General features: G+C 47.6%; 1 long non-coding RNA gene across 1 annotated transcript; it reads left to right on the forward strand.

The window, feature by feature from the left end:
- The first annotated feature begins 836 nt into the window (after window positions 1-836).
- On the forward strand, window positions 837-46,294 carry LOC132596775 (uncharacterized). Its single transcript, XR_009562784.1, has 5 exons — window positions 837-1,412; window positions 1,544-1,768; window positions 10,108-10,260; window positions 11,464-11,532; window positions 45,069-46,294. It is a non-coding gene; the product is annotated as an uncharacterized lncRNA (long non-coding RNA).
- The last annotated feature ends 25,557 nt before the right edge of the window (window positions 46,295-71,851 follow it).

The raw sequence follows: 71,851 nt of genomic DNA on the forward strand, positions 1-71,851 counted from the left end.
TTTGAACTTGGTGGCCATGAACCCCCCTTCCTTTGGAGGTTCTCCAGCAGAGTTTGAACTGCTCACCTGCAGGTAAAGGGAAAGGAGATGCCCGCCTTCCTCCAGGGCTGATGGCTTCCTGGATGGATTTGCAGGAAATACAAAGGGGAAGGGAGTTTACGGGGTTGGCGAGAAGGATGTGATAACAGATTGCGGAATCTGAACTGAGGAAGGAGGAAAGTGAAAGAAGCAGGGGGCTGGTGAATGGGGAGAACGTAGACCGGGGGCTCCATCATTCCTGAGAACAGGTGGCGCTGGAGGTCAGGCAGGTTGGAAGGAGAGATGCTTATCAAAGAGCCGGATGTCCAACCCAGTGGTGGTGATGGGTCGGGCCTTTGAAATCTAGGCAGATACATCTTCATCGCAGGCTGACTTGCCAAGTCCTGGAATCCATATACTAGACTCTCCCAAAGTCCTAGGATCCTACCTAAGCAGGTTTGGTAACCAAAATCCAAAGAGCATGGGGTCGGGAGCCCAGAGACCTACCCCAAGTTTCCCAGCCCGGCGCAAACTGGCTGCATAACTAAGGGCCTTGAGGAAATGAACTTTCATGTCCCTCCCGTCTCTAATCTGTGACTCTGTGGCCTCATCATGATTGTAGTCTTTTCCCAAACACTGACCTTCAACATGGACCCTGAGGCATTTGCCTGTTAAAATGTGCTGTTTTGCAAATATTTATCTGCCAACACCTCTCAGATGAGTAAACTCTTGGAAAGCTGCCTTCCGGGTCACGTGACCACGCGGTCATCTGAGGGGGCGTGACGGGAATGGTATACCAGCAGCATCTGGGTTAAATGTCCTTCAGGTCCTGGGATGGCTGGGTCTTTACCTGATTTCTCTGACTGCTTCCACCTAACACGGATTTTTCTTTTCAACCTTGTTCCCGCTCTATAGGAGCGCTCCTTCAGCAGAAAGGACAGAGGCTGTTCCTCTCAGAATCAGATGCGATACTGTGACCTGTGAGCTCCTATAGGAGCATCTGAACATCTCATTGATATTTATTGAGGGGGGATTCCAGGAAGGCAGAGCTGGGCCCTGCCGCCTCCCCCTCCCCCCTCTGCCCCTCCATCACGCTTCCTTCTCTGAGGCAGATTTAGCTAAAATAACCGCTTTGTTTGCACGTTTCCTCCTTTGAGTTTTCTAGGGTCATTAGAATGATCTAACTGCCTTACCTGTTATTTGAATGGGGTGAGCCTCTGGAGGGCCAGGAAACAAAAGAAGGGCGTTGAAATGCAAATAGACCGCTCTGGGTTCCAGTCCCCGGCTGCAAAATAAAGCCAAGCCTGACATCAACGTCCCCACAGAGGTCTGTGGAAAAGACTCTAGAAAAAATCTCGCAAGATGTATTTCTTTTCACGCGCTGGAGTCCCAAGGTAGGTAAGAAAAACAAAAACAAAATCAAAACAAACAAAGGATTTCATACTTGGAATTTGCTCAGTGCCAGTTGAATAGCTAATTGTTTCTTGTTTTCATTCCCTCCCCCCCTTTTTTTCTGCCTGAATAGATAATCCTTACAAAACATCTATTCATTCTACAAGTGAAAATTTCAGGAATACTCGATACTGACCTTGGTGAGACTAATGGACCGAGGTTGAGTGATGGATCTGTGTGTGTTGTGGCTGACGTGCATTTTGGTGCTTTGCACGCCAGTTTGAGAATATTTTAGCAAAAGGAAAGGAAGATTTGTGGTGTTTTAATGAATGAATACGATGAAGGCTTGAACTTGCAGGTAAAATTATAAGACATTATTTTTATAGCTTATTTTTGATTGTTTTCGTTGCTTCAAGAAAGGACCTGCTATAATGAACAATGGCTCCCTTTTCTATGTCGATGTTACCACTCACTGCTATGGAAACAATTATTTTTTAAGGGACATAAAATAAGGAGGTACTACAGCCTAGCAAAAAGTATACACTTTATCAGTGTATACACTTTATCAGATCCTTAAATAAACTTGGGCTTTTATTTGACTTCTGCTATGATCGAGCTCTGCGACTTAGGGTAAGTTATTTAGCTCCCTTTTTTTTTAACTTATAAAACTCGAATGAGAAACATGTGATAGTGAAAAAAATTCGTAAAAGTGTTTTAAAATCCCTTGAAAAGGGCACAGTCAGAAACCACAGCGGGTTGTTGTTGTTTAATTTTTAAGGGAAAACACCCGATCTTGTCGGTAAACCTCAATTTTAGTATGTTAGTTTATTTTTTTAAGCCATCATTTAATTTCAGGTGCTTTATGGACTCTTCAATTCATTAATAGAAAGAAATGCCATTTACACAGGATGGCTACATAGCAACTTTATTCTGGTAAAATAATCCCTTAAGTCCTTTTATACGCAGCCCCTAACTGTTGGCTTTATAAGGTCAGTCCCAGCTGACCAGCCTCCAGGCTGTGAGGAGCTCATCACGTCCAAGATAGCACCGACTCCAGCAAAGGCACAACATGGAGAGTTCTAACAGTACCCCTGATTTGAATGTGACCCAGTCTGAACAGAGGACTCTAAAAAAAACTCACCAGCAATGTTACATGAATTGAGGAGATTGTTAGGTTGTATCGGTGAAGTTTAGTTACGCCTTATTAAAAAGCAAAGGTTGAACGGTGGAATCCCTTCCATTCAGGTGTTCTTAAATGATTAAGGACTCCAACCTGCAGTCCAGCTCTTATTTCTGACTGCTGACACCTTTTCAAGGAGAAAGTTTTGGAAACTAACATTCCAGTCCCCGAGGCCTCCAAGAAGCCTAGTCCCGTGAAGGCGTAGATTCTATGGGGTTAGCGGAAGCCAGCGGCTTTAGGAACTGGGAATGCCAGGCTCCAGGCTCCTGTGTTCCAATATTGACTCTGCCCGTGAGTCATCCTGACCACTGTCTTGTGTGTCCCTCTTTACAGAAGAGCTGAGACTATTGACTTTTTCAGGGGTTGCAAAACACATTACAAAAGGGTAGAAAGTCACTATGCAAACGTGTAAATATGAAAAATTGGAGGGGGCACCCTTGAATAAAGATAAATGCATTCTGGGGGCTTCCCTGGTGGCACAGTGGTTGAGAATCTGCCTGCCAATGCAGGGGACACGGGTTCGAGCCCTGGTCTGGGAGGATCCCACATGCCGCGGAGCAACTGGGCCCGTGAGCCACAGCTACTGAGCCTGCGCGTCTGGAGCCTGTGCTCCGCAACAAGAGAGGCCGCGATAGTGAGAGGCCCGCGCACCGCGATGAAGAGTGGCCCCCGCTTGCCGCAACTAGAGAAAGCCCTCGCACAGAAACGAAGACCCAACACAGCAAAAATAAATAAATTAATTAATAAACTCCTACCCCCAACATAAAAAAAAAAAGATAAATGCATTCTTTGGATAAGTGGAAGTTTATCTTTATGAAAGACTAAGGAGTTTGGTTTCAAAAAGAGTTTTATGTTTGAAATTTTTTGTTTAAACAGTGTGAATTTGGGTCCTTATTTGCTCTAGTAATTGTGTTGTTTACTGAAAGGAGACCGTTGCCAAGTTGCCTTACTAGAATAGTTAATTGATTAGCAGAGATCAGACCCCCAGGCGTTTTAGAAAAGTACATTAAAATTTAGGAACCTGACTTTCCAAGAGGGAGACTAACATTGGCTGAGTAAAGCCAAGGTCCTTGGGTTTCTCTAGGGACCTTACAGAATTGTCTGTGTGTGTGTGTGTATGTATGTATGTGTGTGTGTGTGTGTGAGAGAGAGAGAGAGAGAGAGAGAGAGAGAGAGAGAGAGAGAGAGAGAGAGAGAGTTAAGGAAAGCGATGCAGGCAACCATTTTATTTCTCACTTTCCCTGGACAACTGTTAGTACAGCTTGGGTTTTTGAATTCTGACTTCTTGTTGGGCATCACCTGGATATCTCATTAATAGAGCAAACCTTTCTAATATGGAGCTCAATGTTTTTTAGTTCTTTTAATGGTGCAGCCAGCCTCTCATCATTAAAAAAAGTATAATATTTAACTCCTCTTCTTTCAGCCTTCTTTCTACTCTACTAATCCAGCTACTCCTGAAATCCTTTTAGTTTTTCCATCTGTGTCCAACATCTCTCTTCTTATTCCCAGTAGAAACTGTACTATATTCCCATCATCAATAACTAACAACCGTTATCTTTTTTGTTACATTTGTTTCAGTTCTTTAAGTGAATGAAGTGTTGGAGATAAGGTCAAGTTCCCTTTAAATACTAATCCCATTCCCTCCTCTGTCCTCACCTCACGGAGCCCATGTTCAGTTTGATACGTGCTTTTAAAATATCTTATATATATTTACATGTACTCATAATTAGTACGTTGCGTTGTTTCATGAGTGTATATATATATTTATATACATGGGTCCATACCTACCTATTGTTCTATGATTTGCTTACTTTCACTGAACATTGTTTTTGAGATCTATCTCTATATATACACATATATTGTACGTACACACTTGTTTGTAATTGCCATCTGGTATTTCGTGATATGCATAATATCACATTTTATTAATTATTTCATTAGTGGATATGCAGATTGTTAAAATTTTTTCACTAATATAAATAATGGTTGGGACTTCGCTGGTGGTCCAGTGGTTAGGACTCCGAGTTTCCAATGCAAGGGGCACGGGTTCGATTCCCGGTCGGGGAACTAACATCCCGCATGCTGTGTGGCACTGCCCCAAAAAAAAAAAAAGTAATAATAATAATGCTTGTATTACTTTTCCCTAAGTCAGATGTAGGGAATAGTTTCCTTAGACTTGATGTTTACATCTAGAATTGCTACCTTGTGAGTATTCCCAATTTCACTTTTAAGAGATAGTACCAAATCAATGTTCAGCTCTTTCCCCAATGTTCTCCAATGCTGGTCGAATTATTTTTATTTATTAGAACAAAGTTTTTTTCTTGTAATGAGAACTTTCAAGATCTAATCTCATAGTGACTTTCAAACATGCAGGACAGTACTGTCAATGCTGTGCTGTACGTGGCATCCCCGGCAGACTTCTTAATTGTTGCTGATTTTAGGGGGGGACGTGGTTTTCTCTTGGGTTTTCTAGCTTCACTTCCATCCACTCTATTCCAAGGTGCTCCTGGTCAAACTCTGCCGGGGGCCCTGCCCTCCTTCCAGGTCCAAGGGCAGCCAGGCCCCTGGGCAGCTGCTCCAGAGCGAGCCGCTCACCACGTTCCCAGACTCAGCTTTTCCTTTTCTACCTCTGCAACTTGATCATGCTCTTCTGCGTTTCTTTATTGATTCAATAAATATTTATTGAGTTCGTTGCTTCCTGCCAGGGGCTGGGGGTATAACGGCGAACAAGAAAGACAATATTTAGGCTGTGATGGAGCAGAGGGTGGGGAGGGGCAGAAAAGAAACCAGTAAAGATACGAACAAGATAACTTTTCATAGTTTTAAGTGCGTGAAGAAAGCAAAATGGAGGAAGGTCAGGGTGATTTTGTACGGTGTGTGTGTTGGGGGCCTGCTGTCGGGGGTCGCGGCCATACCCACCCAGGTGGGAGCCTTAGAAGGGCAGGTACTCAGGGAGGCGCTGTTCCTCCTAAGATGTGGCGTGGGCCTCACTCACGGGCCCAGGTGCACGGAAGCCCAGGGCTGCCCTCGGGGCTGGGTGCCTGGACGGGCTAGGAGCGTGGCAGCTGCCGGGAGAGGCAGCGCCCTCTCGAGCGGTGATCCAACCCTCTGCATAGCCATCCCTGAGTGTGCTGGCCCAGAGGATCCTTCTGGACGTCCACAGCCCAGGATGGTGCCTCTCACGGCACTTTGCAAACTGCTTTGGGACCTTGGTGTCCGTTCTTCCCAAGAGCTAATGTGTGCTTTCGTTTTGCTGTTTTGTGTCTACCTAGAATGAGTAGGTAGAGGGGGAAGAGGTACAGTGCAGAGGAAGCCTGTCCTTTCTGATTTTCTGTTGGAGTCAACTTTGTGTCTTTTCTTTTCCTTTTTGGCCGCATCACGCGGCATGTGGGATTTCTGTTCCCTGACCAGGGATGGAACCTGCGGCCCCTGCAGTGGAAGTGCAGAGTCTTAACCACTGGACCACCAGGGCAGTCCCTGGAATCACTGGAATGAACTGAGTTTCGGTGAAACCAACTTTCCTTTGGTGGGTCCAAGCTGACGTTCAAATAAAGTGATAAATAAAAGAAATTTAATTTTCCTTAATAATCGGTAAGACCAGTTGTAGGTCTCAACGGGACTTTTCCCACGCCACCCAGGGTTGTTCTCAGAATAACGATGAGTGATTTATACTTAACAGTAATCAACAATCTTGTTTTCGATGCTGTGTCCACTCTGAGGTTTAGCCCGTGATGAAGAAGTGATGGTGTGTTAACTGTAGTGGGGACCTTTCTCCAGCATCACCAGCTATGAACATAACGTCGTGTAGAGAGAATGAAATACATTTTCCTACGAGTTACGTCCCTTTATCTTCAGGACTATCTTTGAGTTGTGTGTTAGATTTCTCTTACAGATGAAAAAACTGAGCTTCACAGAGGTCGTTACTTGTCCCCAGGTTACAGAATTAGTGAACAAGTAAGCCTGCCTTTAAATTTGGGGCTTCTGACCCAACTGGCTCTGTGAAGTGGCCACGCTTTAAATACTAACATAGCAAACACCAACCACTACTATTTCTAGACACAGCCTTTGTGCTCTTGACCACTAAGATACACTGCGGGTCGCTTCTTCCTACTCGAGCTCTCCTTTTCTCTGACCGTTTGTCAGACGGTGAGAGACAATTTGTGCAGAAGGTGAGAGCACGGGCTCTGTCTGGAGCTCGACTGCCTGGGTCAAGGTCTTCCGGACCAGCTCACTGGCTGTGTGGGCAGGTAACTCATCACGTCTGTGGTTGGGTTTCCTTATTTTTAAGGTGGGGATAATAACAGTAGCGACGTCCTTGGGCTCTTATAAGGATTAAAGGGGATAATACACGAAAGGCCTAGAGGGAGCCTTGAATCTGGGGAGCTCTCAGGCGATGTTTGTGTATCTCAGGTCTCAGCTCACACATCCAGGCCTCTCCTGGTGCAGGAGCCTCCCCCGGGCACCGGACACCCCTGCCCTCCGCCTGCGCCCCGCCTTCCTGCCGCTTGGAGGTCCCCCCACCCCTGCACCTGGGGCTCGTCCGCTCCTTCGGGCCTTGGGCTCCAGGGCGGCACCTGGCTTGCAGCTGGCCCTCAGTGCGTGCTTGTGGAGTGGCTTTCTGTTTGCTGTGTTGGTTTCCCGTCCATAGGCCCTAGGAAATCCCGGTCCCTGAAACTCCATTCCCAAAGCTCCAGATATGACCCCGAATGCCTCGTGAGTCTCCTCTTCTAGCCCTGACCCCTCTTTCCCCCTGTCTTTCCAGCTAACCATTAATAAAGCAAAATCCTGTAGGCCTCCCCGGCTCAGCCTGTTCTAAACCAAGCCCCCCTGCCCCGCCCCACCCCGCCTTCTGTTTCAGGCCATCCCCAGCCTGGCTGACCACGTGGGTCTGCACCCACCCGTGGAGAAGCCTGGGAGAAAACCTGGACTCTTCCCTCCTCCGTCAGCCACGCAGGCGTGCCCGGGATGCAGGCGTGCCCGGGATGCAGGCGTGCCCGGGATGCAGGCTGGAGGCCTGGAGCCAGCTTTTGGCCGGCCTCCTGACTCCAGAGCTCACGCCCTGACCTCAGACATTCTTCTCCAGCGTCAGGGTCACGACCCCCAGTTTGGCCCCAGTAGTCGCAACAAACTTCCACCTGATGTCTCAGACCCTGTGCCTCTCACGCGGCCCCTTCTTCTCCACCCTGTGACAAGTCTTCAGTATCTTTCTGAAATACAACTTTAGTCCTTTGACTCCGCTCTTAGAAACCATGGTTGGTTCCCTTTGCATCTTTTAGTCCAAACTCCGCACGTCGCGTGAAGCCCCTCCTCGGTCTTTTCCTTCTCTCCCCTCTCCTGCCCGGCTGCACCTCTGCCCCCAGGTCTCCTGCTAGACCAGGTGAAGGGGCGGGCGCAGCACAGGCCACGCGGGGCCTAGAGCACCCTCCCTCCCCTTTGCCTACTGACATCTTTTCGTCCTTCCACATTCAGCTCGCAAGCCACATCCTCTGCGAAGCCTTTCAAAGAGGGCTCCCAGCAGCCCGTCTCACCAAGGCGCCGGGGGCCCATCATCTGGGGGAACCCGTTTCTCAATCAGAAGGGCAGTTCCCACAGCCCCCGGAGACAGAAGGTTGGACCAGGCCCAGGAGAACCACAGGAGATCGTTCCCTTTCGCCCCTCTCCGCCCCGTGAAGGGGCCCGGAAGGCCCTTCCCAGGCAGGGACTTGTCGGCCTTCTCCGGGTCTGCCCAGGCTGGCCCGATGCCCAACGCAACCAGTGTTTGCCAAATGTATAAGGCTGACACCAGGCCAGAGAGCCTAAGATTTGAATGGATCCAACTCTCAGGTGTAAATTCCTCCAAACAACCAACCAACCAACAGACCAGTAGAAGCCCTTGGTTGAAATCTTGGCTTTATCCCTAGAACAATTTGCTTCTCTTAGGCTCCACTTCCTCGTCTGTAAAATGGGGATAACTGGAACCGCCTCCAGGGGTGGCTGAGAAGATTATAGGAGCGAATGGAAGGATATTAGCCAGCGTGGGGCCTGGCTAAGGAGTCTTTGTTTCAGACAAAGATGTGTGTAGCTCATCACTCTAAACAGGACCTGGGAGACAAGATCATGTCCTAAAATAACTTTTTAAAGTGAGAATTTCATTGGGAATTTTAAAAGTTAAGACAGTTAAGAATGTCACTCGTATTTCCAACAGCTTTCCCCTAAGAAGATGCGTTCAACTACATCTTAAAGTACTCTTTGACTTTTCACCGTACAATTAGCAGTTGGGCTGGGGGTGGCGGGTGTGATCCACCACTTGTTTTGCTGCACTTTTGTGTTTTATCAGCTCTGTTTGATCGCAGACCCGGCCGGCCATAGGGGTCACTTGGGCGAGTGTTTTAGAGATTCCTGGGCCCTACCCCACACCTACTGAATCACAACAGGGAGCCGGAAGGGGACCGTAAATCTATATTTATAAAAATCTCCTCTGTGGTTTTGATCATCTGCAAGGTTTGGGAACCACTAACACACAGACCACTAGAAAAGCCTAGGGTTCAATATTCTTGGCTTTATCGTCTGTGTAATTTAAAAAAACCCACAAAACTAGTTTATTTGCCTTTTCGTAAACAAGATTCGATCTCTCCAGGCCTGTTTTATCTTAACTGTTTATCCTGCTGGTGGAGAAAACTGGCTCCACTTCAACAATAGGAGAAGGAAAGGTGCAAACCTCACCGTCTTCCCAACATTTTTAACACCAGGGGGCTATTTCCCCCGTGTCCTACTGGGGCAATTTAAATGCTAATGCAGTTAAGTCCAACAATCGTTTTAGCAATCAGATTAGAATTGTTTTTTATGAAAATCTTATTTCTCTTTTCTCCGTTCTATATTTATTTTATTCTATTCTATTTTTTTTTTTTTTTTTGCTAGAGAGGCGTATGTTTCGATTCTTTGACATTTCAAACCTTAAATTAAAAAACAAAAGATCCCACCCTGATATCTTCTCAGCAGTATTTGCAAGAGGACAGGAAGGGATCCACCCTGTAAACCTGAGGTCTGCAGTTTGAATGTGCTGAGTCACCTGGTCTTTGCTGAGTCAAATGTTTTGCACCCAGGGAAAGTACTGCAGACAAACTGTGAGCTGGTATGTGGCTAATTTAAAAGCCAGTAAGAAAACTGGAAAGGGCTATTGCATCGATACAGAGTAACTTAGTATTAACTTTAAAACTTGTCTTTGGAGATTTCTAACAGCCTGGTAAGTGCTCTTTCTGACTGGTAATGTGTTGCTGAAATTCTTTAAATACTTCTTCCCGTTCTTAGAAAGGGAAAACAAATATAAATGGTATAGCAGTTGTCTCGTGTGGTTTAGAGAACAGGAGAAAATTCTTCTTGGCCATTATTCTGAAGTTTTGCATAATTAAGCTTCTTGAATTAGTTTGAAATAAGTAATAACAAACAAACAAAATATAGTAGTGAACCAGATATTGATAGTTGATATCTAACTGTAGTTGAGCTTTTCGGAAGTCTGTTTTCCTATTTTGATCATGTAGTTGGAGAGCCCGTGAGCAGGTATGACTACAACTGTACCAACAGCGGAAGTGGCAGGAAGCTGCCGTTTCCTTCGAACCAGAAGGAAAGTTTATAGAACTGCTGATGGGAACGTGGACTACAGATGGAGATAAAAATCGGAATAATTTGTATTTGTAAGTGCTATTTTATTTTCACACTCTAAAGGTGGTTCCTTTAAAGTTAGTATCTGGGACTAAAGAGAGTGCACACATTCCAGGAAGTCAGAAATGTCTGTTCACCGGTATTAACCAACACCCTAAAGTCATTTCACAAGGTGGAAATTTACTGTGGGGCCAGTTTACGTGGTCATCCTCCAGCGTGTTTGCGTCACGAGTGGGGAGCGGCCTCTGGTCTCTGCATGGCTGAGCCCTGGTGACCAGTGTCCCTGAACCCATCTGTGAAGTGACACAGGCGCTGCCCTGTGTGCCTGCTTCTTACGCTGGCCACGGTGCCAGGTGCGTCCACTGCCTTCTCCATCTCGGCCTCAGTCACCTACAGAGGTGCAACTTGTACATTTTTTTCCTGTTTTTTTTTGGCCGCACCCTGTGGCATGCGGGATCTCAGTTCCCCAACCAGGGATCGAACTCTTGCCCCCTGCCTTGGGAGCTTGGAGTCTTAACCACTGGACCACGAGGGAAGTCCCGAGCAACTTGTACTTTTAATACCTTCAAACTGAGTGTACGAAAACTCAGAGACTAAATCATACCCACTCAGAGACTAAATCTACCATCTCGCCGTGGTAGAGTGAGAGTTTGCACCCAGGCAGGACCCTAAGCCCTGATGTCCCCGTGGAGAGCGCCTCTAGCTCGTAAACGTGACTACTCACCGGCCAGTAACGTTAAACTATGGGAAGAACGTCCTCAGTGGGTTGGAATCCTTGCTTTCTCTCAGTGAGCAATTTAGGGGGAAACGGCAGAAGAGCTGCAAATAACAACCCAGGAGGCCGGAGGGGCTCAGAGAAAGATTCTAACTTAGTGAGTTTTCTGCTCAGAGCTAGTGTGTAATTCACAGGGCTGAAGACGTGAACTGGATTGAAAATCTGCTGTGTTTTTTTGCCAGCTTAGGTTGATGGCCATAATACAATGACTTGGCAGTAAGAGAACAAACAAACAAAAACCCTAGGCTACCTGCCTTTCATTTGACTCCGTTTGGAACCGGAGGCAGGCAGACGATATTGCCGCAGGCAGGGCAAGGACGCGGAGTGCCGGCGGTCAGCCGGGCCTGACCCGGTGCAGACGGGCGTCAGGCAGACACGGCTCTGAGTCTCAGTGGTTAGGAGCCTGGTGAGCTGGGACAGTTGATTTGACGCCTGTGAAATCTGGATGGTTTCTTCACAGGTCCTAGCGTGGGCTGGAGGAGACGCGCAGCAAGGTGGATGTTCTCCTCTCACATCCTCAGAGGCCCAGGTATGACCAGTCCTGAGACAGAGCATCCCGGGAGACCCTTGGAGGGGAGGGATGCTCTGAGGCGGGCGCCTGCATCTGAGTCCGTGGTCAGCTCAGGGCGGAGCTCCTTGAGCAGATGAGATGTAAGCAAAGAGCTGAAGTCGTGGAGAGATTTACCCGTGCGGGGGTCTCGGTGGGAGAGGTTTCCAGGCAGAGGAAACAGCTGAGGCAAAACAGGAAATTGCCTACTGGCAAGATTTAAGGAGAACAAGGGACGCAGTGTGGCTGGAACAGAGTGAGTGAGGCGGAGAGTAGTAGAGGGGGAGGTCAGAGAGGCCAGGCGGTCAGACTGTTCCCTCTCCAGGACGGTTACTACGAGGGCAACACGGAGTCTCTGCTGGGCTTTGAGCTGAGGAGGTGATGAGGTTTTCAAAAGATCACTCTGCTGGCTTGTGTTGAGAATCAAGCCTGAAGCAGGGAGGCCCGTTAGGAGAGGAGCCAGGGCAGTAATCCTGGCAGGAGAGGGGGAGGGATCTGACCGGGGCTCGTGACAGCAGAGGGGGTGAGAAGTGATCAGGTCCTGGGTATGTGTTGAAGGTAGAGCCAGCGGGATTTCTCAGGGGCTAGACATGGGATGTTTCAGGCATGAGCGTCTGTGGGGATGGAGTGTGCCAGCACGTGGAATGGGGAAGGAGATGTAGATGCAGGTCTGGGGGGAGACCAGGACTTCGTCTGTGTCCACGTTGAGATGTCCCCTGGGCATCCAGGGGGGAAGGGAGGGGTCTGTCTGGTGACACACATTTGGAAATTATCAACATATAAATGTTTAAAGCCTGGAGACTTAACAGAGACTGCTAAGGGGGTGTGGATAGAGAAGAGAAGGGGTCAAAGGGCTGGGCTTTGGGGCACGCCAACCCTGAGAGTCCTGGAAGAAGAGTGGGGTCAGCAGAGGAGACTTGAGACGGGGCTCCCAGGGAGCTTGCGGGCAAGAGGAGGGGGGGAGACTGGACGTGAGGCTGGAGGACAGGCGTCCCCAACTTGCAGTGGATGTGGACGCTCCATGTAAGACTTTGGTTGTTTCTTTCAAGGTGATGGCAGCTGGGTGTACTGAGACCTTGCTCTCATTTGCCATGTGCGGGGTACTTCGCTAAGCACATGACGTACCTTTAATCACTTAATCTTTATACATGCCCTGTAAGAAAGGGAGTGTCCTTATCTTCTGTAGTTGAGGGAACTGGCTCTGAGGGGTCAGAGATGTCACTCAAGGTTATCTTCCAGTAACTGCTGGTAACTGTCCAGGTGGTCCTATTCCAGGGTCCCTCCTTTTAACCACTAGCCTGTCTTCTCCTGGGTCCGGCCCTTCTCAGCCAGGGGTCAGAGGGTCAGAAGCTGAGGCTTGCATCCTTTGCCTGGCGACACCTGGCTTCACTCTGTCCCCCAGAGGAGGTACTTTACAGGCAGAGGAGATGGTGTCTAGCAGGACGGTGGCTTGATGGGATTTGCTTTGATGCACTGGTGCCGGTGGCAGCAGCGTGGGGAGAGGCGATGAGGGTGCTTGGGAGCTGGGGAGGGAGATAGATTTGGGGCAGGTCAGCTCAGCTCTTGAGGGGCCTGAGGGCTGACGGAGCCGTGCAGCAGTGGGTGAAGGAAATGGGGTCGGCGGTGCGGGCGAGGGAAGCAATTCCAGATGTTCATCACCCACGTATAGACCCTCTTCTGATGGATCCCCTGAGAACGAGCCCGTCTCCCACTTTGCAGGAAAAGGGCACATCTCTTTGCCTGGCGTGTTCTGGGGCGTGTGTAAAAAAAAAAAACCCCTGGGCTTCAGACAAAGGGGTGATGCATGAGGGCCTGGAGGCGCTTGCTTGCAAGTCAGGTGGTTTGGGCTGCTTGCTTTTACCACGTTGTGGGGACCGAAATGTAATTTTGTGTGTGTGTGTGGCTGCACCGCGCCGCCTGTGGGATCCTATTTCCCTGACCAGGGATCGAACCCGTGGCCCCTGAAGTGGAAGCACAGAGTCTTACCACTGGACTGCCAGGGAATTCCCTAAATGTGATTTTTGAGTAGAGATGACAAAGTGATTCTGGGGCTGTGACTTACACAGATTTCAAAGATATGACTAACACTGCTCTGAGTAGAATACTTCATTATTTCACTTATTATTATTATTTTGGCCGCACCATGTGGCTTGCGGGATCTTAGTTTCCCAACCAGGGAGTGAACCGGAGCCCCGGCGGTGAAAGTGCAGTGTCCTAACCACTGGACCGCCAGGGAATTCCTGCTTCCCTTACTTATTTGAAAAGAGTTTCTCAGGGATCGCATCTCTAACAAGAAAAGCAGTGATGCCAGGTTATGCCAAAATGTTTCATTGTAATAATGAGGCATCCACAGACCCATGAGCTAATCATTGGAAAATAAACCCAGTTCCTCTCATTAAGAGATGTAATTTCCAATAAGATCTTATCTTTTATGTTTAATAATTGTCAAAGTTTGCAATATACTTATGATGATTTGATTAATTGGAATTTACTGCTGCTCAATCCAGAAGAATTTTGTGTGTGTACTTAATGAATTATGGTCACAGAAACTTTTTATTTATTTATTTTTAAAATATTTATTTATTTATTTATGGCTGCATTGGGTCTTCGTTGCTGCGCGCAGGCTTTCTCTAGTTGTGGCGAGCGGGGGCTACTCTTCGTTGTGGTGCACGGGCTTCTCATCGTGGTGGCTTCTCTTGTTGCGGAGCACGGGCTCTAGGCGCGCGGGCTTCAGTAGTTGTGGCGCGTGGGCTCAGTAGTCGTGGCGCTCGTAAATTTTAGTTTTGACTTGTGTACACAGTTTGCGGATGAGATCCATGAAAAGGTTATCGATAAAAGATGCTGAAACATAAAAATAAATTTGGTTTAAAATCTGTAACACAAAACCTTGTAGAAGAATGTCTAAAGCGGCATTATTCATAATAGCCAAAACATAGAAACAAGCCAAATGTCCACCAGCTGACGAATGACTAAACAAAATGTGGTCTATCTGTCTAGTAGAATATTATTGGAAAATAAAAAGGAATAAGAATGGATCATGCTACAACAAGGATGAGTCTTGGAAACATTATGCTACATGAAAGAAGCCAGTCACAAAAGACCACATATTGTGTAATCGGATGTGTATGAAATGTCCAGAGTAAGCAAACCTATAGACAGAAAATAGATTAGTGGTTGCTCAGGACTGTGGCAGGGACCGGGGGATGGGGAGTGACTGCCGGTGGGGACGGGATTTCTTTGGGGGTAATGAAAGTGTTTTAAAAGTGACTGTGATGATAGATGCACAAGTCTGTGATTATGCTAACAACCATGCAATTGTACACTTCAAATGGATAATTGTATAATATGTGACTTACCTGTCAATAAAACTGTTAAAAAATCTGTGGGGTAAGTGGAGTGGAAATGGAAGTTAAAACAGGAAAAAAGAATGATGTACCATTTCTAGCTTTACTAAAAAGATTTGTGCGTGTGCAAAACACAATTAACAAGATGCTTTGCAGCCATTGAAACTTGGGTTAAAACAATGTGATGCCAAATGTAGACATCGTCTAGGGGCGTGCAGTTTGTATTTTAGGGGATTCACGATCGAAAGAGCTTGAAGCCCAATGGATTAGATCTCCTAAAGACAATGGCTAGATTGAGTGAGACCAAAGACTGAAGAAGGAGAATTAGAAACACCAGCCTTGGGAATTCCCTGGCGGTCCAGCTGTTAGAACTCGGTGCTTTCACTACTGGAGCCAGGGTTCAATCCCTGTTGGGGAACTAAGATCCCACAAACGACGCATGCAGGAGAAACTAAGAGGGGGGAGGAGGGTGAGGGGGGCAGTTTCCAGGTGGGGGGGGGTGTCAGACATCCCTTGGGATTATTCCGGCCAAAGATGCAAAGCCATCCTCGGGGACCGGTTGGCAATGATGAGGTCATCGACCTGGCACCATCCGTTTTAATAAACTAGTTGCAGTCCAGTGCAGAGCTGGTGGCTGGAAGCAGAGTTTAGGGAGGTCAGAGGAGGTAGAAAGTTGGAGGAAGTGAAGACCTCGACCTCGGACCTCGCTCTTCAGAAGTTGGAACAGATAACGGGGCAGAAATTTGGTAACTGGGGAGAAGTGGGGTAAAGGTAGTTGCTACTACTCTAAGGATGCAATCAATTTGAGCATGTTTGCAGATGGAAGGTGAGAAGCTGGTGAGAGAGAGTGAAGTGGAGGAGAGACGTTCATCCCCGCAATGTGCAGGGCGTCCTGCAGGTCAGCCAGGCGGAGAGGACGCCTCCCGTGACCGCAGAGCTCCCAGCAGCTGGGGCGCCATGGCGCTAAGGGAGCCCCGTGGGAATCTCCCTGTTCTCCGCTACTTCAGACACCCCACTCCCCAAACGGCCTATCTCCACACAGTCCACGTTCAGTGGGCGGGTGTTTAGGCTACGACAGGATGCGGATGGGGCGCGAGGAGTGATACGCTTGCTCGGCAGTCTTGAATTGGACTGCGGGTAAGAGCTGTTCCTCAGTATCTTGGGTTGGAGGGAACAGAAGTGCTCAAGTGAACACTTCTACTCACTTAGCTCATTTGAATGATGCTGCAAGTTAGAAGCGGATCCGCCTCCAGTGCTAAAGGCAATGGTCCAAGGGTGGAGGCATGGGAGCTGCCCTCGTCCGAGCCCGCCCCCCATCCCCCAACCCTCTGGCCACATGAATCATGGTCCAGTGTGCAGCCCGAGACTAGGCGTCCTGTGAAGACACACAGGGCCCCCCGCGGTGCGGTTTTGTCCCTCCAGTTCACTTGACCCCCTTGCAGCATTTTTACACTCTTAGAAAATGCTCTCGACAATAACTGCCCCAACAAGAGAGAAGAAAGGAGGTGTTTGTTTAGGAACAGGAAGAGAGAGGTGCGGTCGGGATGAGGCATCTCGCTTTAGTATCCGCGGCAGCGCGAGGAAAGAGACCGAGCAAAGGGAATCTCTTGTCACTCACGTGTCTGGAGCCGCACGGCCCATTTGAAGGTCACCTTGCACGTGGCAAGATCATGGCAAGGGAACTGATGTCCTCCCCGTATGGCCCCTGAATCTTCTCTATTCTCTTTCCATGGTTTTGTGTTAATGCTCGGAGAATTGAAGACTGTGTTGTAAGGTGGCCAGGGAACGATGTGGTTCCAGGTAGATGTATTTGAAGCCCCTTGGCAGTCCGTGAACAGTCTTCCAGGCTCTACTTGGGTGTCAGCATGCTAGTAGTAATGGTAACAATTATTAGCAGGAGAAATTATTTATCTTTGTTTTTTTAAAATATTTATTTATTTATTTGTTTGCATCGGGTCTTAGTTGAGGCACGTGGGACCTTTAGTTGCGGCGTGTGGGCTTCTCTCCAGTTGTGGCGTGTGGGCTCTAGGGCCCACCGGCTTAGTTGCCCTGCGGCATGTGGGATCTTAAGTTTCCCTACCAGGGATTGAACCTGCGTCCCCTGCATTTGGAAGGCAGATTCTTAACCACTGGACCACCAGGGAAGTCCCTTATCTTTGTTTTTGAATTGATACTTAGTATTGTCATTGTTATTGTTACAGTGTTTTGTAGCTGGATATTAAGTTCCCTCTGTGTGTTAGGAGCCTTGAGAACACGAAGATAAATGGTACACGGCCTCTCTAAACAGCAGTTCTTATCCAGGCGGCCATGGATCCTTGTCCTTGGTTGGAATTCAGGGACTTTGTGAACTTGGATGGCGAAAAGATTACATGTTCAGTAACCTCCAGCTGTGATGTCGTAGTTCCTTCAGAGATGAATGGTGATGGAAAATCACAGTAGTATCAGCTGTCCCTGTGACTGTCACCGGGAAATTACACGTATTTTCCTGTCGCGTTAGAGCTGTTTGCAGTTCTCTTGAAATAGTGTTCATACGTATCACTACTTTGAAATAATGGTAGTTATTTGACCTACCACTAGACCTTGGCATTGAATAAAAAGGCACAGATGTTATGTATTACATCAGATATGTATTTTCATGTTTTGATAACCAGTTCGTAATCAACTTTCTGCATATGCCTGTGTATTTTACCTGATTCTTTTTTTTTTTTCTTTTTTTGGCCGAACCGTGCAATTTGTGGGATGTCAGTTCCCTGACCAGGGATTGAACCCAGGCCCTTGGCAGTGAGAGTGACGAGTCCTAACCACTCGAGCACCAGGGAACTCCCTTTACTTGATTCTGAAGAGGTTTCACAAGGCTGCCGAAGGAAACCAGGGCACAGAAAAGGTTAAGAACCCCTTTAGGTGTACAGTCTGGGGCGGCGGCTAGGGGGACCAGAAGCCTGAACAGATAAAGTCGTAAGAAGTGGTGAGTGGCGGTGAGAAAAATACCCAGGAGCCACGGGGACCCGAGGAGGGACTGTGCTCAGCCTCAGGGGCCCCTTCTGGAGAGCTCTGAGCTGCACCTGGAAGGAGGAGTGAAGAGGAGAGAGACACAGGAGGTCGTTTCCAGGGAGGGAGCAGATTGTGTGCGGGGGCTCTGGAGAAGCGAGGAGTACTGGGGCTAAGTGCTGAGTACTGTGCTGAGTCCCGGAGGCTACGGAATGACTCAGAGACAGCCGAGGGGGTCGGTAAGCTCACTTTTTAAAACTAATTAATTAATTTTTGGCTGCTTTGGGTCTTCGTTGCGGTGCATGGGCTTCTCATTGCAGTGGCTTCTCTTGTTGCGGAGCACGGGCTCTAGACGCGCGGGCTTCAGTAGTTGTGGCTCGCGGGCTCAGTCGTTGTGGCATGTGGGCTCCAGAACGCAGGCTCAGTAGTCGTGGCTCACAAGCTTAGTTGCTCCGTGGCACGTGGGATCTTCCCGGACCAGGGCTCGAACCCGTGTCCCCTGCATTGGCAGGCGGATTCTTAACCATGGCTCCACCAGGGAAGTCCTAAGCTCATTTTTAGAACCATTTTTAATGGGGCAGGGTGGACAGCGTTCACTTTTCTTGGAGAAATTCAATGGCATAATAAAATTTTTCAGAACAGCATCACTGACGTGTAATTCACGTGCAATCAATGCACATATGTGGTAAGTTGTGACGTAGGTATCCACCGTGAAAACATCACAGTCAAGGTAAGGAATGCCTCCATCATGCCTCCCCCCCCAGAGTGTCCTGCAGCCCCTCCAGCCTCCCATCCCCAGCACTTGCTCATCCACTTGTGTCATGGAGACCTGTCTGCTTTTCTAGAGTTTTATGTGATGGACTCATAACCCACATCCTCTTTCTGGCCTGGCTTCTTGCACTCTGTGTAACACGTTTGAGATTCAGCCAGGCTGTTATAAATCACCAGTTCATTCCTTCTTGCCGCCGAGTAATTTGTGTACTTTAAAAAAGGGAAAAACCGGGGCTTCCCTGGTGGCACAGTTGTTGGGAGTCTGCCTGCCGATGAAGGGGACACGGGTTCGTGCCCCAGTCCGGGAAGATCCCACATGGCGCGGCTGGGTCCGTGAGCCATGGCCGCTGAGCCTGCGCGTCCGGAGCCTGTGCTCTGCAGCGGGAGAGGCCACAGCGGTGAGAGGCCCGCAAACAAACAAACAAACAAACAAACCCAAAGCCTGGTTTTCATAACAAAATGTAAAAAGGGAGCAAGGTTCCTAATCCTTATCAAATGGGAACGTGGGTTTAAGATTATTGAGAAACGCTGCGTTGGAGTGTGGCCAGAGTGCATTTCAGCCCTGGGTTCTCTTACCACCGTTGCTAAATTTGAGCACATTTGGAAATATTTTAGACCTGCAAGCAGGCAGCCCCGCAGGACGTGGAAACAAGCACTCAGCTGTCTCTGCAACCACAGGCTCTCTGATGAGAGGATTAGTGAAGAAACTGCCTGATGGAGTGTCTAAGAAGCATTCTGTGTGTCTTCTGCTGTCCTCACAACCTCCTCATTTGGTAGATAAGGGGCAAGAGCTATTATCCATGTTGCACAAATAGGAAATGAGGTTCAGGGAGCGTGTGAGGATTGTTACTCAAGACAGAAGCGAGTTAGGGGCTGACTGGGCTGCCTGCTCCCCAGTCCCAGCCTTGCTGGAGGCTTGGCTGATGTTGGAAAGAAAAGTGCAATCATTTCACTTTCACTTTTGTCCGTGTTGGAGCTGTGATAGGATCTTTATACTGGAGGAGCTAAGGTTTTCTTCTCCCCCTTTCTTCTTAAAACTTTCCCCTTTCCACTGGGTTAGGGCCGGCATGTGTCGAGGATTCCACAGCCCAGTGCCTGTGTGGAGCGAGGCTCTTTTCCAAACATCAGGGGGATGCCGCGCTGGGTAAATCCTGGAGGTTTCCCTGGAGTGAGTAGGACGGAAGGACCAAATGAGAATCAAACGGTGTGTCTTACCCTCTTCTGGGTCATGGAAGATTTGAGAATCTGGTGAAATCGTGGGTCCTCTTTCCCAGAAAAATGCACAGACGTGCACGCACATGATTTTGCAATGATTTCAGTGTTTAGACTCCTGAGAGCTGGTCTGTAGGAATGACCTCGGGGTGAGTAGTTTTGGCCTGAAGCGAAATAGTCATGCCTTCAGGGAAACACAAAGCCGTAGTCACTGATGAGACAGCGATTACAGATAAAGGCTGGGTGGGACTGGTGGGTTGGGTAGTGTTTGGATACACAGTCCTCTCTATCAAATAGGACTAATACCCACCCCCATCCCCCAACTAATACCCGATTGGGGTGGGGCGTTAGTCTCTGGGAGGCACGATTCCAGGCAGAGGGGGATGTCTGGGGGTGGGGGTGGGGGACAGTGGAAGTAGGAAAGCTCCAGGGAGCCGACATGCCCAGTTTGACTGGAGGAAGACTATGGAATTGTCAGAAGCCACAATAGAAAAGGAGGGAGAGGTCATATTGTGGGTGAACTTGAAAGCAAGGTGAGTACTCCTCCCTGCCCCCCCCCGACTCCCCGTAAAATATTCTGTAATTCCTTTTATTTATTTAACGTCTTCATTGGAGTATAATTGCTTTACCATGTCTTTTATTTATTTATTTATTTTTCAGGTGGAGGTTTGGGGTGTGTATAGGTGCATAATACATATTTATTGTCACAAATTAAGGATGTTGACAAAAATCAGAAATTCTCGTATACTATAATCTGATCCCTATTAATAGCTGACGTACTTTGTTCTAGTCAGCGAACATTCTTATCCCTCTCCCAGCTCCGAGCCGCCACCCCAGACAGAAAATAAATCCTGTGAATTTACCACAATTTAGATTACTCGTCTGTTGGTGTTCTTCACGTTTATTTAAGGCTCAACATTATATCCAAGGATTTTTCTTTTTTTTCTTTTTTTTTTTTTTTGCGTTACGCGGGCCTCTCGCTGCTGTGGCCTCTCCCGTTGCGTAGCACAGGCTCTGGACGCGCAGGCTCAGCGGCCATGGCTCACGGGCCCAGCCGCTCCGCGGCACGTGGGATCTTCCCGGACCGGGGCACGAACCCGTGTCCCCTGCATGGGCAGGCGGACTCTCAACCACTGCACCACCAGGGAAGCCCCCAGATATTTCTTAATTTTTAAAACATTTACTATTTCTTAGGATAGATGCTTAGAGGGGGAATTATTGGGTCAGTGTATATAAACTTCTGTAGAAGCCTGAGTCAGTAGCTTTCTGGAGGGTTGGCTACCTGCTATCGGATTTTGTTCTGTTTATTTTGCTTATTTACTTTTTTCCTCTTGGTGTCCTGTGTCTGCTTCTTAGCCCATTTCTTAGATACTGGAGCCCCCCCAGCCCCCCGCCGCTCCTGGGCCTTTACACTGATCCATTCTCTTCCTGATTTTCCTTGATGATCAGGCAGCCTGTGTTGAGTGCCTGTCATGCACCAACCATTGTGTTTAACAATATTACACATAATTTTCAACACACTCCTGTTGCATAAGGATTCGTATCTTCCTTTCACAGATGCGGACTCAAAGCCGAAAGCTGCTTTCCCAAGGGGACGTCTCTGGGTCCGTCTCCCCAGGTCTGCAACTGTAGCTTCCCTCTCTCTACCCAGCTCCAGGACAGCCATCGCGTCATCAGCACAAATTCCACTTGGGGTTTCCATGGACACCAAACTGAGTCTGTCCACACTCGCCTAACAACTCTGACCACCAGCCTGCCCCCATGACATCACTGAGCCCATAGGTCACCCTTGATGATGTCTTTACTCTCCTGATTCACCCCACCCGGCTTTGTGCCTAAGTCTGGTGTTGGTCTCCATCCTCCAGCCTCGAGGGGATACCCCTATCTGAAGGCATCCCCCGCCTGGTCTGTCAGTGTGGGATCCCGGCTAGGTCTCTCTGCTTCTCTGTCCTGTAAACTCCCACCCCAGTTTCTCGGCTAACTCTGGGGTGTCAGGACCGGGAGGTCTTAGTCTCTTCTCTTCCCCACTCTCCCCACCACCTCCAGTGATGACCAGATTGTATTCTCATCTGATTCCTATTTGCTTTCCCATTTCCCCGAGTAAGGATTTTGAGGGCGGAGCCTGACTCACTCAATAGTCTTCGTGTTCCTGTGGACTTGACAGGTGGTTGGGAATCACGGTGTTGTCCCCGAGCTTCCGTGTGCTCAGTAGGATAGCTGCTCTGTCTGCCACGCGGAGCAAGTGGGCTTGAGACTTTGTGTCTCTGACGTTATAAGAATGTACCGCGTTAAGTCCGTGAGTTAGAATTCGTTTCAATATAGTGTTCTGAATTGTTAAACTGTTGCCCCATTGTAATCAGGTAGCTTTTGCTAGGAACACAATCTCTCCCCCTTTTCCCCAGTTTAGTGGCTTCAAACAACCGAGTCTCTAGCTTGTGATTCTGAGGTCAGACTGTTCTGGTCTGGGCAACTCAGCTGATTTCTTCTGGGCGGGCGGCTGATCTAGAGCCAGCAGTGGGTTAGATGGTGGCCAGATAACCCAGGTGGGCCCTGCTGAGGTGCCTGGCAATAGGCATGTGTCTCTCCTCCAGCAGGCTAGCTTGGGCTCATTCACATGGTGGTGTTAGGGCCCCAGGTGCGGTAACCACCCGCCCCCAGGAGTGGAGGGGATTAAAGCCACTGCTTGCATCACATTTGCTTCAAAAGTCACAGGACCAACAGAGATGCTAAGGGATGGGGAAAGAGACTCTGCCTTTTGATGGGAAGGACCTTGCTATGATTGCAAGAATATGGATGTAGGGAAAAGAATTTGTGGTCGTTTTTACAAACTACCTCACTGGTAATGGAATTCCGCAGTATCTGATAGATATTAGGCACTTACCAGAAATCTGGATTTTTGGATAAATTATTGGCCACTTATACACATGTATACGTATTATATTTATTTTGCAAATAGGGTCAAAGCACGCGTAGAAAAAACTGAACTTCTCTTTCCAGGTCATCTTATTTTTGGATCTTTGATATTAGTGTTATGCAGAGCTCAGCTACTGCAGAGCTGTTAATAAAATGTCAACATCATTACCTCAAATGCATTTTTGGAAAAGGGAGTTCTTGAAGAATACTGAATTCAATGTAGAACTGAATTAGTTAAAACAGATGACCAAAGCCTAGTATTATTGGGCTGTCGCCTGGGGTGCATAAAAAGCTACAGAGGTTTGGTTTGCATTTTAAGAATACCTCATGCACGAAGACTTTCCATATCTTCATGCTTCATTGTCACTTCTAAGGAAAACATCTACCGACTAGAATTACTTCATTTTTCTGAAGTTGTTTGCTTTTCATTGGTGGGGTTACAATTCAAGCTGCCTAACTTGATTTTACAGATAAGCAGCTGGATTTGGATGACAAAGCAGTGGCTGAAATAAGGAGTCAGGTGGACGGTGTTTATCATTTTTGCATGCGAGTGTCCAGCTATCCCACTAACGCTGACACATCAGCCTGTATGACATGAAGATGAATCAGGCAAAGCTCCCACCTCCAGGAGCTCGGTTGGTGTCGGGGAGGGAGAGTCTTGAGGACGGTCCTGGAAACACGCACTAATGAAGTTTTGCAGGTTATGCAGTGGAGCCTCGGGTTTTTTTTTTTAAATCCCTTCCCCCGTTCCTCCCTCCCTCCCTCCCCTCCCCTCCCCTCCCCGCCCCCCTCCCCTCCCCTCCCCTCCCCCTCCCCTCCCCTCCCCTCCCTCCCTTCTCCCCTTCCCCCCTCCCTCCTTCCTTTGGAACCTAGATTTTTAACATGGGTTCTTTTTTTAAAAAAATAAGTTTATTTATTTATTTTATTTATTTTTGGCTGCGTTGGGTATTCGTTGCTGCACGCGGGCTTTCTCTAGTTGCAGTGAGCGGGGGCTACTCTTCGTTGTGGTGCATGGGCTTCTCATTGCAGTGGCTTCTCTAGTTGCAGAGCACAGGCTCTAGGCACACGGGCTTCAGTAGTTGTGGCACACACACACAGGCTCAGTAGTTGTGGCTCGCAGGCTCTAGAGCGCAGGCTCAGTAGTTGTGGCACACGGGCTTAGTTGCTCCGCGGCATGTGGGATCTTCCCAGAACAGGACTTGAACCTGTGTCCCCTGCATTGGCAGGCGGATTCTTAACCACTGCGCCACCAGGGAAATCCTTAACATTGGTTCTTCATTCAGGAATGACACAGCAAGCAAGCAACACTGGTACTTTTATCCAGGACATATGCCCAGGTGCTTCCCTGAAGACTCTCACTCCTTAGGTCTTAGGTGGGGCCCAGACATTTGTATTTTGAAAAAGCACACGTGATCTGAGAGGTACCCCTGCTTTATAAAATGTTAGTGTGCATGTAGGTACAATAATGTGTTTTAGTTAACTTGGGATGGCAGGAGTTGCTGCCTCTTTTACTTCTTAGGCTAGACGGGTGTGGTCAATGATTAGACATCATAATTACAAAAGCAATGCCTACTCTAGAAAATGTAGACAATACAGAAGATCAACTAGAAGCAAAGAAAATACCGACAATCTTCCCCGCCCAGAGGTGACTGCTATTAATATTTTCATGAAAATCCCTTCACTTTTTTCTGGAAAACACACCACAAATGATCATACTCTTGTATGAACTGCTTTTTTCATTTAATATATCTGATCATGTTTTCAAGTTATTAACTAATCTTCCATGTTTTTTTAAAATAAATTTATTTATTTTATTTATTTATTTTTGGCTGCATTGGGTCTTCGTTGCTGCACGCGGGCTTTCTCTAGTTGCGGTGAGCGGGGGCTACTGTTGGTTGCAGTGAGTGGGCTTCTCACCGCGGTGGCTTCTCTTGTTGCGGAGCATGGGCTCTAGGCACGTAGGCTTCAGTAGTTATGGTGTGTGGGCTCAGTAGTTGTGGTACGCGGGCTCTAGAGTGCAGGCTCAGTAGTTGTGGCGCACGGGCTTCATTGCTCCGCGGGATGTGAGATCTTCCGGACCAGGGATCGAACCCGTGTCCCCTGCAGTGGCAGGCAGATTCTTAACCACTGCGCCACCAGGGAAGCCCTTCCATGTTTTTTTAAACAGCTCAAGAGTATCTATTGTACATGCTTTATATTATTTCAGTAATATCCTATTCCTGGTGCAGGGATGTTGTTCTTTAGGAGTTGATTGTCTAGTACAAGAACACATGTGAAAAAGTATAACACAATTTAGGAATCACTATAAAGAGTGCCTTGTTTAAGGGGACTTCCCTGGCGGTCCAGTGGTTAAGACTCTGCCCTTCCAATGCAGGGGACGTGGTTCAATCCCTGGTCGGGGAACTAAGATCCCACATGCTGCGAGTTGTGTCCAAAAAAAACCCAAAAAACCTTGTTTAACACAATCAAGTGAGCTTGGCAAACATTGGCTCATCCAGGTTTATTCCGTGTCACTTCCTGGTGGACCTGCATTTCATAATTAATAACCACTAATACTAACACCATTTACTGAATTTCAGTTACTTAGCAGGTACTGTGCCAGGCACTTTATATAAATTATCTAAAGTTTACAAGCATGATGCAAGATACGTTTATTTTAAAAATAAATTTTATTGAGACATAATTCACGTCCATTGTAATTCACCCTTTGAAGGTGTACAAGGCAGTGGTTTCTAGTATATTCACAGGATTTTGCAACCGTCACACAGTCAATTTGAGAACACATTTATTACCCTACCAAGGAACTCTGTACCCACCCGTCAGCAGCCTGTCTCCGTTTCTTCACAACTCACCCAACCCGAGGCAACCACTCGTGCCCGTTCTGAACATTTCATATACATGGGATCATCCAGGATGTGGTCTTTTGTGACTGACATCTTTCACATAACGCAATCTGAAGGTTCGTCCGTGTCATAGCAAGTATCAGTACCCCATACTTTTCATGGCCAAATAATATTCAATGGCACGTATATAGCACATTTTATTTATCCATTCATCAGTGGATGGACATCTGAGTTGTTTCCACTTTAGGGCTCTTATAAATGATGCTTCTGTGAACATCTGTGTCCAGGTTTCTGTGTGGATGTGTGTTTTCACGTCTCTTGGATGGATCCCCAGGAAAGGAATTGCTGGGTCATACGTTAACTCTCTTCTTTTGAGGAACTCCCAGACTATTTTCCGAAGTGGCCACACTGTTTTACATTCCCATCAGCTGTCTAAGAATTCTGATTTGTTCACATCCTCGCCAACACTTGTCAGTATATGTCATTCTGATTATCGCCAAAGATAGGTTCTGCTATCCCTACTTTTCCACGGAAGGTACCCAGGGCCTAAGCAGTTGCTAGACCATAGACAGGTACCTGGTACCCTCAGACCCCAGAGCTCGTCTGCCTGCAACCCACAGCTCTCTGACTCCACTTATCTTGTAATAATGGAAAGAGGAAAACATGGAAATTCATTTTTTTCTCAGATAGTTCAGTATTTTTTTTTTCCTGAATTAGTTGGCAATTGAATACTTTGTATGATGGATTTTTGTAAATGACTGATATTTCTTCTATTAAATGTATGTGTCTGATTTAATTCTACTACCTCTTACAACAAGATTTATGTCCAGGTTTGTATAGAGTACAGGCGATCAAGTGTGGTAAGGCAACCACGGAAATGTCCCTCAATTTTAGAATTTCTTAACTGTGAAATGGTAATTCTTAGTCCGAAAAAAGTGGATAAACAGACAGAAACTCAGGTGGGGGTGTTTGTTCTGGGGCTCACGTCGTGACAGCTCTTCAGATTTTTCTTTACATCTTTAAACATTTACATGCAGACACATTAGCCCAGCCCCAGACCAAGTAAGTTGGAATCTTCACCGTTGGCTCTGGGGTGTCTGCATTTCCAGAAGCTCCCAGGGTGATTCTGAGGCTCAGCTAAGGTTGAGAACCAGTGGTTTATATGCACAGAATGATTTGCAGAACTGCAATATTTTTGAGAAAAGTGACTGGCGGGCCCGGCCGGGCACATCCGGTGTGAACGTTCTCTGTGTTTCTGTTGCCGAGGGTGGGAAGGGTACTGGGGGTGGGGGGTATCGGGGTGGCTTTGGCAGCTGGGAGAGGGTAGCGTGGGTAAAGGGGATCGAGTAAAGCAGCCTCTGTTTTCAAGTCATGGTGAAGCTCCCTGATAAGGAAATGGTATTCATGTGCTGTGACATCATGCCTCCCCCAACGTGTTACTTTTTTCTTTTTTCTCTTATTTTGCAACAGAATACAGCCATGGTTTCATGTCTTCTAGCTTTGCGTGCATTACGTAGTGTATAGGCCAGGCCAGAAGCAGTCTCCCTTTTGTGTACCTACACCATGTCATTTTGTGCACAGAACAGAACTTAGAGCACACCTAGCGCGACTCTATCATTACGAACGTGAAGAAACCAAGGCCTGGAACGCTAAGGTTCCGGGTCTCGCGCAGCAAGGCAAGGACTAGAAATGGCCGTCCTTGGCTAGAGGCTCTTCTGTCTCCACCATAGTTTGTGGTCAGCCCACTGCTATATACGCAGACCCTTTCAACCCATTTTCTCTTTTTATTACATGAAGCTCAGGCTTCCATCATTCAGATGTTTTTTCAAAAATTCTCTTTTTAGTTTGTTTCTGATATTTAAGAATGGCCCTGGGGTCATTTTTCTGATACCCTTCATGATCCCTCCCCCCGCCCCCAGTTTTATTGAGATATAATTAACATATAACATTGTATTAGCTTAAGTTGTACCCCACTTGTTGTGAAAAATTTCAAATCTAGAGAAAAGTTGAACAAATAATACCATGAACGTCAGTATTCTTTTTATCTAGACTGAGCAATTGTTAACATTTTGGCACGTTACCTTTCTTTTCTTTTTTTTGTAATTAATTTTTAGTGGAGTAGAGTTGATTTACAATGTTGTGTTAGTTTCTGCTGTACAGCAAAGTGAATCAGTTATACATATACATATATCCACTCTTTTTTTAGATTCTTTTCCCATATAGGTCATTACACAGTACTGAGTAGAGTTCCCTGTGCTGTCTCTGAATCTCTCTTTTCTAAACCATTTGAAAGTAAGATGCAGACATCATGACACTTACATTTTAGTAACTCCTAAAAATAAGCATAATTTTCCACATAACCATAATATAATCATCCCATGAAAGAATCTAACATTGATACAATACTACGATGGAGTATACAGTCTATATTCATTTCCTCCAGTTTTCCTGTTAATGCTCTTCATGGCTTAAAAAAAAAAATCCAGGGCTTCCCCGGTGGCGCAGTGGTTGAGAGTCCGCCTGCCGATGCAGGGGACGCGGGTTCGTGCCCCGGTCCGGGAAGATCCCACATGCCGCGGAGCGGCTGGGCCCGTGAGCCATGGCCGCTGAGCCTGCGCGTCCAGAGCCTGTGCTCCGCAATGGGAGAGGCCACAGCAGTGAGAGGCCCGCGTACCGCGAAAAAAAAAAAATCCAGGATGTAACTGAAGTTTAGGCATTGCATCTGTTTGCCATGTTTAGTCTCCTTTAATCAAGAACACCCCACCCCTGCCTTTATTTTGGACCTCGGATATTGTCAGTTTTGAAAAATCCAGATCAGTTATTCTGCAGAATATGCCTTGATCTGGCTGCGGCCAGGTCCTCGTGGGTAGAGTCGGGGACAGTTGACATCCTACACGGGTGTTGTGGGTCCTCTCTGAGCAACACGTCAGGTGATGTCAGTGCAAGACCTGGTCACCTGGCCCAGAGGTGCCCACCAGGCTTCTTCGCCAGCCAGGTAGCGGTCTCCTTCGTAACTAATAAGTAATCCGTTGGATGATTTGTAGAGTTTGTGTGATTATCCTTTCTTCCGGGGACCTTTCACCCCGTGGCTTTAACATCTAAGCTGATCCTTGCCCAGGTCAGTTGTTCCAGGGGTGGTTTTCCAATAGATCTACATTTATTTGTTGGTGGCCTGTGACTGTATAACCAAGTAAAGATAATTCAGGAATTATCTGAACCTGGGACTGTTACCTTATTTGGAAAAAGGGTCTTTGCTGATATAATTAAGTCAAGGGCCTTGAGATGAGGAGATTATTCAGGTGGGCCTGAAATCCAAGGACCAGTGTCCTTGGCAGAGGGAGATTTGAGACAGAGGAGAAGACACAGAGGAAGAGGTAGTGTGGCCACCAAGGGGGAAGAACTTTGTCACCTCTAGTTCCTCACCTTCCTGGCTCTTGTGTTTCCTAAAGCAGGGGCTGGCGACTACAGCTCAGGGGTCGGATCCACCGTCACCTGTTTTTATGGAGGTTGTGAACTGAAAGTGGTGTTTACATTTTTAAACGGTTGGAAAAAATTAAAAGAAGAATTCGTGACATGCGCAAATGAGGCACACTTCCCATTTCTGCGTCCAGACAAGGCTTTATGGGAGGACAGCCACACGCACACGTACACGTTGTCTCTGGCTGCTTTCCTGCAACATTGCAGACTCGACTCGTTGCAGGGAGCCCGTTTGGACAGCCAAGTCTAGAATATTCACTCTCTGGCTCTTTACAGAAAAAGTCTGCCCACCCCTGTCCTCCAGGATGGACAGAAGTTGCTTGGACATAAGCCTCTCTGCTTCCTTACCCTCAGCTATTCATGTGCGCATTTGACTCCACTTCACTCAAACATTTATTTATTCAGCAAATATTTATTGAGCATCTACTTCTTCCACCAAATAGGTCAAGGGGCTCAGCCCTGACTGTCCCCCTAAGCTGGTGGAAGAGTGTCCAGAGCGTTGGGGACAAGGGGCCCCCGTGGCTGAACGGTCCCCTCAGCCCCACAACTCTCTGTCAAGGGGGGTGGTCGCTGTCGATAGGAAGAAGGCTCGTGCATCCATGGGGTTGACCCTACACCTCGGGCAGGATTGGCCCTGAAGCAGGTGGGCAGGCTCTGCTCCTGAGATGAGGATTTTCTAACCCTTCTCAGTTTGGGCTCACCTGTCACTGGGCGAGGCTCAGCAGCCCTGCTCTCTGCCTGTGCCTCTCTGTCTCCACCTGGGGTTGTAAATACATCTGAAGGAGCCGCAGAGGCCCCTTTTTCCTCTTCCGCCATGGTTTCCACTTCCTGTCCCCTGTCCCAGCTGTTAAAACTACATTAGCTAAGGAGGAGCTTGGAGGAACAAGAAATTATAGCAGTCAGCTAGGTGCCCAGGACAAGCATCCTTGCTTTTACAGGCACCGCCGTTTTTAATCTTTTCATTAAAATCTTTTCTTTAAATGGTAGGTACTTTTATTGTGCTCCTGTTTTCCAGGTGACAAAACTGAGGCTCAGAGAGGTGAAGGAATTGGCCCAAGGGAACATGACTGTGAAGCAGGGAGCCTGGAATTTGAACACAGGCGGTTTGATCTCATGGGGACAGGCCGAGCACGTGGGCATATCCTGTGACCTGAAAGCTGTGTGGGTAGGAACTGTGGCTCTTTTTTCTGTAATGGCATTTTTGGCCACGCCCTCAGGTACGTGCCAAGGAGAAAATTGGTCGCTCAGGCTGACCATCATCTACCAAAGGGACTTGAAAGTCCTAGCAGGCCAGAAACTGGATGAAGGATGGAAGGACTGACAGACGTGCTTTCTGCTGGGGTGGGGTTGTCATCACTTTGTAAAATTAAGACATCGCGACAACCCAGGATGTTTCTCCACTCGAACCCTGATTGTCCAGAATATCAGGGGACCATACCTTTAGCAGAACCGACCAGCCCAGCAATGCCTGAGGTGTCTGTGGAATGTTAATCACATTTCCAGAAAAGGGGGAGTGGTCAGATAAGGATGGGGAATGTGGAGGCCGGCAAAGCCAGGCAGGATTCTTGACAGAGACGCCCGTGGCCCTCAGGCAGGGACAGGGGATGCTGTACACAGCGGTGACCAGACTCAGCCACGTCCCTGCCCACCTCAGGGGACAGGACAGGTGCTCCTGGGTAATGCTGCCTCGGGCCTCGTTCTTTCCATTTTAGTTTAAGCCCCAAACAGGGAGGAGGGATAAATTGGGAATTTAGGATTAACAGATCCACACCACTAAATGTAAAACAGATAAACAAGGACCTACTGTAGAGCACAGGGAACTATAGTCAATATCTTGCAATAACATCATGGAAAAGAATCTGAAAAAGAATATATATAAAACTGAATCACTTTGCGATACACCTGAAACATTGTCCATCAACTATACTTCATTTAAAACAAACAAACGAATATAGGCCAGCCCTAGAAGGTTTTAGAAGAAAAATGAAATATTCTTTAATTTTAAGAATTAGTAAAAGAAGATAATTTTATTTATTTTTTATTGAAGTATAGTTGATGGACAATGTTAAGTTCTGCTGCACAGCAAAGTGACTCGGTTCTACACATATATACGTGCTTCTTTAATAATTTGTTTTTTTGAGTTTTTATTTTTATCTATTTATTTTAACTTTTATTAATAATTTATTTTTTAAGATTAAATAAAACTATAGTATTCAGAAAAGAACAACAACAAAAAGAAGTCCCAAACACTTGAGTGACTTACAGAAAAGTCTGCGTCTCGGGTCAGTTCGCTGCTATTTCTAGGCTGGGAGGGGATGAGGGTAACACCATGTTTTCTGGCTCTGTAAACACTTTGTTAGGAAAGTTTTGTAGAAATTAATAATCAGACACGATATTAATAATACAGAATTAGCTTGGAGTTTCCCGAGAATTTTTCGGTTACAGTTACAGTGATGTCTCAGTAAAAATGAAAGTAAACTGGATCATATAAACCTTTCTCAAGTGTCAATGTTTTCTGTATTTTAGCTTGTCCAATCCGCTACATAGTGCTGAAAGTATCAGGACCCCAGAATATAAAGCATGCTTTGATTCAAATGATAGATTCAAAATACACACTTGTGCAACTCGATGTGGGAATTGCAGCACCTGCACTGTGGCACACTCAACATGGGAATATGTGGAATTTTCTTGTCGTTTTCAGGAAATAAGGTGTCATTGTTAGGACGGTTTCCTGTGGTAAAAAAATTCTCTAATTTGGTTTTAAAATAGCAGTCTTAGCTGTTGTTTTTGACTCAGAAATCCATAGGAAATCTAAAATTGTATCTTTTTTTTTTCTTTTTATGTGTGTGCCTGTGTGTGTGTGGAAGAATTTTCCGTATTTTCCACAGACAAGAAATGAGCAGGTTCTATTCCTGGTAGCGAACAATGCGATGATGTTTGTATTTTCTACACGCACGTGTGCAGATGCCCTGGCATTAGAAGGAGGGAAACTCTATGTTGATTTTGGTGACGGGTTACAGGTACAGAAGCCATCCTTCTTATTCTGTGAGCCCCAGTCCTGAGAGCTGGTCAGCCCAGCATGTTTAAGGTTATAATCTGTGGCCGTCAAACGGTTTTTTAACTTGAAGCTTCTCTGGCTTGGACCTCAGGACAAGCTTGCACTTAAAAACAGAGCTAACCATTTCTGGTTTGCTCGAGCCATGCCTTATTCTTTTAAGGAAGAGGTAGTCTGTCCTTAGTTTCTTTACATAAAGTGTCAGGAAAATAAATACTTTGCAAAAGTCTTTGCAGTGTCATTAGAGAAGTTAAATACTGAAGATTCAAAACCTAATCAGAGCGTTCTTAAAAAAAGAAGAAAAAAAAAAGGCCAACCGGGGAGGAAGCACTGCTGTTTGTGGGACGGAGAGTGAGAGACTGCCGCTCTGGGGGAGGGGAGGCTGATGCTTTTTGCGGGGGTGGGGGGTGGGGGGTGGGCGGGGGAGGGCGAGAGGGAGAGGGGGGCAGGGGACGGAGTGGGGAGTTGATGCCAAGCTCCCTCAGAGCTGTGGGCACCAGACCAGGTATTCAGGACCTCACAACCCCGTGGTCTTCTCTTCCCCTTTTTTTTTTTTTTTTAAATTGTGGTACAGTATATATGACACAATTCACCAATTTAACCGTTTTAAAGTGTTCCAATTCAGTGGCATCTAGCACGTTCACCATGTCGTGCGACCATCACCATGATCTAATTCCAGAGCATTTCCACCCCGGCAGGAGACCCGCCCCGTTAAGTCCTTCCCCATCTCTCCCTGCCCCGCGCCCGCCTTCCATCTGTGGATTCGGATTCGCCTCTTCTGGGCATTTCCCACAAGCGGAATCATGCAATATACGGCTTTTGATCTGGCTTCTTTCACACAGCATGTGTTTCCTAGGTTCACCCCTGTTGTAGTGTGTGTCAGTACTTCATGCCTTTTTATGGCTCAATGATATTCAATTGTATGGATGGACCACATTCCATTCATCCATTCGCCCGTTGAGGACATCTGGGTTGTTTCCACCTTTTGTCTGTTGTAAATAATGCTGCTATGAACGTCCACGTGCAAGTTATTATTTGAAAGCCTGTTTTTAATTCTTTCAGGTACACACCTAGAAGTGGAATTGCTGGATCATGTGGTAGTTCTATGTTTAACTTATTGAGAAACCACCAAACTGTCTTTTCTCTTGCCTTTTAATAGCTTATTTTTTAAAAAAGTTTTATTTATTTATTTGGTTGTGCTGGGTCTTAGTTGTGGCAAGCGGGCTTCTTAGTTGCAGCTCACCAGCTCCTTTCTTGCGGCACGTGGGCTCCTTAGTTGTGGCGTGTGAACTCTTAGTTGTGGCATGCATGTGGGATCTAGTTCCCTGACCAGGGAACGAACCTGGGACCCCTGCATTGGCAGCGTGGAGTCTTAACCATTGCGCCACCAGGGAAGTCCTTCTCTTGCTTTTTAAATGCCCCTCTTAAAATAAAAATTTACCACACGATTGATATTACAAAATAAATTACAGGATGTGTTAAAGAATGGTTATATTTCTAGACTGAATATTAAAAGTCTAAGAGGTTTCTTTGGGGCCAAAATGCACTCAGAATAGTTTGCTAAATGAACAAGCAAACACAAACCACTTATATTTATTTACTTCCTGCCAGAGTTGGCTTTTTCCTACAATATTCAGCCTTTTGCAAAATCCAGCATCTCTTAAGAGGATGGTTATAAATCGATTTTACTGTCACTGTCCACTTTGGTTTTATACTTTCTGGGTCAGACGGCAGCCCTCTAATCTCTTTCGTGATTTGGGTGAATACAGAGTAATCCCAGGGCAGGTCTGAGTTAGCACTCATCTTCCAGTTTATGTTGACTCTGCTTAAATGTCACGGTTCCCCAGGGCAGGTAGATGGGAAATAACATGATTACAGATAATACTGCTGATCTCCCAGCATCACATTGGCCGGTGACTTCCTGGTGTGGAAGTGGACATAGCGGAAGATTGGGGCGTGTGCCTGCCTGGGACATAGTGAGCTCACAGGAGGGGGCTGGCCCATTCCTGTAGGGGCAGCTCCCACCCCCCAGCTCCTCCCTGGTCCAGCGTCTCCAGCTCCCTAGATTTTGGGAAATAGTTCGAGGGCGCTTCTCCACGAGGGGTCTGCTCTCGCTCAAAGCACTCAATAATCAATATGGCGCAGGCATCAGCCAGTCGGCACAGAGCATGTGGGTCAGGGAAGGATGCAGAAGGTTCTGGAAGCCCCCCAGGGCTCAGACTCCATGCACTAGTTGCTGGAACATGGGCTGGTCTCAGGGTCCTAGGGTTCAGATGAAGAGGAGTGGCCCTGGGAGGGCGTGTTAGGGTGTTGACTATTTACCAACTGACATACAAGTATTTTAATATTTTAACAGCTAGCGTGGCTGTCCTGCCAGGCTTGGAGGATTTATCACTAGAAACTATGCTGATACTGCCCTGCCCCAACCAGCCGTCACCAGGAATCTTCAGGACCACGAGTCTGCTGTCTTACCCACTGTCTTTCCACAGGAAGTAGTTACCCGTTTTCCTACTGGGGAGGGCGTTATTTTGCCTACTTACCTGAGGCTCTGACTGTGATGCCCATCCTACCCAGATCAGTCCAGGAGGGTCACTACCATGACTGGTGATTCCTTGTACTTGCAGGAATTCCCTACTCCATGTTTTATCACAGCCTATTTTTTAAAATTTTATTTATTTATTTATATTTTTGGCTGCCTTGGGTCTTCATTGCTGCATGCGGGCTTTCTCTAGTTGTGGCGAGCGGGGGCTACTCTTCATGGCGGTGCACGGGCTTCTCACTGCAGTGGCTTCTCTTGTGGAGCATGGGCTCTAGGAGTGCAGGCTTCAGTAGTTGTGGCTCGCGGGCTCAGTAGTTGTGGCACACGGGCTTAGTTGCTCTGCGGCATGTGGGCTCTTCCGGGACCAGGGCTCGAACCTGTGTCCCCTGCATTGGTAGGCAGATTCCTAACCACTGCACCACCAGGGAAGCCCCCCAGCTTCTTTTTTATTTACAACGTCTTTTCATACCTTCCTCCCTGCACACAGGATCATGTGTTCTCCCCAAAATATGCCCTGTCAGTCATCACCTCTATCTCACCATTGCCTCCATGTCATCGTTGGTTAAAATCCTTTCATACTGGCTGAGTATTCTTTCAGGGTCATAGGCTGTCCTCCTTTGGAAGCTGGGGAGAGGGTGGGTGACCCGAGCTGTGCAGTCAGCCTTTTTCAGGGTTGATGTGGACCCCTGGAGAGGGACTCTGAGACCATCGACTCCAAGGCTGCCTGGCCATTCATTCCAGGACTTGGAAAAACATACCTGAGGAACAACTTCGCACAGGAGGTGAAGGGTGGGAAGATGTGCCCTGGGGTGCCAGCTGAGCCTTGGCCTCAGCCTGGTCTTCTCCACCACTGGAGATGGTCAAGTCCCTTTTTTGCTTCAATTATTTTGAATTAGATTTTTGTCACTTACGAGAAGGAGGTGGCATGTCTTTCAAGGCACAGGTCACGCACCAGCTCAGGTCATCACCTGCCTCCTTCCCCCCTGGTTCTTTGTTTGCACTGGCACTGCGCTGGGATGGGCAGTTTGTGTACGAGCTTCATCCTGCAAGAGTCAGGGCCCCTGCAGGCCGGGTCCTGGAGGGTCAAGGCCAGGCTGCATGGGTGGTGAGGCTCTGTGTACCGCTCGTTCTTTGGTGACGTTGGGCGAGGGGTAGGGTGCTGGGCTCAGGTGACTCCAGAGGGCTCCAGAAAGCTCCAGAAGAAAAAGAAATCAGCCCCTGGGTGGCTGAGAGCATTTGCATTTACAGCCAAAGGGGAGCCAGGGGAGAGGGAGGGACCAGCAAGAGGGCTGGGGTGAGGAGTGTGGAGAGTTACTCAGAGACACAAATGGGAGAAAAGAGAATGGATTCAGATATGGTGACATTTTAACACGGAGAGGAAGGAATACACACGTCATGATTTTAATCTCTGCAAAGCAGCAAATCATCAATTTACCAGATGTGTTTTAATCTAAGACTGTTTTCCTTAAAACTGCCTTGAGGGTCAAACAGCCACGTCTTTATTTTCCCTCTAAGAGGAGGTCGCCTCTCACCAACTCCTAAGGGGTTTCCTTGCCCGTGTTCTCTTCCCACCCCAACTGACGCTCTGTCCGGTGTCCAGGACCCGAAAGTGCCAGTCCTACCTTGTCACCTCTTTTCTTGTTCCCCTGCACAAGCTTCCCAGAGGTTCCAGAGTGAAATCTCTAGTCCTCAGCTTGGCACACAAGGCCTTATGTCCTGTCCCAGCCCAGTACCTAGGGGGCTACGTGGCAGGTAGGCCCGGCCCACCTGTCCAGACCATCTTCCACCACTGCTCACCTGCTCTCCCCCCACCCACCCCTCATCCCTACCTCACGCTTCACACCTGCGCAGCACTGATACTTGGTATTTTCTGACAAAACTTGTGCTCTTCTTTCTCTCTAAATCTTTCTACATATTTTTGTTTGTTTGTTTGTTTTGGTCATGCAGCATGCGGGATCTTAGTTCCCCGACCAGGGATCAAACCCGCAACCCCTGCAGTGCAAGCACAGAGTCCTAGCCACTGGACCGCCGGAGAAGCCCTCGATCTTTTTATATATTGTTCCTGTTTAATTCAATGACACTGATTGAGCAGGAAAGAGGGGTCAACTCCTGCCCTTCTTCTCTGGGGAGATTTTCTGGGACCCTTTAGAGAGAGCTAAGAAGCATTGATTACATAGTAAGGATCAGATATGAATATAAATTAATTTTTTAAAAGATTTTTTTTGATGTGGACCTTTTTTTAAAATAAATTTATTTATTTATTTGTTTATTTTTTGGCTGCATTGGTCTTCGTTGCTGTGCGTGGGCTTTCTCTAGTTGTGGCGAGCAGGGGCTACTCTTCGTTGTGCTGCGCGGGCTTCTCATTGCGGTGGCTTCTCTTGTTGTGGAGCACAGGCTCTAGGTGTGCAGGCTTCAATAGTTGCGGCTCGCGGGTTCAGTAGTTGTGGCTCGCGGACTGTAGAGCACAGGCTCAGTAGTTGTGACGCATGGGCTTAGCTGCTCCGCAGCATGTGGGATCTTCCCGGACCAGGGCTCGAACCCGTGTCCCCTGCATTGGCAGGCGGATTCTTAACCACTGTGCCACCAGGGAAGCCCCAATGTGGACAATTTTTAAAGTCTTTATTGAAGTTGTTACAATATTGCTTCTGTTTTTTGATTTTTTTTTTTGGCCACAAGGCATGTGGGATCTTAGCTCCCCGACCAGGGATCGAACCCGCACCCCCTGCACTGGAAGGGCAGAGTCTTAACCACTGGACCGCCAGAGGAGTGCCAAATATAACTTAATTTACAAGTGCAAATCGACCTCTGCAGTTTCCCTGCAATAGGACCTCGGAGTGTGAGCTGGCTCTCGTCTAGTGGTCAGCTCTGAAGTAGTTTGCATACTCTTTTTCACAGATCGGCCCTCACTGTTTCCATATGCGTTATTGTATAGGATTGTATCTATCCGAATAGTGTTTTGTGTGTTATGGACCATGCATGGGACTTTCCACGGAGTCATTCTGAGTATATTTCAGTTTCACCGTCTCGCTGACTTTAGACCTTCCACCTTCTTCAGATTAAGTTAAGGGATGAGGTGGAATTGCGTATATTATACTCGAAAACTCTTGAGAAGGCGGTGGGTTGGAGGGTGACATCCAAGTCCAACAATCACACCTTTTGCTCCAGAGTTTGAGATGAACCTGGGAAGAAGCCGTGGCTTGCATTTGGAACCAGGCAGGAGTGTCTGGAAACATGAGACTCACGCTCCAGAGACATTCAGGGAAAGACATGCCGAGGGAACCAGAGTCACGGGTGCTTGTTTTGTGGAACATCTTTTGGGCTATTTATACTGTTTTCTCTTTTTTTGGCAGCGCCTTGGGCCCTGCAGGATCTTAGTTCCCTGACCAGGGATTGAACCCAGAGCCCCGGCAGCGAAAGCACCGAGTCCTAACCACTGGACCATCAGGGAAGTCCCCTCTATTGTTTTCCTTTCCTCTTATAAAAAGGACTGGCAGAAGAATCTAGTCGGGCTGTGTCTGAGGGATGACAGTTCATAGGTCAAGGGGAATGTGTGTCCAGAGTGAGAGCCGGAGACCTAAGCGTGCCCAGGTGGACATGGCTGCTTACGGGTCAGGAGGAGGAGAGTCCGGGAGGGAATCTGAAAGGGGCCGAGCCAAGGAAAATAGTGTCAGGGAAAAGAGAGTGGCGAAAAGGGCCCGATACCGTAGACAGAGGCCTCCCCGTCGTAGTGAAATCGGATGAGGCTGCAGGGCGTCCTCCGAGTTACCTTCTCCAGGGTGGACTTCTGCCAGCATGCACTGCGGGTAGAGGCCAGACTGCAGGGAGGGGACCTGGGGAGGCGAGACTCCCTTTTTCAATAATGTAGAGAGTTGGGAGAATGTGGAAGGTTGCTAGGAGAGTGAGGGCTAAAAGAACGCTTTATTGTTTAATTAAAAACAATTTTCTTTTGGAGTGTAGTTGATTTACAAGGTTGTGTTAGTTTCAGGTGTACGGCACAGTGATTCAATTATACCTATACATATAGTCATTCTTTTTCAGATTCTTTTCTCGTATAGGTTATCACAGAATACTGAGTAGAGTTCCCTGTGCTGGACAGTAGGTCCTCGTTGGTTATCTATCTTATACATAGTAGTGTGTGTATGAAAAGAATGCTTTGAAACTAAACAGAAGGAGAATTCTGCAGCCCATGTTTAGGCAGGAGAGGCGGTTGAAAAGGAGAGATTAGGAACGGAAGTGCCTGCTGAAGGGATGCTTCATGGAAAAAGGCCCCGGGGAATTCAGGAGCGGATGCTCTGAGGCCAGATACAGGACCTCACCGTGGACAGAGGAGGGGCAGGCGGAGGCAAGCCCGTAGTGTGTCTTCCACGTGTCCTCACGGTGCAGTGGTGCCTGGCCCACAGAGGGTGAGGTCTTGGGGGACAGGTGGGGAGATGCAGGTAGAGCCCCGAGAGCTGAGAGTTCTGGCTCTGTCTGTGTTCATAGGCAAGGAGGCAAGACCATGTACTGAAGATGCAGGAGGGAGGGGTGGGGGCTTGGAGAGGGAGCTGCAGGTGGGGTGGCAGGGGGACCCCTGAGGGAGGCGGGAGAGGAGGATGGAGAAGCAGCCGCGCTGCACAGAAAGCCCTCCGAGGTTGGGGACCAGGAAAGCAGAGGCTACATCCATGGGATGGGGTGCAGGGGCGCGTCTGCTCCAGGTGCAGCTGCCAGGGTGGGAAGACTTGGCCGCCCAGGGTGAGGGATTCAGGTGGCAAGAGGGTGGGGCTCCTCTCAGTTTCCAGCATTGGTTTTCCAGTCCCCCATGGGAAAGCTCAGCTCCTGCGCGGTCCTTAGACAAGAAGGGCAGAGTGCAGCCCTCTGGCCTCACCCCCAGGGGATGTGCACCGTGCAGGTAGTGACCGTGTGCTAACCCTGGCAGGCAGACATTGAACTCATAATAATAAAATCAGCATTATCGCTATTTTGTTGATCTATTCTATAAAACGCACTGTACTAATTCCATGTCAAAAATACTACTTCTGTAGAAGTTCCATAGAATCGGTCTCTTTTTTTCTTTTCTTCTTTTTGGCCGAGACACGCGGCTTGCAGGATTTCAGTTCCCCAACCAGGGACTGAACCCGTGCCCTTGGCAGTGAAAGCTTGGAGTCGTAACTACTGGACCACCAGGGAATTCCCAAGCTGGTCTCATTAATTGTAGTTATTACATTCCTGTTTGAAGATGCTCGGGTAACGCCAGCTCTTTGCGGGTTGTTATCCCTAGAGATTTGCTGTTCATTTAATGGACTTCGAGCATGCCTGAGCACCAGCTCCGGAGCTGGTCCTCTGGATTTGAATACTGACCTTACCCTCCGTGCCTGACGTGCTTGGACCGGTTACCACGCCTCCGAGTTACGAGGTTAAGTGCACTAACGCGTGTGACGTGACGGCACAACCCCTCAGACCTGGTCAGCTCTCAGTCAAGGTCATGAGCACATCCACGGCCGACAAACATTCTACTATGTACCACGTAGTTTAGACATATTGCCTGATTTCATACAATGGACTAGACACTCCCTTCGTTTTGTCGTCGAGGAAGCTGGGGTTCAGAGGACAGAGTTTGCCTTGTCGGCCGAGGGAAGGGCAGAAGGGTTTATGCTCCCAGTTGCCTGGCTTGACTCCATGCACCTGGCTGCCTGGTCTGTACCGTCGCTGTGTCCCCAGAGCCCAGGACGCTCTGGCGCATAGGCGAGGCTGTGAACGCTAGTCTCCTGACCCTGCCGGTTCCTTTGTTTGCTGGGCGCTGCAGCATTTGGCTTGCGTGGTACCACACCCCTCTCATCAGTACTAACCTTCTTGTTGTTAAGCCTTTGTTTGTGTGTTGCCAATCTCCACCCCCCGGGGCTGGATGGATGTATTCACACATGCAGCAACGGAGGTCCAGCCTGTTAGAATCCAGGTAGCACTTTCCAGAAAGATTGCTCTGAACATCCAAGGATGAAGCGTCCTGACTTTCTTTGCTTTTAAAGATTCAGGTACCAAATACACCCTTGGCTGGCTCATCCTCTTCTGCTGTTGAAGTAGAGTTGATTTACAACGTTGTGTTAGTTTCTGGTGTACAGCAAAGGGATTCACTTATACACATACCTACATTCTTTTTCATATTCCTTGCCATTATGGTTTATCACAGGATATTCAATATAGTTCCCTGTGCTCTACAGTAGGACCTTGTTTATCCATCCTACATATAATAGTTTGCATCTGTGAACCCCAAACTCCCAATCCATCCCTCTTCCACCATCCCCCCTTGGCAACCACAAGTCTGTTCTCTATGTCTCTGAGTCTGTTTCTGCTTTGATCCTTCTTAACTAGGATCAAATGTATGAAAGTGTTTTCACGTTGGCAGCTCACCTGGAAGTGAACATGCGGCCCGCTTCCAGGACTGTTGCTACTTTCGTTTTTGGAGGCTCGTAGCTCAGAGGACAGAGCACAGGATGTGGGTTTGAGACCCTGAGCTTCCCGGGCCTCTGCTGCCTCACTTATAAAGCTGGAGCGATGCTCTCCCCAAGGTCACGAGAGACGACCCGTCATAAGGGCATTATCATTGCAGAGGACCATGAAAATAAAAGGGGGCATCTGGAGCGTTTATTAGCAAAAAGCAGGGGTTGGAGCAGAGCCCAAGGTGCCAATTCTAACACAGAGTTTCAAAAGAATATGCCCGAGATTCTACTTTTGTTATCTCTGAGTGATGAGCTTACGGGTAATTTCATCTCCTCGGTTTTGCCTATCTGCATCTCCTAGTTCTGCTACTATGAACGTTTTTTTTTTAACTTAGTTGAGTCATTAAAAAACAAGTCATTAAAGATATCCAAGAAGGAGGTTGTACTTACACTTTGATATTTAGTTGATACTTGAGGACCATTACTGTAAATATCTGATACTATACAATAGATGTAGCTAGGTGATGGTATAACTAATATAAAATAACAGGATGGTTTCCATTGATTTTTTTTTGTTTTTGTTAAGGGTTGTGGTTTTCCTGCCACAGTCTGATAGGTGGTTTGGTGCCTCATCCGGCCTGGCTTCTCGTGTGTGGCTTGTTCATCAGGCCTACGAGAAGCGAAGGTCCCCTGGGCTCTACCCACTCGACTCCCAAGTTTGTATCCAGACGATTATAGTGAAACGATTTTGCAAGTTCACTGTAAACATGGATAACCATGATACACTACAACAGAGTCACAGAAATTCCATGTCGTCTGTGACCTTTTGGTCTTAACATTTCTGGGAAATTCTTCATGTTCTCCCGGACCTGGCCTTCTCAATTTATTTCTCAAAAGATGTCCCTCTGAAATTGTTGAAGAATAGTGCACACTCGTTGTTATTTCTGCTTCTTTCAAATTGCTCATTATTCAAAGTCGCCATGTTCCAATATGGCGTTGCTCCTGCCTTTAGGATGGTCCGGCTACTCTTCAAATTCTGTGGGTCTGGGTCACCTGGCAGTTAAGGTTGACAGGGATGAGCCCCAGCCAAGGTGCCCTGGGGTCCCAGGCTCGGCCCACGTTCTTTCCGCTCACCCCACATTGGTCATGAATGTTTCTATTGAACTCAATGGTCTCGAAATGGGTTTGTCCCTGTACTCCTCTAAAAATAATTTTGAAAAATTGTGTTCTCTCTTGCATCATTCCTAGTGAACATTTAACATTTTTCGTCATAAGTTTAAATACTAAATTTTGAAAACGTGTAATAAATGTTAGGTCCCTTGTTTAAGGATTCTCAACCAGAGACCCTTTTGCCTCCCAGGGAAGCATTTGGGCAACATCTGGAGGCATTTGTGGTGGTCACAACTCTGTGTGTGTGTGTGTGTGCGTGTGCGCACGCGTGCGCGCGTATGTGGGCATGCGTGCGTACGTGTGTGCGTGTGCACGTGTGTGTGCGTGCGTGCGTGTGTGCGTCTGTAGATCAGGGACGCTGCTCAACATCCTATAATGCAATGCGCAAGAAAGAATTATCAGGGCAAAATGTCGATGGTGCTGAGGTTTGGGAAACTTTGATTTGAATGTACCCTAAGGAATATGAATATCATGGTGCTTTTCAGCGGCATCCACTCAAAAAACATCATCATCTTCTATAACATTGTTCTTCTTTCTCCCTGAAATTGTATTTCCATTCTTACTCCCCACAGAATTTTATCCTGACGAAATATCTTTATGTTTGAAAGCCTTACTAGTTACCATGTAATTCTCTGCTACAAAATTCTGCATGAAAATTGAATTTGTTTTCAATTCCTACAACTGTGAGGTGCTAAAGGTTAACACTTTCCTCCCATATTGAGGTAGCATTAGAAATCGATCAAATACCGTAAGTGTATATTACAACATTCGATAGATAGAGTTTTATTTATTTTTAAAGTTTATTTGTTTTATGTATTTATTTTTGGCTGCACTGGGTCTTTGTTGCTGCGCGTGGGCTTTCTCTAGTTGTGGCGAGCGGGGGTTACTCTTCGTTGCGGTGCGCGGGCTTCTCATTGCGGTGGCTTCTCTTGTTGCGGAGCACGGGTTCTAGGCGTGCAGGCTTCAGTAGTTGTGGCTCTCGGGCTTAGTTGCTCCACGGCATGTGGGATCTTCCCGGACCGGGGCTTGAACCCCTGTCCCCTGCATTGGCAGGTGGATTCTTAACCACTGAGCCACCAGAGAAGTCCTGATAGATGAGTTTTAAACACAGAAACCTCTTGGTTGAAATTCATTTCTTCACAGGATAAATTGTGGAGGGATCTTCAGGGACCTGGTCGATAGTCTTTGGTGACTTGGAGATTTTCACCTTGGGGGCCGGGTAAGACTCCGGGGGTGGAGAGGGTGCCTTTGAAGTAAGGTTGGAGAATTGCAGTTGTGAATGGGGTAGAAAATTAGAATGTGTACGATGTTTACTCAGGTAGACCAATTTTAGCAAAGAAAACATACTGACACTGAGGATTTCGAAATGGATTTTCTCAGAACTATCCATGCCCACACCCCCCCCCCCCGGAAAGTCTTCATGTTATTTGTATATTGGCTGGATTTAACTCAGTCGAGGTCTCCGAGTAACTTAGCAACTCTCTTCTTTTAATGATTCAGACTGTTTCTGCACACAGCTAAAGCATGTTAAAGAGACCTAAGCCAGTGTGTATTATAAATACTTTATGAGACCAGCAAGTGGAATTTCTCACAGGGAGCATCATTATAGCAGAGGTGGTCTAGCGCCGTAGTTGACTGTACTAGTTCCTGAATCAGACACAACATTTGTTCTATTCTCCATCATTACCAGCTGTGCAACCTGGGGGCAGATTTTTACCAGTTCTGCTCCACAGCTTTCTCACCTGTAAAGTGGGACTAAAAATAGATTTCTCATTGGGTCGTGAGATTTAAATGAGGTCATGCATGCAAAGCACTCAGTGCATGCCCCATATATGCTAAGTACTGGGTAAATATTGTCACCTTTAGATATTACAGTGTTTGCCTCCAGGAAAGAGCTCTCTAAAGGAGATGGGATCATCATTTCAGCCTTATTTCTTCGATCGTGACCCTTCTGTGCACAAGTTACCGTACTGCCCACACTGATTTTATGGCCAGCTGTAGACCTTTGAGATTCCAATTGACCGTGGGGCTCTGGAGCCGCCCACAGCAGCAGGGTGCTCTCATTTTCCCATCAGCCTCTCAAGGACAAATGTAAACCCTCTAAGAACGCCTACCGGAGGGTGGCCCTCTGAATGCCTGAAGTCGTTTTTAATATTCTCAGAACACTGTCTAGGAGCTGTGTCAGGTGGATGGACAACATTCAGAGTCTCCTATGGGGTCATGTACACAAAACCCATGTAAAGGCACGGCTCCCAGTAACAATACAGGCACCTTAATCCTTGTATCGACAACTGTTCTATTGGGTTACACAGTTTTCATCTCAGAGGAATGGTCTCGACATTAAACTGTCCAAACAGTATTTATATCTGTGGCTGCCCTGCAAGATCACTTAACCCCGCACAGCCGTTTAAAAGTAGTTAATGACAGAAGCGGCCTGACTTGCCCCAATGAATGATGGCCCAAGTTCGACCTGGGCTGTCACGGTTTTATGGAGGAAGACGGTTTGTCCATCGTCGGCTTCAAGCACAGCAGGTGATTTGAAATGAAATGAGACGGTTTCTACAAGCAGATTGATGTGGGAATCTTGCCTGCTCTTCCCTTTGACCCTTGACAAGTTGACACTGCAAAGATTGTGACTTTAAAAAATGATTGGGCGCAAATGCATTTAGGTAGATGATTTACTGGGCGCTGAAGCAGGGACGGTGCCTGTGGAGTGATGCTGGGTGGGGAGGTAATTGTTAACTTTAACAACTCATGTTTTACGTTTCTGTATCTTATTAATTGTCCTGCCAGGAGAATCTGCTAGTGACCCTTGATCAAGTCATCTATATTCTTGGTAAGAGATCAGGGACCCAGCTGCCTGGTCAGACACCAGGTAACCAACATCAAGATGAAGAGACTCAGGACTTCCCTGGTGGCACAGTGGTTGGGAATCCGTCTGCCAATGCAGGGGACATGGGTTCGAGCCCTGGTTCGGGAAGATCCCACATGCCACGGGGGCAACTAAGCCTGTGCGCCACAGCTACTGAGGCTACGCTCTAGAGCCCACGAGCCACAACTACTGAGCCCGCGTGCCACAACTGCTGAAGCCTGTGCGGCTAGAGCCTGTGCTCCGCAACAAGAGAAGCCACCGTAATGAGAAGCCCGCAGACCAAAACGAAGATTAGCCCCTGCTTGCCGCAACTAAAGAAAACCCGCGCGCAGCAACGAAGACCCAATGCAGCCAAAAATAAATAAAATAAAATAAATTTATTAAAAAAACATGAAGAGGCTCTGTCTCTTATTTATGTCATAAATACTCTTACTTATGATAAACTTATCAAAAGGCACTGATTCAGTTGGTCATTTTGGTAGAAAACCCACAGCTTGCATAGGAGGACAAGAAATTGTGTTCACTTTCATGGATTCCCTTTTTTCTTTTTGGTAAATGTGGTTAATCAAATACGGGGGGAACACTGTGATTAGAAGGACGATAGATTCAATTTTTTCATCATCGAAGAGTTACCAGAGATACCAGGGGAAAAAAGAAAATCCTGCATTATCAAAACTTTTTTTCTAATCCTTTGTAATCACATTTATTTTCACAGCAGGTGTTATGTAATACTTGATGTGTATGTAAAATATTATGTAATATTTTAATATGTAATAATTAAGAAAATATTTTTCACATTATTTTGACTGTATTCTTCTGACGCAGTTTTTTCTCTTAGAAGCGAAGTTCTGTCATGAATAAATGTTATCTTACATCGAATTTAAAAATCAACCGTTTTCCAAAACAAGAATAAAAATGACAGTCAGGAAGACGATTTTTTAAAAGCGGTTATCTCAGCTCACGATTATGTAATATTTACACCTAGGTTATTTTAAATGAACCTGGCAATAGAACTGTTGATCAATTAATGTTGGGATTTGCATCGAAGTAGCCACACTCTTGAACGTTTGCCATAGAACCTGGGCCTTTCGTTGCAGCTGTTGTGTTTCTGTCTATTCTAACCACTTTGTTAGAAATATAATTTTGAAGATGCTAGTAAAAAGTATAACAAATTCCTTACTGGTCTCCGTTTAAATTATTTACTACCCTTTGGGGCCATATCTTCATTGAACTATGTTTAAAGTATTTTGCTGGAATGTTTCTTTATGTTGTCCATCGGGTTTAATAGACGTGCCGTTTAATAAGTTCGCTACCTGTAAGGATAGACTATTTGACCTCCGTGCCCTACCACTGGTAGACGTAGTATAAGATTGCTTTGTGAAATAAAGCTGTCGGTAACATCAACAAAATAAAAAATGATCGTATTCCAATACTCTCCGCTGAGTACTATGACAGCACTGAAATATGGAACAAAATTGAAAGTAGATTAGTTTTGGGTCTTAAGTCATGTTTTGACAAGAAATAAGAGAGGAGAACATATCTTTGAACTTTTAGTTTTAAAGTTTTTTAATGAAAATAAGGTTCCTTCTTTCTTTATCACACCATGGCTGTATAACCTGAAAACAAGCCATTCTCTTATCGTGAGGGATATAAATACTGTTCTGTCTTTACATTAAATACCAGAAAGGAATCTCACACAGGGCGAGATGGCTTGACACTTGTAAGTGAAGGAGTGTCATGCTAATAAAAGGGCTTATTGAAGAGGATGGAAGCTTGGTTCATTAATAAGCTACGTACTTTTAGGGTACGTAAGGCACGTAAATGCTGTGGACAAGCAGGCCGCGCTTGCTGTAGTTTCTGTTCACCTTCTGGAATGGTTCGCATCTGAAGAGGAAGAATAAATATTTCCGGGGTGGGGAGAAAGCCTGGCTGGTGATTGCTTTTGACCTGGAGGAATTTGAAAATTGAGGCGACTTGCAGATTGTGAAATGGTTCCTTTCACCTCCGTGGTTATTTATTAATCAGGTGAAATCACTGCCGATCTGTGGCGTTGACGGTCAGCAGAGGCTGTGGGCTGAGGACCCTGACCCTCCCCTCCAGGGATTTGTAAACATTCTGTGTCACCAAAGGTGGAGCTCTTGAAAATGCAGCGCCCACTTGCCCTTCGTTTCGTACACAGGGTGATTACCAAGGGGGCAGGTTAAGCAGCGCCCCCGTTCATCTCAGAATGAACTTTTCTCTTTTCACATCTTTCCCTTTAAAACCAAGGATGCAGAGTCTCTGCACACATCCCGGCTGCCCTGCCGGCTCTCCAAGCTCAGCGGCCTTCCCTCTGCGCAGTCAGGGCAGGGCTCATGTCTGCGAACCTTCTCACTACGGCTTCTTAAAAAAAAGTCCAAATGGACTTTTTTCCCCATAATAAATGCGAATTACATGGTAGCATCGGGCTAACACTGGTCAGACTCTCATGGGATTCTGTAGTTAGTTATGAAAAAAGCAATCCTCTTGTCCTAATCTTAAATTGTCCATAGTCAGGGGTTTTAAAAGTAAGTTGAAAAAGTAAAGACTCTATGGGCTAAAAGTTCTGAAAAGAGTTTTCACGAGGGTTCCAACAATCTCTCCTGAGGTATTTTAAGGCTGTTACAGAGAAAAAAAATTTTTAAATTTTAGATGAATATGAAATATAGCTATGCGTCTTAGTTGAGGTGGATGCCAAGTCTTGTGGAGGGTCCCGTAATACCAACCCTTAATTTGTTCCATTACGTGGCTTTAACCTTGACTTTGCTAAATATTTGTAAACAGGACAGTGAATTACTGTGGTCGTTATGCTGGTGTCATTTGTCATCACTGGTCCGGGCTTGATTCCCGAGGGTGGAAGGTTGTTGAGTGATAACTGTATAGTCACCAATGAACAAGACCAAGTTTACATGTGTTTTATTCATGTTTTTTCTGTCAAATGTCAAAATCCAAGAGGATCTCTGAGCATCCTGGGAAGGGTCAGTAAGTGTGCTCAGATTCCCAGAGGGCTGGGAACAGTCACACCTGGTCATACCACGTCCCTAGTGGGTGGAGGTCACCTAGAAGAGAACAAAGCTGGGAAAGAGGGTGTCTGTGTGAGGTACCCAGAGGTGAGGTCAATTTTAGCATTCTAGAAGATAAGTGAGAAGGGAAATATGGATAGAAAATTAATGGTAGCGAATGAAATAGTACCATTTGCAGAGACATGGATAGACCTAGAGACTGTCATAAAGAGTGAAGTAAGTCAGAAAGAGAAAAACAAATACATAATATCGCTTATATGTGGAATCTAGAAAAATGGTACGGATGAACTTATTTGCAAAGCGGAAACAGAGACACAGACATAGAAAACAAACTTATGGTTCCCAAGGGAGAAAAGGGGGGATGGGGTGAATTGGGAGATTGGGATTGACATATATACACTGATGATACTATATATAAAAGAGATAACTAATGAGAACCTGCTGTTTAGCACAGGGAACTCTACTCAATGCTCTGTGGTGACCTAAATGGGAAGGAAATCTAAAAAAGAGGGGATATATTTATACGTATAACTGATTCACTTTGCTGTACAGCAGAAACTAACACAACATTGTAAAGCAACTATACTCCAATAAAAATGAATTTAAAAAAGAACATTAACAGTAGCTGTAGTGTATGACAGGAAAGGGATGTGGACGTCATTCCATGGTGAAGAGCTCCCTATTCAGGCAGATGAGGGGACAGTTTTCACAGGGCACCCATCCTGCTTTATGAAAAGCATGCACTTGTGTGTCAGCCCAGGGTTCAGGTATTAATTCTGCCAGCTGATATCTGTGGTACCTTTAGCATAAGAGGTGAATCTTCTGAGCATCGAGTCTTCAACCTGTCGAATGAAGATGAGACCACAGCGGCTGTGCTCACTGTGAATTAGATGAGGTAACTGCCCCAGAGGGCCCAGATTGGGGGCTGACACCTGCCCACTGCCCCCAGAACACCGTGGCCTCCCCTCCTTCTTCCCAGTTCTGCAGTAAGGATGCCAACCGCTTCTTCCCCTCGGATTTCTTGAGCCCGATGGGGTCCATCCCATTCTTGTGAAGAAACGTGTTCTAGAAGTTTCTTCACCTTCCATAAACCAAAAGTTCTTATTCCAATTCCATTTAACTCTGCTTGCTTAAGAAGTCCAGACTAAACCCTTAATGTCGTTGAATTTTAGAGATGACCTGTGTGGTAGCTTTGTAATCAAGCTGGAGTTAGCATTGTTTTAAAAATCATGGGCTGAAACAGATAACCAACAAGGACCTACTGTATAGCACAGGGAACTCTGCTCAATACTCTGTAATAAGCTAAATGGGTAGAGACTTTGAAAAAGGATAGATACATGTACACGTATAACTGAATCGCTGTGCTGTACGCCTGAAACTTACACGATATTGTAAATCAACTATACTTCAATAAAAAAAAGCTTTTTAAGAAATGGGCCACAGGGCTTCCCTGGAGGCGCAGTGGTTGAGAGTCCACCTGCCGATGCGGGGGACACGGGTTCGTGCCCCGGTCCGGGAAGATCCCACATGCCGCGGAGCGGCTGGGCCCGTGAGCCATGGCCGCTGGGCCTGCACGTCCGGAGCCTGTGCTCCGCCAACGGGAGAGGCCACAACAGTGAGAGGCCCACGTACCGCAAAAAAAAAAAAAAAAAAAATAGGCCAGAGGGCTTCCCTGGTGGTGCAGTGGTTGAGCGTCTGCCTGCCGATGCAGAGGACACGGGTTCAAGCCCTGGTCTGGGAAGATCCCACATGCCGCGGAGCAGCTAAGCCCGTGCGCCACAACTACTGAGCCCACGTACTGCAACTACTGAAACCCGTGCGCCTAGAGCCCGCGCTCCACAATGAGAGAAACCACCGCAATGAGCAGCCTGTGCACCGCAACGCAGGGTAGTCCTTCCTCGCCGCAACTAGAGAAAGCCCGCACTCAGCAACGAAGACCCAACGCGGCCAAAATAAATAAATAAAATAAATTAATAAATAAAATACCTTATTAAAAACAAAACGAAAAGTAAAATGGGTTGGAAAGAGCAGGAGAGCTGCGGAGGCTGTTCTGAGTGCCTGTCCGGAGGGGTCCCCTGCAGGGCATGAGTGACAAGAGTGAGTCCCGCCACCAACGATGGGACCGGTGGCGCCTGGGGTCGTGTTAATTCAGCTCTAGCCTATGGGACACTTGCTGAGCCAGGACTTACTTCTGAAGTGTCATCCAGACACGATTAACCTCTTCACGACCTGCAAGTGCAGAACCAGCAAGCGAGTTTAAAATTCTAGTAAGGAGAGGCAATGTAAAAGTGGAAAAAAATTTTTTAAATGGTGAACAAGGACATGTGCTGTACTTGGTCAAGGGACGGGTCCTCAGCTGGGTCATAAATTCAATTTGCTACAAGGGTCAGGATAAGAACTCCAGGGATTTAACATCATAATTATTTTTTGCGGGGGAGGGCAGCACTGCACGGGTTGTGGCATCTTAGTTCCCCAACGAGGGATCAAACCCAGGCCCCCAGCAGTGAAAGCTCGGAGTCCTAACCACTGGGAAGCCGGGGAATTCCCCATAATGGTTTTAGAGGTCTTTAGTTTTTTTAAGAATCTTCTTTATCACTGTTAAAGTCAGAGGTAAAAACAACAATAATAATAATTATTATTATTTAATGATATATATACATGCTCCCTATGTGTCCGGCACAATTCAACGTGATCTGTACCTATTAACTTATCTAAACTTCATAACACTCCCATAAGGTAAGAATGATCATTTCTCCTATTTTATAGATGTGGAAAATGTGTTCGTGCCGTAGGTGGCAGAAATGGATATCAAAACTGGGAAGTCTGGCAGCAGAGTCCATGACTCTTATAGTGCCTGGCATGAGGCACTGTTTTGTGATTCAGTCACTCATTCATTCACTCGATCATTCGTGATCTACTATACGCTGGTTACTGAAGACATTGGGGACTAGAGAGGGGACCACAAGAAGACATTGCCTTCACAAAGCGGAGAGATGGGGGAGATAGATATTAATCATAATAATATTAGTAATCATAAAATCGCAATATTGGGTAAATGTACAAGGTGCTAAGAAACTCACAGTCGGAGACTCTGACTTAGTAAGGGAAAACTTCCTTGAGCAAATGGAGCTTGAGCTGCGGATCTGAACGATGAGTACAGTTATCCAGGCAACTGGGGGCGGAACTAGTGCCTCGAAGCCCCTGTGATGCATGGGCTGGAAGGTGGAAGTTGAGTTCGGAGTCCTTGTTATCAACACTTTTAGGGATGCAGAGAATATAGTCAAACGAAAATATCTTTGGATGGAATTTCGCAAGAACCGCTGCCATGTTCCACATCTATTGTTCTCTCGTAAAACTGAGCTTTTCCTGACCGTGTTCATTTCACTCCTTGTAGAGTACCGCGTTATGTTTATGAGCAAATGCATTTAAAATCATCTTTTGGAACAAAACCATTATTCAAGAGAGGACTGCTCTAGTATGAGTATAATTGCTTCTAAAATGTCTGCTTGTAGACAGACTTGTATAAACCATCATTAATTCTTTGTATAACTAATATATAAAATGCAGAGTTTCCATTAATGGAAAAGGAACCTCAAGCATCACACTGATAATATCAATAATATGCATTTGTAATTACATACTGTAGATAACTGTAAAAGCTACATTTTATTACATTAATAAAACTCCTGAAGCAGCCCAGCTCCAGGCAGAGGCAATATTATTAGGGCTCATGGCTTCATCAGCTAAGAGTCTGTCAAATCGCTGTTAGCTGTAGCCAACACGCAGCACGTTGGGAAAACGTTTCCCCCCATAAAATAATGATTTATTTTTCAAGATAAAATACTGGATGTTGATGGAATTACACACTACCTGAGAGCTATGGGCATAACAAAGCAGAGATAAAAATCAAACTCAATGGAAACAAAAAGCAGATTGGGAGAACTTGTCCTTCAGGCAGACGGAGCAATCAGGTTCTGTCTCTGACGATGTTAAAAATAGCTTCCTTCCTCAGTAAACAGCAGGTAGGAGGGGGATCTCATAAAGAGAATGTTAATTTCACAGAGGCAATGCGTATAGAGTCCCAAATGTTCCTGGGTCAATACCTTGGTCGCACTGACGGGTAAAATGACCAGGGTGCTGGACTGTCTGGGCCAGTCGATAGCTCTTTAGGTGTCTGCCCATCGCCCATTAGGGAGGAAGACCGGGTGGATTAGTTCCAGCAGCTTCTCAGATGCTCTAAGGACGCCTCCCCGTCCCTACGTAGAAATGGGAGGCAGTGGCTTCATTTCCGTCTGGACCAGGGAGGCTTCCAGATCAGGAAAGAGCTGGGATATGTTCAAAACAATGTAGAGGCGGCTGAGGATTCTGTGCTACCTGGACTGCAAAGGTGTTGGTAGAAACAGACGACACTGCTGTAAACTAAGCCAAGGAAGCGACTACAGGCTACAGGGCTTCCCCGGTGGCGCAGTGGTTAGGAATCTGCCTGCCAATGCAGGGGACATGGGTTCCAGCCCTGGTCCGGGAAGATCCCACATGCCGCGGCGAACGAAGCCCGAGAACTACAACGACTGAGCCCACGTGCCACAACTATTGAGCTGCGTGCCTAGAGCCTGTGCTCCACAACAAGAGAAGCCACCGCAATGAGAAGCCCGTGCACTACAACGAAGAGTAGCCCCCGCTCGCCACAACTAGAAAAAGACGGTGCGCAGCAATGAAGACCCAACGCACCCACCCCACCAAAAAAAAAAAAAGAGACTACAAGCTCCAGATCGTCATCTGACCCAAATTCAGCTCTGGGAGGATTTGAGGGGTTAACCAGGGAGGTGTCAAAGCATAATGTTTCTGTTGGAAATACCACCCTGAACTCCCAATGAGCTTTCCCATTGATGAACTTTGAAATGAAATCCAAACATTCTCGGCTGCAGGGAAAAGTTGATGGAGAGGTTTTTTTTTTCTTTCAATACACAGCCAGCTTTGAACTAAAAATCAAAGTTCCTTTCTGAATGTCACATTCTAATCATCTTCCCAGAACTCTCACTTTCTTCCATTTTACAGAGTTTTATGATAGAGCACAAAAAATGAGATTGATCTGCTGCATGTGTGGTCTACACAGGGGTACGTGGACGGGCTTCAGAGTCAGAATTTTTGTGTGCGTGTGTTTTTCTTCCAGGAAGAGGGTCCAGGGTTTTCCTAATGTTCTCTCCAGAGGGTCTGTGAGCTCCCCTCCCCACATGTAAAAAGTATGAATACCACACAGACACAGCATGTGACACAGGTCTGCGGTCCTCTCCCTGGGATGTCTTTCCTTATAAGGCTCAGAGGTGGCAGCATAGACACCAGCATGCAGCTGCCCCATTTTCCTGACCTGAGAGAACTCTCAAGGGTAAACATAACAAGAGGAGATCCCATCAGTAACCTTGCTTTGGCTTAGATAGATCGTGGATATGGGGCCCATCAAACCTCCCTAAAATAGCCCTGGAGGGGGAGAACAAGACTGAAGGAGCAGTCCTGGACTTGAAGGTCACGAAAATTGAAAGACGATAGTTGGGTGTCCTTTTCTTAGGGCGCCGAGCACCATGCCAGGAAAGCACAGAGCTCAATCATCCCTTGAATCAAAAGCACTTACATTTACATAGTATCAAATCGAATCTAATTTCCCAAGGTATGACTAATACTTGATTTTTCTACAAAGTATCATTATTCAAAGACTATATAAGCTGCCTTAAGAAATTACTTCTTCCGAACAGAAAAAGACGTTAGTTTCTTTGAATCAACACTGAAAGATCTCTTTCGGTTCTTCCACTCCTTGGAGGATTAAAAATAACGGAAAAAGGGGAAGTTGTCTTACACATGTAGATTCAGAGGATTTTAATTTTGTTAATTAAGTATCACTTTCATTTTCTGTGAAAGTATGAGAAATAGGGATCCTCGCTTGCAGGTTCTTAACCAGATGCACACTGGATAACTTTTTCTACTTTAAACATATCTAGCCAATATAAGCGCTTTAAGTAGCAAACACTGGGTCTTCCTATGGCTGAGTACGATGAAATTTCTCAAGATAAACTCATGTGTTTAATGGTCTATGTAATGTGATACCTGTATTTCTTAGTGATGAAAATAAGCCTGTGCTTATGTCTTAAAAAGCAACCATTCAGTGGGCTTTAGATGAAATATATTTTGTCTATCATTTTCTTTCCTTTTAAAAGTTTCCATAAAATTAATAATTATTAGGTGACAGAAAGCAAATGTGCACAGTTTCAGGCTGTTCTACGTGGGAGAGGATGATGGATAGGAAGGGCTTGGTGGCATCTGACAAATGTCATCAGACATAACGCAAATTTTGTGGGTGGACTAAAATATGAGAAGTATCTGCCCGCCTGTTTTGGTTCATTTTTCACAGTTCAGTTTAAACTGTGAGACTCTCTTGAAATAGAAAATAATCTCCTGGGTAAAACAGGAACAAAGTGTTTACAGTGTAAGTCCAGGTTCTCTCTGATAATAAGTAACTTTAGAAGGCCTATTAGTTGATCAATTAAGTAACCAATTGATTAGTATTTATGGAGCATCTATTTTTTGCTTAGTGTTTCTGCTAAGTGTCGAGAGGAACATGAGACACATTTAACGCATAATTGCTTAGTTATATTCATGTTACCTTTTGTGCCTTAATGTGTGTGTGTATGGTGGGGGGTTTAGAGTGGAGGAGAAAGGGTCCTAGTGGGAGCCATGGATGGGAAGGGGTATCTAAAAGCAATCTGTTAAGTGTTTTAATGTAAACACTTCTCTCTCACTTTCTGAAGAATCTCTGATGCAAAAGGACTAAATGCAGCTCCCTTCATCTGGCTGCCCCTCACTTCCTATGAGGCCAGGTGCTTGAGACACCTGGAGTTCCTTTTATAAAATGTTTTCATTCGGTCAAAGTTGGTCCAGATGGGCCAAGGTTTGAGCAGCCCTTAGGCTGCTAGTTTGACTTTTCTTGTTCTCAAGGGTGATGTTTGCATGTTTTTTTCCTCTGCCTTAAGGGAAAGAAGGTGTCAAAAAGACTTGAAAACCATGCAGACCTCCTGGGAGCACACAGCCTGTTGGGGTGCAGGGTTGTCTTTTGGGACAAAGGTGGGACTCAAGCACTAGAGCAGCTTAGGACGGGGGGCCCTTCTCCTGAGCATTGCATTCACTTCCAAGAACACTGTAGGAGTCTCTATAAAGGGGATGAGTTTAAATACTCCAGGTGAGATGGGGGCTGAGGAAGTCTGACTCAACAAAGATGAAATCTACTACACTTTGGGTTGTAGTTCCCGCAGGAGAAAAAAGATATTTCTGGAAACTTCTTATTCTGTGTAGTTTCAGGGTTTTGATACAGTGTCTGTTTATATAGTTTATATATATACATTTAGTTTGTAGTTTATATATATATTCTCCCAGTTTTATTGGGATGTAATTGACACACAGCACTGTATAAGTTTAAGGTGTGCAGCATAATGATTTGACTTACATACATCACGAAAATATTACCACAGTACGTTTAGTGAACATCCATCATCACATATAGATACAAAATTAAAGAAATAGAAAAAAAATTTATTTTTTTGTGACGAGGTCTCTTAGGATTTACTCTCAACCACTCTCATTTATAACGTACAGCAGTGTTAACTACATTTATCATAGTGTACATTACATGCCTAGTACTTATTTATCTTATAACTGGAAGTTTGTACCTTTCTTTTTTTTCGGTAGGAATATAAGAAATTTTTTATTCCTTTTTTTTTCCACTGGCCTTTTTCTTTCAAATGATCTATAATAAATCAGATTACTTTCATAATAATTGATATATTTTTAAATGTTCTGTTTCCTCCAAATTCCAGAGATCTTTTAATTTATTATTTTAAAAAGTGTATTTATTTATTTTAAATTTTATTTATTTATTTATTCTTGGCTGCGTTGGGTCTTTGTTCCGCTCACGGGCTTTCTCTAGTTGCGGAGAGCGGGGGCTACTCTTTGTTGTGGTGCACGGGCTTCTCATTGCAGTGGCTTCTCGTTGCGGAGCACAGGCTCTACGCGCACAGGCTTCAGTAGTTGTGGCACGTGGGCTCAGTAGTTGTGGCTCTCGGGCTTTGTTGCTCCACGGCATGTGGGATCTTCCTGGACCAGGGCTCAAACCTGTGTCCCCTGCATTGGCAGGTGGCTTCTTAACCACTGCACCACCAGGGAAGTCCCTATTCATTTATTTTTAATTGAAGTAGAGTTGATATATAATGTTATGTTAGTTTCAGGTGTACAACAAAGTATAACTATACATACATATCTATTTTTTTCAGATTCTTTTATCGCTTATTACAAAATATTGAGATAGTTCCCTGTACTATATGGCAGGTCCTTCTTGTGGAAGTTTGTACCTTTTGACCCCCTTCATCCAATCCCCCTTTTCCCACCCCCTGCCTCTGGTAACCACAAATCTGATCTCTTTTTCTGTGAGTTTGTCTGTGTGTTTGTCTTTGAAGTGTAATTGACCTACAACACTATGTGAGTTCCTGTTGCAAACATAGTGATTCAATATTTCTATACATTTCAAATCGATCACCATGATAAATCTAGTTACTATCTGTCACTGTACAAAGATATTACATAGTTCTTGACTCTGTTCCCCACCTTGTACATTTCATCCCTGTGACTCATTTATTTTGCAGCTGGGAGTTTGTACCTCTTAATCTCCCTCCCCTATTTCTCTCCTCTCCCTGCTCCCCTCCACTCTGGCAACCACTTGTTTGTTCTCTGTATCTGTAACTCTGTTTCTGTTTTGTTACGTTTATTTGTTCTGTTTTTAAGATCCCACATATAAGTGAAATCATACAGTATTTGTCTTTGTCTGATGTATTTCGCTTAGCATAATACCCTCTAGGTCCATCTATGTTGCTGCAAATGGCAATTTCATTCCTTTTTTTTTTTTTTTTTGCGGTACGCGGGCCTCTCACCGTTGTGGCCTCTCCCTTTGCGGAGCACAGGCTCCGGACGCGCAGGCTCAGTGGCCATGGCTCACGGGCCCAGCCGCTCCGCGTCACGTGGGATCCTCCCGGACCGGGGCACGAATCCGTGTCCCCTGCATCAGCAGGCGGACTCTCAACCACTGCGCCACCAGGGATGCCCTTCATTCCTTTTTATGGCTGAGTAATATTCCAGCGTGTGTGTGTGTGTGTGTGTGTGTGTGTGTGTGTGTGTGTGTGTGTGTACATATATCTATCTCACATCTTCTTTATCCATTCATCTATTGATTGTTCACCTAGATATTTAAAGCATTCTTTTTTTAACTCAGTGGATTTACAAAATTCACAGAAAATGGCAGTTAGGGTCTGCTTCCTCTTCATTCTCTGAAAAAAATTCTTATGCTGCATCTTGACTTACCCCAATTTTAGGTGACCTATTCTGTATGTTAGATGGTTTAAATCACTAATTGCCAACATGTAATCCTAGAAATAAAAGTTCCACAGCATGTAAATGAGTCTTGTTCGGATACAGGTTCCACATGCCAATTTGAGAAATGCTGGGCTACACCAAGTTCTGCAGGTGTCTTGACTGAGAGCCGTACTGTGCTCTGTAAGCATCCCAAGGGGGCGAAGGAGCCGGGTTTCCCAGGTGCGCTGGCCAGTTTTCTTTCCACCGATGATCTTGCAGGACTGGCGTCCCAAGAACGCGTTTATGGAAACACACGTTTATGGATTTGTTCATGTTTGAAAAGACTTTATCAGAGGAAAAGTGAGAAAGGTCTACAGAAGAGTGGACCTAGGAAAGGCAAAACTGTAAAGGGGCTTAATTTGCAGGTGATGGGCGTGAGAGGGTGCATCATTTTGGTAAACCTCTTTTAATTATATATTTTATCTTTCGTTCACCCCAAAATAACCTAAAACCAAAAAGGCAACAGGTCGGTCTAAGGTAGTGAATGAACATAGTCTAAGAAAATGCATTTTACAACAATTTTTAGAAAGTGCCTTTAGGATTACAAATTGGTGAAAATATGAAGAGGCATCTAAAATAACACACATTCTCAGGCACCGTTTAAAATAAGGATCTCATTAAGATTCATGTTCTGAAAACGCTGCATTTCTAAAGTAAGCTTGGTGGCCTTTTATGTATAATTTAACAACGGAAATCATAACAAAAATAATGTATGGATAGGACGAGTTTATCCTCTTGAATGAACAAATTAGGTCATCGTCAAGCAATTTTATTTAATGGGAATCCCCGTGAGGTGCTTACTTAGAGAGAAATGGCCCTTCTCCTGGTAGAAAAGACTGCTGGAAAGGACGTTCCCCTCGGTTTCACCCAGCAATGGGAGCGTGCAGGGAAACTGGCAGCGTGCTCATCCCCGACGTGGAGCAGGTGCGCGTGTGGGGACCAAGGCCCACCGACACGTCCCCACCCCGCAGCCTGGGAGGGGCCGGACTGTTGGAAGGAAGGCCACTTCCCCCTTGCTCCCTGCTCTGAGGCTCCAGCCGGAGGGGTCTGGGGGTCTCCAGCGGGCCTCTGCGTTGGGGGCTTATTAATAGAAGTCCATACGGGACCATCGATTAACAAATAAAACCGAACTAAGAAAACCAAGTGTCTCCAAAATATAAGAATTTTAACCGATGAGGGTCACAGTACAAAGGACACTGAAGTTCTAACCCAGACCCCCCGCGGGCGAGGGGCGTCTGCCCGGGCAGAAGGTGCTGGGAACCCCCTGGGGACCCACTCAAGCCCCTTTCTCTGCTCCGAGCCCGGGAGGCCAGGTGGACTCGTTGGTGGACTCTACCTTGAACCTCCTCTGGAGCAGGCACAACCTTTCTAACAGGTGCCATGGTCAGGATGGTCATTCTTGGAAGGTGTAAATGAAAATCGCCCTCAAAATAGCGTTGCCGCCGCGGCTGTGTACCTCGCGGCTCTTCGCTGTGTGAATGCAATTCTCGGCGAGGGAGGCTCGGAGAAGCCTGTGCTCATTTTCGGTTTTCCTTTGGCTCAAGCTCCCCCCCACCCCGCCCCGTCCCCCGGGGAGCCCCGCGGCCCCGCGCGCCGGCCGGCCCTGCGCTCCGGGCTCGCTCCCCGCAACGCTGGCTGGGCTGCGGGCGGGGGCGCGCGGGGCTGTGGGCGGGGCCGGCGGGGCCGGGAGCGCGCGGAGCTGGCGCGGGCGCGGGGCCGGGAGCGCGCGGGGCTGTGGGCAGGGCTGCGGGCGGGGGAGCGGGGCGGGCGGGAGCGCGCGGACTGCGCGGGTGTCGTCGAACATCGTCGGCTTTAACCTCCGGCGGGGAAGCGGTTTCCCCCCAGGCAGCTGTGGCCGCAGCGCGACGGCTGAGGCCTGGGGGCGCCCGCAGGGGACTCGCCGGGCGGCGACGTGGGGAACCGGCCCAGGACGGCCGCGGGGCGTCGGGCGACAGGAGCCCGGCTGCTCGCAGCGTCCGCGGCGACCTGCTGTGTGTCCGGTGCTGCGGGCTGTCACTCTGGTGGGAATCCTTCGTGGGGACAGTGTGGGGCGGGGAGGGGGGCGGCCAGCGCAGAGGACGGGGCTTCTCGGCTCCTCTCGGCGATCCTTACCCCGCGCCTTGCAGGCGTCCGCGCCCCTCGCAGGAAACCCTGGTCAATGCTGACCACGTGTGTGCGAGGGAGGCCCTGGACTCGGAGTGGAGGGCCGACCCTGACGACCGCCGCCCCGACTCTCTTCCCGTGCGCCCCCCCACCCCGTGGGCAGGGGTGTCGCCGCGGGGAGGTGGCGGCGGGGCGCCAGGCCCCGGTTGTGTGGCGCGGCCGCCGGGTCGTGGCTGTCGGGGTCCCGGAGCGGGTTCCGCGCGCGCGTGGCTGTGAGCGGCTCGACCCGGGGCGGGGGCAAGGCCAGCTCTCCCGGGGGGGCGGGGCGCGCTCGCGGGGGCCGCATGGGCGCCGCGGGCGGGATGCCGAGGAGGGTCGGGAGCGCGCGGGCCGGGGTCAAGGTCACTGGCCGGCCTGGGTTTCCCCGCGGGCGCAGCGCCACCTCCCCAGCGGTTCCAGCTCGCTGTTCCGAGGGCGCTGCCGACCGTCCCCACGACGCCCTCACGCCGGGCTCCACCGCGCCTCTCCTCGTGGGTCCTGATACTGTCCTGTGTGTCCCCGCCTCCCTGACCCCGGCACTCACTCTCCGCCCAGTGCCTGCCTGAGCCCGCTGCTGCGTGTGTGTGTGTGTGTGTGTGTGTTGCTGTGCATGTGCGTATAATGTGTGTGCCGTGTTGGTCTGTGTGTATGATCTGTGTGGTGTGTGTGTTGCAGTGAGTGTGCATATGATGTGTGTGGTGTGTTGGTGTGTGTGTGGATGATGTGTGTGGTGTGTTGCTGTGCATGTGCATATAATGTGTGTGGCATGTTGGTGTGTGTGTTGCTGTGTGTGTATGATCTGTGGTGTGTGTTGCAGTGAGTGTGCGTATGATGTGTGTGGTGTGCGTGTGGCTGTGTGTGTATGATCTGCGGGGTGTGTGTGTTGCAGTGAGTGTGCGTATGATGTGTGTGGCTGTGCGTGTGTGTATGGTGTCTGTTTGGGGGAGCGCGGTGGGGCCTGAGGGGGGCTTGGCCGCGTGGACTCCCTCCCTGGGGCGTGGGTCTGAGAACGCTGCCAAGGGGAGAAGGGCCGTTGCCTGCGCCGAACTGTGGCTAGGAAGGGGGTCTGGGAACCAGGCTGGAAGCCTGGGCTGGGGCTGGGGACTAAGGGCTGGGGACTGGGCCAGGTGAGTGGTGAGTAGGGGGCACCTGGGAGAGGGCACGTCTCCCGGCGTCGGATGAGCAGTTTCCTTCATGTTTTGTTAAGATGGCCAGAGCTGGAAGGTAAGGAGGTTGGGGGGCCTCGGCTCTGGGTGGTGAATGACACGCTGGGGTGAGAATGGGGTGCACCTGGATCCCTGGGCTGCCTTCCTACCTGGGGCTGTGGCCACCGTCCTGGGGTGGAGGTGAAGGAGTGAAGGGGGAGAAAGGGAGGGGAGGCTTGCGTTTTCATTGCTTCTGGTCTTCCTGGGCCCTGGGACCTATTTTCTCATAGAAACCTTATTCTAATAAATGTGTCTGGGTTCCAAAGTGGACTCCTAAAGCCTGTTTAACGCACAGTGTTTTGCATCATGTCATAGTACATAAAGCCTATTAATCCGCAGTGTGTCACGCATACCACGGTACCATTGGTATGAAAATTACTAAGACCGTGTCTTCGAATTTAATGTCTGTGGAAAAATTCATTGCAAATTCCAAGTAATCAGCTAGGAACATCATGGCCAGCTGGGGACTTTCTGATGTGAAATGGTTACACCGTGTGTCCAGGGCACGTTTCCCTGGAGAATACCTGTCCTATTACAAATGACCAGATATCACTGGAGTTGACAAATGAGAAAAGTAATTTCTTTGCTGTAGCTCATATGTTATGTTCTTTAACATTTAAAAGACAGCAAACGTTGTTCTTCTATCACACTTGCAGATAATCCAGTTTGATCCTTATAAGTGAGAGGAAAATACACTTCCCTGGCAGCATTTGTCGTCAGTATCAGTTCTTGATCGTCGGCCTTTTAAACTGGCCCCGGGATTGTCTTCCTGTCCTGGGGTTTTAGAATCAACGGTTACTATTGGTTATGAGAGGTTGCTCTTAGACACTTGTCTGGATGAAAACCGCAGAGACCTCAGTCATGGAGTATTTAAAAAGCGAAACCTCTTACGATATGTTGTTAGTTATTGTTGCGTTTGTGGCTGTCATCATAGTCAGCAGTAGCAGCACACCTAAGATTTATTAAATGCTTAATGTGTGCCCAGCACCACACTTTGAGAACCTCTTCCTTAGAACACCTATTAATATTTTGCAGCAAAAACTGGTTTTTGCCAAATAATGTTTGGTAGAACTGCATTGGCCATCATCCACAATTGTTGGTCCGTCAACCAACACAGAGCACCTACACGTACCAGATCCTGTGCTAGACGCTGGGGAATCCGCTCTGATGAAAACGAATCCCTGTCATCGTAGAATTTCAAGGTGGAAAGACACATAGTTAAGCTGGTAATTAGGTCAGTCATCCCAGGTATACAAAGGGCTATGCAGGCATAGCGCAGAAGGCGGTGGGGATGTGTCACAGGGGGTCTGTCCTTGGGGAGAGTGCTCGTGGGTGTGAGGGGTGAATACAGACAGAGTGGACAAGGCGGAGAAGCAGGGGTAGCTGACGGAGGAAGCAGAGGGTGTGGAGGCTGGAGGCGGGGAGAGCTTGGTGTGTGAAGAACCGAGAGGGGTGGGATGGGATCGGGGGTGAGAAGTTGACTAAGAAGCTGCGGAGGGGTGAGGCAAGGAGGTGATAGAAGTCAGGTCATTCGGGGTCTTGGAGCCTCCCCGGAGGAGTTAGGTCTTTAAGCCCAGAGTGATCAGGTTTGCACGGTATGATCAGACTTGTATTGAAAAACCTGTCGCTTTGGCAGTGGTGTAGAGAAGAGGCTGGAGGGGCGAGAGGAAGGGGGCGAGCTGGGGGGTCTGCTGAGTCCACGTGAGCTATGCGGGGACCCGGACTAGGGCGGTGACGTTGGGATCCGAAGGAACTACGAGTTAAGGTAGACCCTGTTAATTACAATGGATTGTGATAAGGCTTTAGATTTGGCCTTTTTCTTTTTCTTTCTTTGAGGCCCCAAAGATAACAGTGCATCTAATAATCAGTGGCTCTTCTGTTAGGTGAAATCCAGTGGGTAGGAAACACAGCCTGGGGGTCTTGGTGTCCCAGAGGTCAAGGAGCTGAGAGGAGCCGGTTGAATGGCGGGGTGAGGGCGAGCGAAGCAAAGGTTCTGCGGGCACAGTTTTATTCTTAAGCTTTTAAAAAAATAGATGGCAAAATCCAAGTTAGAAAATCATTAGTTAATCTCTACCAGGAGTTGAGTTGCCAATTTTAAAGATCGTGATGTAGGATATCTCAGTTTTAGTCATCGGTGTTAATTATAGGTTAATTGTTGATATTAAACGGTATCTGTTAATTTCGTTAACTCCTGTTTTATTAATTGTTGATATAGACTCGACCTCTCAGTCCACACAGCTTTCCCTTTAGGGTAGTTTATTCATATTTCCTGCTGCCGTTAGCATTCTTTCCTATCAGCTTTACTCCCTGTCTCTTGAGGACACAATAACTTTAGCCTGTACATGACTGACCACCAATCTGTGTTGGTGTCTTTATGGCGCAGATGCTCTGGAATGTCCAATCGTTCACTGCCTCTTCGCAAAGCGACCAAATTCAATAGAATATTTGTCAGGGAAAAGGAGTCATTGCTGGTAAATATGGAGCAGCTTTAGTTGTCTTCCAGTTTACCAGCTTGGAGGGTACTTTTAGCTCAAGAACTACCCGCTTGTAGGCAATGGTGGTAGTAACCTGAACAGGAGGTGGAAACGTTCTGGGGGTCCCGCCCTGGACCTGCCTGCGGGGACCTTGCCCACCGATGTGGTTTTTCTTCTCCATCCTCCACGTAAACCCGACAATGGTTTAGATGTGTTACACGGTACTTCTGACCGAACGGTTCTAATTTAGTGGTTAGATGTTAATTTTCTAGTATTGTTGTTTTGAAGATGATCGTATTTATTGACTTTTAAAATGCATGCAGCATTTTAAACAATTTCTCAATGTTTTCCTTTGTTGTGGAATTGATTGTACAACAGACCTGGGAGATTAACTGGTAACTACTATGGGCCTCTGTGAAAGTAGGTTCTTAGGATCTGTGACTTACGTTCTGGGGGGACCCTTAGACGGTTCCCTTGCATCGTCATTTGCTTTTGGGAATTGGAACTCTGTAATTGCCGCTGAGTGATGCCCAGACTTGTCGTGCTGGGGAGGTAAAGCGATCTGTGTGAAGACGGCAAAGGGAGCTAAACTTGGAGGGGATCACATGGAAAGGATTCGTTTGTCTCACTTGTCTGGAAATAACAGCGAGCAGTGCCCGACGTCAATAACCCAGCTCTCTGGCTGCTGGAGTGGAGAAACCAGACATTTTAAAAACTAAAACAGTATGAACTCCTGACAGTGCTAAAGCCATGGAATGTGCCTCCTTTGGTACGGCTCTTTTGACCACAGCTATCCACAATAATTTAGCAAATCTTGCCTTGGTTTATATGTGCACCAATATATGTTATTAAGGGGAATAACCAAGATTAGTTTATTTAGAATGCAAGGAGTCATTTTATGAGTCAGATGATAATGTTTACCTCATGAAACAAAACAGAGGCTGGTTCGTTCCTATATGCACGGGAGGGATTACCACATTGCCTGTCACTCTTTTCATCTAGAGCCTTAAAACAATATTACTGCACCAGCAATTTTCATGTGCTGTGATAGGCAGGATGTTTAGGGAATAAGCCCTCCTGTGATTTCTGCTGTGGCAGAAGGATCTAGAAGAACGAGAGCTATTGGCCTGGGTTACATCATCAAGCTTTCTGATGGTGAACATTAATAATAATTATAAACATCTTAGATTGTTGTTGGATAATTTAAGAATACGCAAGTACTGGAATACTGAGTCTGTATCTTCACTGTTTCTTGACAATACTCATCTCATGGTTGGTGATTCATGTTTATTATTAACTAGGTAATAAAAAATTAAAAGCATTTTATAATAATGAAAAAATTATTTTTAATGAATATGTAAAAGGGGCCGATGTTTTCACTAGACAGAGAATTATGACCCCGTGTGGTGTACTGGTGGGAAAAAAATAGTCCCCGGTCAGATGAAGCTAGGCTGCCACGGGTTCTATTTTATTTCTGTTGAAGGCTTCTCGGTACCATCATCAAAATGACCTCTCCTTAACCCTGGTCTGGACTCTGGTTCCATCGATCAAAGAACAGCTGTGGATAAAGAAAGGCTTTGCTGGAGCTGGGAGGCATATGTGAGGGTCTTCCTGCAAAAGGGGCTGAGGTCCCTGTTTAAAGCCTGGAAAGGGGCAAGGGGGGGATCAGCTACAAATGGGGTGGCTCTAAGTGATGTGGAAAAGGTGACCCCTGTGGGCACACACGGCCCTCAGGGCCGCTTTGGAGGATGGGCTCTGACGTTGCCCCAGTAGGGACCGTGAGCCCTTCCTGCGGCTCCTGGCAGGTGACACGACTGGTCACAGAGAACTCGGTCCACCGTCCTCCTGCACAGCTGTGCTTGGCAGCGTTACACACAGGTAATTTCGCGTGCATGAACTGTCTCACACTCAGGGCTCACTGAGAGCGGGGCGGGGTGAGGGATGCAGAAGGGCTGTTGGAAGCCTCTCATTTTTCTTGGTGAACGTGCACATGGCGGCTGCAGTGGAACTGAAAGGACAAAGCTTAGAACAACAATGCGAAATAATGCAAAAGTTTCGCATAATTAAAATGCCTTTTCCAAGCAATTGGGTGGAATCCAAATGTCCACTCAGCGCTTGAAATCACATACTTGACATTGGTGTGTAAAGTTGTTTTATTTTTAAAGAGCCGTTTCTAGGTGTGAATTGTGGGGAATTCCGTTGATTGTCTTATATCTGGTTATTTATTTATTTATTTATTTTTGGCCGCGTTGGGTCTTCGTTGCTGCCTGCGGGCTTTATCTAGTTGTGGCATATGGGCTCAGTAGTTGTGGCTCGCGGGCCTAGTTGCTCCGCGGCATGTGGGATCTTCCCGGACCAGGGCTCGAAGCCGTGTCCCCTGCATTGGCAGGCGGATGCTTAACCACTGCACCACCAGGGAAGTTCCTGTAAAGTTGTTTTAAAGCAAACACCTAGCGTGGTCTAATGCATGCACTTTGCCATCAGAATTAAACTTCACGTTTCTTAACCTGACATTGAAGTCCCTGTTTACTTTGGTGTCAGTGACCTTCCTACCCATTTCCTCTGCTACTCCTTCTTCATGGGGTGTGGCCATGCTCTCACCTGAATGCCCAGCTTCAGGGTCTCTAAACCCTATGGTTTATGTCCAAACAGCACTCCGTACCCATCTGTTCAATTCCCTTGCATCCTAAATGGCCCAGTCTGAGTACTGCTTTCTTTACGAAGCCTTCGACCGACTGTGATTTCCCTCCTCTGAATTTCGGTCCTAGTTTCTTCTAATTCTTTTGGTGCACATAATATACTCTCTTGTAGTTATGTGTGTTTTTTTCTTTTTTAATGCTCATGTAGGACAGTGATTTTCTTCTTATTCATCTTTCTGTCCCCCACCCAGTGCCGTGTTTTTTAATTAGGAAGATGAACAATGCATGTGGTTTGAATAAGGGAATGAATAAATGAATTCATTCATTGGATTTATTTAGTTAGGATTTGGACTCGGAACATACGTAGTTTCCTTCTCTCTTGGGAAAGTAATATGTTTTCAGTTCCACTATCACATTAAAAATTTATGCTTTTAGGGACCTCCTTGGTGGTGCCGTGTTAGGACTCCGTGCTCCCAATGCAGGGGGCTCGGGTTCGACCCCTGGTCAGGGAACTAGATCCTGCATGCATGCCGCAACTAAGAGTTCACATGCCGCAACTAAGAGTTCACATGCCACAACTAAGGAACCCGAGAGCCACAACTAAGGAGCCTGCCTGCCACAACTAGGACCCTGCGCAACCAAATAAATACGTAAATAAAATAAATATTTTTTAAAAATAAATATTTATTTTAAAGTCTTTGCTGAATTTGTTACAATATTTCTTCTGTTTTTTTATGTTTGGTTTTTTGGCCGCAAGCCATGTGGGATCTTAGCTCCCCGACAAGGGATTGAACCCGCACCCCCTGCATTGGAAGGCAAAGTCTTAACCACTGGACCGCCAGGGAAGTCCCCCCCCAAATTTATGTTTTTATTTATTTTTTATTTTATTTTTTATTATTATTTTTTTTTGGTACGCGGGCCTCTTACTATTGTGGCCTCTCCCGTTGCGGAGCACAGGCTCCGGACGCGCAGGCTCAGCGGCCATGGCTCACGGGCCCAGCCGCTCCGCGGCATGTGGGACCTTCCGGGACCGGGGCACGAACCCGCGTCCCCTGCATCGGCAGGCGGACTCTCAACCACTGCGCCACCAGGGAAGCCCCTATGTTTGTAAATGTATATGAAATCGTATATTGAAAATCACATATTTACTTTGTTAAATAAAATAAAGGACTGAGAAATGACGTGGTACGATGAAAGGCGTTTCTAATTTTACGTTGGCCATTCGGTGACTGCCGTCAAGCTACGCTAACTGAAAAGAGAATCTCTGGACAGGTTAGCAAATCTTTCATTTCTTTCTTTTCTTAAAAAAAAAAATATTGTTGCCAGTGGGCTATTCTTGGAGTTTCTAGAATGTCCGGGCACTTCTGATACTGTCGGAACCGTAGGAGCAGCTTCGGAGAGCCTGCGGTCTGCCTCGAACTCTTCCAGAGAAGGTCAGAGAGAGCCGGGGAGGTGGCAGGACCTGAGTACCACCGGAAACTTGAGGCCTGGGGGGGCTGGCAGACAGGTGCCCGCCGCTCGGGGCAGGGGGCACAGGCCGTGGCAAGCGAGGGCGAAGGGTAAGTTCACGGCTAGGCTCTTCTTCCTCGCTGTCATCAGTGGTACCCGAATCCGGGCCCAGGGCATCGGCCTTGCTCCGAGAGATGTGCCCCTAACACGGCAGAAACGTTTGCTTCTAATCTTGAACCTGGAGAGTCTTCCTCCCTCACCCGCCTTCTGCTCTGTATCTGAAACCATCTGGCGTGGAGGTGGGGATCCCCGACCTCCTGTCCTGGGCACCCCCGTGGCCCCAGTCCACAGCGCAGTCTGCACCCGTCTCTGTAGGTGACCCACCTGAAGGTGCTGAAAGAGCGTCAGGTGAGAAGGTCCTCAGTTTCCCTTTCTTTTACTTCCACAGCCGAGTCTGTCTTCATCCATCTCTGTTTCCCCCCGTTGCTGAGGACGCAGCGGCCCTGGACTCTCCCAGACACACGGCTCCATCCTGCGGCGTGGGAGTCGGCTTTTCACGGCGCTCACAAGCAACCCACGGCCCTAGCGCTCACACCGCAGCCTGGTTTCTCTTCCAGGGTCCCGGGGCGGGGGTGGGGGGCAGGTCCGGTTGAGGTGTGTGCCGAGGCTCGCCTTGGAGGCCCTGGCGCACGAGGCACCTGCTCCCCGGCCAGAGCGAAAGAGGGACGCGGGACCCTCCAGGCCCCTCAGGCCTCTGCTAGGGGCCGGCATGTCGTCCTTTTCTGCCGCATTCCACCGGTCAAACCAAACCGCGTCCTGAAATCAGTGGCGCAGGAAAAGAGACCCCGCGTCTGGGGGTTCCTGCTGAGCAACGGGGCCGCTGGCCGCCCGCCTCCTCTGAAACCCCGGCCCCCGTCCCATTTCTCCTCACCCCGCCGCCCCCCTCTCCATCCTTCACTGGCTCTCACACCCTACGAACAAGTGAAACGTCCCTTGTCCTCGAGGAGAGACTCGTTTCTCTTCGTTCTCGCTTCCCCCCGGCTCTTCCTCGCCGAGTTCCTGCCCTGCATCTCCCCGCACTTGTCCTCAGCCACCGCTGCCCTGCAGCCCCAGGGCACCTCCTCAGCTCACTGCGACCTTCCACGCCAGGACCCCGTGGAGATAAGTCCATAGACCCCCAATTCCCAGTCCAGAGCCTTCTCGTCGGGCTTCATTTCGTTGTAGCGCTCTGTCTGGTTTATTGCTCTGCCTTGGAATCCCCTTCTCTTGGAGTCCCCAAAACCAGCCCTGCCCTGGCTCTTCTCCTGGCAGCTCCTCCTCTGTCTTCTTCCCACACCCTTCGTTCGTTCACGCTCTCATCTGGCCAATATTTATACCGCCCTTGTTGGTGCCGCACAGGGAGATACCGTGCATCCCTGCCTGTGCACCCATCAGGACCCCAGGACTGCGGCACAGCGTGAGCAGGGCTGTGACCGGGGTGCTGTGAAGAGCCTGCCTCAGATAGGGGGCTAGCAGACCTTCGCCATAATCGGGTGTCATCTGAGCTGCAGGCTCGGAGACCGGGGCGGCGTTCCAGGAAGAGCGGATGGTCCAGAAGCTGCCCCCTCCACCCTGACAGTCCCCCCAGCGTTTTGGCCTGACCTCTCACTCTGCAAATCTTTTCCTCCTTGGCCGTCTCAGCCCAGCACGCTCTCCTGGACGGGGTTCCTCAGTGCCCACTGCTTATACAGCTGAGTGGCCAGGGGCACTTCAGACTCAACCCTAAATTCACTTTCTGAGCATTAGTCTTGCCCTACCTTACCTCCCGAGTCCATTATCACCTCCCTGCAAAGGGAGATGCCTCCTTCTGCCCCAGCTGCCGTATGTTCACCTACCAGCGCGGTTAATGCAAAGCACAGCCAGCCAGTTCTACTTCCAAACTCTCTCAGATCTTTGCACTTTCTCAGACTTATTGCTGGTCTCCAGTTTGGCCTCCTTCACTCTTGTAACCCTTTCTCGTCTTTTTCACCCACAGATCAGGTTAAAAACTCCTGTGACGTACACCAGTGTTCACAGCTGCTTTGTTCCTAGTGTCCGTCCACGGGTGACTGGATAAAGACATCGTGGTGTATCCATACAAGGGAATATCCTTTGGCCACAAAAAGGGATGAAACACTGACACCTGCTACAGAGTGAACCTAGAAGACGCCGTGTCACGTGAGAGAAGCCAGACAGCAAAGTCCACGTGCTGTGTGGCTCCATCACGTGGCAGGTCCAGACCAGGCAAATCCCTAGAGACAGAGCGCAGATTGGTGGTGCCAGAGGCTGGGCGGGAAGAAACGGGGACACTGCTTAACAGGTGTGGATTTATGTGGGGGATGATGGACATGGTTTGCAACTAGACGGAGGGGATGGTTGCACAGCACGGGGACCGTCCTGAACGCCACGGCATTGTTCACTTGGAAATAGTTCATTTCATCTTATGTGAATGTCACCTCAGTTGAAAAAGTAAAATAACCTTGCGATGACTCTTAAAGAAGGCCCACCTTGGGCCTGGCGTCCTACCCGCCTTGGCCTGCCTCTCCGACGTGCCACCTAGGTCCAGCCTCCCCTCTTCTCTACCACCCCCTAGTGGCCACCATCCAACCTCCAGGCACCTTCTCGTTGCCAAGGCTTGTTCTTTGTTTGTTTGTTTTGTTTTGTTTTTTGCTGTACGCGGGCCTCTCACTGTTGTGGCCTCTCCCGTTGCGGAGCACAGGCTCCGGACGCGCAGGCTCAGCGCCCATGGCTCACGGGCCCAGCCGCTCCGCGGCATGTGGGATCTTCCCGGACCGGGAAGCCCCGAGCGGGGGCTGCTCTTCGTTGTGGTGCGCGGGCTTCTCATTGCAGTGGCTTCTCTTGTTACAGAGCACGGGCTGCAGGCACGTGGGCTTCAGTAGTTGTGGCCCGCGGGCTCTAGAGCGCAGGCTCCGTAGTTGTGGCGCGCGGGCTTAGTTGCTCCACGGCATGTGGGATCTTCCCAGACCAGGGCTCGAACCCGTGTCCCCTGCATCGGCAGGCAGATTCTTAACCACGGCGGCACCAGGGAAGCCCAACCAAGGCTTTTTAAAGTCATTTTGTCTGAATTCTCTCCCCTTACACACCCCCCACTTTTTTTGTGGGAAAATTGGAAGACGGCTGAACCCAGGGGAATAGGGGGAACCCAGAATTTCTGGAGTAAAAAAGACCTGGATTCAATTTCTTGTTCTACTGCTTACCTGTGACTTTGCCTACAAGTTAGTTAACCTCTTTGCACCTCGTTTTCCTAACCCTATAGCACATTTCAAATACACAACGTCTATAATCATGGCTGTGAAGGGTAGATGAAATATTACACGCCGATCTGCCAGAAGAGTACTGGCCCCCAGTAACCCCATGACGAACGTTGGCCAGGAGGGTGTCTGTTAGTTTCCGGTCGTCCTTCGAGGCCCCGGCCAGATGCCCTCTCTTGCGTGAGCCCCTCCACCTCACCTCCCCAGGCAGAATCAATTCCATATTTAGCTTTGCCGCACAGCTTGCGTCCGCCTGCATCGCACAGTTTGTCACGCTTGTCTTTTTCCATGGGGGCCCGTGAGCTGTTTAGGTTGGAGATTCGCTGCCGTTTGTCAGATGCTTGGCATTTCCTGTGCCCCCCTCCCTCGAGGGCTCCCCTGTTTCCACTCCCTGCTCAGGAACCGGAGCTGCATGGCTTGCCTGCTCAGGGGTGGAACCTCGGCTCCCCTGCGGCGTCCTGTGCCTTTGGGCCCGTGTGTCACAGGGGTGATGGTACTGCACAGCGTTCTGAGCCCATGAGGTCCTAGGTCTCAGTTCACTTTAAAAATCTCAGTGATCTCGGGGCCTCTGTTCTGACTTTGGATCCCAGGGTAGGAGATGGTTTAAACCCTTAGCCTTCCTTTCTTTACCATCTTGTAGTGTGACCAAGTCATCTTCTCCTTCTGGGCTTTTCCGTGTCCATGGTCTGGATCCTGCTGACACTGCTGTGATGGTTTCTAGGGTCCTTACGCACACTGACCACAGCACGTGGCCGGCTCAGACCCATGTGTTGGGGAAGAGAAAGCCCAGTGCTGGACAAGAGACCGGTGACCGTCGTGACAGTCGCAGGACCCTAGCAGGAGTCCCCTTGTGTCCGGAGCATTCATTTTACGCTCCTCCTTACTCAGCATTGTCCTAATGTTTCGGGCCTGTGTCACACGGCTCCCCGAGGCCTTCTCCTCGCTACTTAGGCCTGCTTAGCTAACTAGGCCTAGCTAACTAGCTAACTAGGCCAGCCTCTTGCCTGACGCAGGAAAACT

This window comes from Globicephala melas, chromosome 1 (assembly GCF_963455315.2).
Source record: "Globicephala melas chromosome 1, mGloMel1.2, whole genome shotgun sequence".
Lineage (NCBI taxonomy): Eukaryota > Metazoa > Chordata > Mammalia > Artiodactyla > Delphinidae > Globicephala > Globicephala melas.